The 70,292-nt window shown below is 49.3% G+C and overlaps 15 non-coding genes across 15 annotated transcripts; 10 read left to right on the top strand and 5 right to left on the bottom strand.

Annotated features, from left to right (window-relative positions):
* Positions 1 to 448: 448 nt before the first annotated feature.
* On the top strand, positions 449 to 521 carry trnar-ucg (transfer RNA arginine (anticodon UCG)). The gene has a single exon. It is a non-coding gene; the product is annotated as a tRNA-Arg (tRNA).
* Positions 522 to 8,697: 8,176 nt separating this feature from the next.
* On the bottom strand, positions 8,698 to 8,771 carry trnai-aau (transfer RNA isoleucine (anticodon AAU)). Its single transcript has one exon. It is a non-coding gene; the product is annotated as a tRNA-Ile (tRNA).
* Positions 8,772 to 14,843: 6,072 nt separating this feature from the next.
* trnai-aau (transfer RNA isoleucine (anticodon AAU)) lies at positions 14,844 to 14,917 on the top strand. The gene has a single exon. It is a non-coding gene; the product is annotated as a tRNA-Ile (tRNA).
* Positions 14,918 to 17,624: 2,707 nt separating this feature from the next.
* trnar-ucg (transfer RNA arginine (anticodon UCG)) lies at positions 17,625 to 17,697 on the bottom strand. The gene has a single exon. It is a non-coding gene; the product is annotated as a tRNA-Arg (tRNA).
* A 1,769-nt stretch (positions 17,698 to 19,466) lies between these two features.
* trnai-aau (transfer RNA isoleucine (anticodon AAU)) lies at positions 19,467 to 19,540 on the top strand. Its single transcript has one exon. It is a non-coding gene; the product is annotated as a tRNA-Ile (tRNA).
* Positions 19,541 to 24,735: 5,195 nt separating this feature from the next.
* trnar-ucg (transfer RNA arginine (anticodon UCG)) lies at positions 24,736 to 24,808 on the top strand. Its single transcript has one exon. It is a non-coding gene; the product is annotated as a tRNA-Arg (tRNA).
* A 3,361-nt stretch (positions 24,809 to 28,169) lies between these two features.
* On the bottom strand, positions 28,170 to 28,243 carry trnai-aau (transfer RNA isoleucine (anticodon AAU)). Its single transcript has one exon. It is a non-coding gene; the product is annotated as a tRNA-Ile (tRNA).
* A 2,976-nt stretch (positions 28,244 to 31,219) lies between these two features.
* Positions 31,220 to 31,291, top strand: trnae-uuc (transfer RNA glutamic acid (anticodon UUC)). The gene has a single exon. It is a non-coding gene; the product is annotated as a tRNA-Glu (tRNA).
* A 562-nt stretch (positions 31,292 to 31,853) lies between these two features.
* On the top strand, positions 31,854 to 31,927 carry trnai-aau (transfer RNA isoleucine (anticodon AAU)). The gene has a single exon. It is a non-coding gene; the product is annotated as a tRNA-Ile (tRNA).
* A 2,624-nt stretch (positions 31,928 to 34,551) lies between these two features.
* Positions 34,552 to 34,624, top strand: trnar-ucg (transfer RNA arginine (anticodon UCG)). The gene has a single exon. It is a non-coding gene; the product is annotated as a tRNA-Arg (tRNA).
* A 4,377-nt stretch (positions 34,625 to 39,001) lies between these two features.
* Positions 39,002 to 39,075, top strand: trnai-aau (transfer RNA isoleucine (anticodon AAU)). The gene has a single exon. It is a non-coding gene; the product is annotated as a tRNA-Ile (tRNA).
* Positions 39,076 to 42,084: 3,009 nt separating this feature from the next.
* trnai-aau (transfer RNA isoleucine (anticodon AAU)) lies at positions 42,085 to 42,158 on the bottom strand. The gene has a single exon. It is a non-coding gene; the product is annotated as a tRNA-Ile (tRNA).
* A 231-nt stretch (positions 42,159 to 42,389) lies between these two features.
* On the bottom strand, positions 42,390 to 42,461 carry trnae-cuc (transfer RNA glutamic acid (anticodon CUC)). The gene has a single exon. It is a non-coding gene; the product is annotated as a tRNA-Glu (tRNA).
* A 1,727-nt stretch (positions 42,462 to 44,188) lies between these two features.
* On the top strand, positions 44,189 to 44,262 carry trnai-aau (transfer RNA isoleucine (anticodon AAU)). Its single transcript has one exon. It is a non-coding gene; the product is annotated as a tRNA-Ile (tRNA).
* A 7,411-nt stretch (positions 44,263 to 51,673) lies between these two features.
* Positions 51,674 to 51,747, top strand: trnai-aau (transfer RNA isoleucine (anticodon AAU)). Its single transcript has one exon. It is a non-coding gene; the product is annotated as a tRNA-Ile (tRNA).
* Positions 51,748 to 70,292: the final 18,545 nt, after the last annotated feature.

Genomic DNA, 70,292 nt, shown 5'->3' on the forward strand with positions numbered 1-70,292 from the left:
CTCTTCTTTCTTCAAGGTTCGTTGTTTTAGTTGACCTTTGTTGAAACTGTGGAGTTCAAATCATGTGACTTTCCCAAGGTTTGGTGTGAAACAGCTTCCTGGAGCATTACTCTGACTTGGACTTCATCAGCTTCAACACACCACTGAACTCCAAGAGGACTGAGTGCTGGCTTCTGGAACTTGGTGTGGCTGCAGGGGAATGCAGGTGAGCCTCATGTCTCAGTCACAGTGTTGAACATGCTCAGACATTTTCACACAAATCATGAAATCTCCTCTCACTGAGTCAGAACTACCAGAAGCTGTCAGACTAATATGACCACAAAACTATTTGAGAAGAAGGAACGAGCCTGATAGATATTTACTTTCGACCAGGACCAGGACCACTGAGAGGAACCTGGAGTTATCTTAATCCTGGACCAGAACCACTGACCACAACCACTTCACACAAAACCATGTGGCCAAATGGACAAGGCGTCTGACTTCGGATCAGAAGATTGAGGGTTCGAGTCCCTTCGTGGTTAGGAGTATCTGGGATAGTCTCAGCCACCATCTTGTTGCTGTGTGTTTACTGATTCATCTGTTCTTTCACACCTTTCACACCTCTTTCTCTGCTCACCTGTGAATGTTAGAACCTGCTTGGGTTTGGAAAGCAGCTCCAATATGATCTGTCATTGAGCTTCTCTTCAGTCCTGGAGGAAATCCCTGCATTCCTGTGGCGTCCTCCACTCCATCCTGATGATCGATGACACTGAAGGAGTCCCAGTCAGGCTTAGGGCTCGCTTGAGATATGTTCATGGACCTGATCACTGTCACCAGCTCCTTCTGGATGTTCCTGGACTGGAGAAGGTCTCGGGACCGATGGATCCGGCCGGTTCTCTATAACACTAGCAGCTCTGTCAGCAGTTCGGAGGACCCTGATCAGCTGTTGCTGCCTCCAACCAGCTGGCTGCCAGCACAGATAGCAGACATAGCATGACATTTCTGGATGATGTGGAAGTTTCCACTGAGTTTGGGAGCCATCGATGGCTGACATGTCCACATCAGAGCACCCGGCACAACTCGGAATCTTTCTCGGAAGTGTGTTAAACAGAGCTGTATGCAGATGGATGTTGAGACTGATGGGCTGATTAGAACCACATTTTCCAGCATGATTGTCTTTTTTCAGTGACACAAAAAGTGTGAGTTGGCAAAGGTTTGAAGCTATTTAGCAGTTGCAGGGCTAAAAGTAAAAAGAAAACCTGAGCTTTGAACTCCTGTCCGGAGGGTGGGGCACAGTTGGTCACTGGGTAATTTGGTAAACAACCCTTCAGCATTATCCTTGAGGGAGAAGAAGATGACCTACATATGTGAAACTCCATCAGGTTCATGAATTTGAGGAATTATTAAATTGGGAGGCATTTCATTCAACCACAACGGTAACAATAATACAACTTCTACATGTTGCACACATGAAGGAATGACCCGACTCGTGTGGGTTTTTTAACCCTTTCAGCTCGGGGCCATTTTCGCCTAAAAGTTCAATTAAAGACGTACCCAAAGTAAACTGAATGCTGTTCTTGAACTGTTTGGAGTACATGCATGGTTGGGGTCTCATTTGAAAGCTGACAACCTGTATTTTCACCCTGTGCAGTCAGAATTACTCTGGATGCTACTGGCACAGATTTATTTATGTTGCAGCACACTGAATTAGGATGAATTTCATTCTCGCCTGAATTTTTTCCCTCATAAAACACCTGGAAATAAGTGTGGAAGCACTGTGAGAGCTTGAAAACACAATTTTGCTAAAGCCTGGGGTCTTACATAGTTCAGGTCAAAATGTCAGAGCAGTACTACAAGAAATGAGTGCTTCACACATGTATTTGTACTGCTATGCCCCGGCGGGGTCAATTTTGGACATCCTCTGTATACCCTCTGGATGCCCTCTGTACAATGGTATATGTTGGTTTTTGGCCCGTTTTTACATTATTTTCACTCCAAAAACTCATAAAGTACTCAAAAAATCACTTCACATAGGCTTCAGTGTGGGATAAGGCCCTCAGATTGAGAGGAGCAGGGACAGACAGCAGGTGCATCCCTCAGCAGATGTCTGAGAAGTCACAAAACCCCGCCAGCGGGCCAGCCAGCCATTCAGCAAGCTCATTGGCTACCAGCCCTGTCAGTCAAACGTTTCTACCGACGTGATTGGCTCAGAATTCATTGATTACGAGTGATGACGACCGATGACGTGGGTCCATCAGTCTCGGCAGCGGTTGGCTGGTTAGCCATTGGAGGGAGGGATGAAAGGGATGTTGAAAGATGACAAATAAGCAACGGAAACCGATCAGTCGCCATATTGGATATCCTCAGCGCGAGTGAGAGCAGTCTGGATGTTTTTATCTGATAAAAAAATGTTTTATTATCGGACGCGCACGCGGAGAGACGCGCCGCATGTGCGCCTCTAATTCTGGATTATTTGCTTATTTCAAGACATGTTTTGGACAAAAGGCTATACTTTCTAGCTTTGCCTGGATGCATACTTTGCACTGTGGCAGTTTGTGCTGGATTATCTGGATTATGGATCATCTGTGATCAGTTATGAGCCTCCAAAGGTGAGTTGCGCTGTTTACTTAATTTGCTGTATGTTGGACAAATGTGTTTATATTACCCGCTGTGGTAATCACATCTGAAAGTGGTTTATACCAGCAGATTCATGAGAATATCAGCTTTCTAACGGTACATAGTACGTCTGTGGAATTTGCAAAATGCGTCTGGATAATTGATAAATGCATCGGGAGAAGTTGAGCTTTAGGGGTTAAAGATGAGCTTTCGTGAACAGTCTCTGAAAAACACATAACACATGGAACTGGTGAAACATCCTCTCAACTGGGCCCACTGTAAGCTGAAGCAAAACCCCCACCAATGTATCGGTCATGTCAGGTGAGCCTCACCAGTATTTTCATACAAATCATGAAATCTCCTCTCACTGAGTCAGAACTACCAGAAGCTGTCAGACTAATATGACCACAAAACTATTTGAGAAGAAGGAACGAGCCTGATAGATATTTACTTTAGACCAGGACCAGAACCACTGAGAGGAACCTGGAGATAATTAGACAAGGACCAGGACCACTGAGAGGAACCTGGAGATACTTAGACCAGGACCAGAACCACTGAGAGGAACCTGGAGACACTTGGACAAGGACCAGAACCACTGTCCACAGTCAACTTAACGACACCACGTAGCCTAAAGGACAAGGCGTCTGCAGCTGGTGGAAGCACACACATTGCTTGTAATTGAAACGGATCGGCTCCACTGCTGCAGCGGAGACGGACCGGATACATATGCAGTGGAGTCTTTGCTTTAGTGAGCTTCTCTTCAGTCCTCGAGGAAATCCCTGCGTTCCTGTGGCGTCCTCCACTCCATCCTGATGGTTGGAGACACTGGAGAGTCCCAGTCAGACTCAGGGCTCACTTGAGATATGTTCATGGACCTGATCACTGTAATCAGCTCTTTCTGGATGTTCCTGCACTGGAGAAGGACTCGGGACCGATGGATCCGGCTGGTGCTCCATAACGCTAGCGGCTCTGACAGCGTCAGCTGTTCGGAGGACCCTGATCAGCTGTTGCTGCGTCCAACCAGCATTAGTGGATGATTTGGAACTTTCCACTGTGTTTGGGAGCCATCGATGGCTGTCGATAGCGTCGGGATCTTCTCACAAAGCTCAGCTGCAGGTTGGGTCGTAGCACCGTGTCAACCATTGTCCCCGAGGTGGGTGGAGCTTCATGGAGGGAGCTGCAGCTGCAGTTTGAGGCCTTCCTGTCTCCAGAGCAGATGGCAGACATAGCATGGCATTTGTGGATGATTTGGAACTTTCCACTGTGTTTGGGAGCCATCGATGGCTGACATGTCCAGATCAGAGCACCCGGCACAACTCGCCATCATTCTTCCAACACCTGTGGGGCAGGAGCCCTGGGAAGACACGGTGGAGTGTCGAGGCCTACGGAGCTACAGGAAGATCTCCAGCTGCCAGCTGGCCTGAGACCATCAACTGCATCTTCAGATCCGTTCAGGTCCAAACTAAGTCTCTCAGTGTTTCTGGTTGTACAGCAAACTAAGTCCCCGGTCCTATCATTGGTTCCTGTCCCCGTCTGAATTAATATGGAGCCTTAAAAGAGTCAGTATCCTGAGAGAGATGTACCTCATGCTATAGTGTGTGGGGACAGCATGATTCCAAAACTTTAGAGTCAGAACTCAACCACATGGTTAGTATGGGGGTCAAACCCCTGACCTTGGCATTATTAACACCACGCTCTGACCAGCTGAGCGAACTGGCTCACTTAAAGGCAGAATGGAGACGAGGGTAGTTAAAGATAACTGACCGGATTTTCAGCTCAACCAGTGAGGGATTTGGCTGCATTGGCAGCAGCCTCTTCAATCAATATGAATTATCCATCAGTTCCGAGGTGAATCGTTTGCAGAGTCCTGGATCGGGTATCTTGAGACTTTTCAGGTGTCACACAAGTGTCAGTGTCTCTGAAACAAGACAAGATGAGCTTCTGGTCTTCTCTGTCATCCAGAGAGACTCTGACTGCATAAACTCTCCTCCAGCTGATGAACTCTCTGTCAGGAAGCACTCAGACATCAAACCACTGTCGTCTCTCAGCCTGGGCTTTGGCCGAGAGTCCAGTTCACAGCTGTTGTAGGAGTGGGGAGAGTCTCTGGATGGGCAGAGAGAGGAGGGGGGCAACTGTTCACTGCCTCACTGCCTGAGGATCCAGGCTGGGGTCCAGGTGATTTGGATGGAATCACTGAGGAGTTTCTACTGTGTTTGACAGATGACTTTGCAAGTGTCATTAAGTTTTTTTCAATGATAATCAACACACATTTCAGATGAATGTAGGTTCAAAGTGGCCTGCAGCAGGCCAGTTAGCTCAGCTGGTCAGAGCGTGGTGCTAATAATGACAAGGTCATGGGTTCAACCCCCACACTGACCACAGAGCAGAATTGTGAGTTCTGAGGGTGCTTTCACGTCTGCTGGAGTGGTTTGGTTCGGACGTAAACTATTCATAAATGTCAACGAGTTCAGTTCGCATTCACACCACTTGTTTTTGCAGATGAAATCTCCACTATGACCCTCCTGCCCCTTGGTGGCGCTGTTCACACAATTGTGTGTTTTGGGTGACGGAAGTGATCCCTGATTGGCCAGCATGTGTGACGTGATGCGCCGCGCGGCTTGCTACGGAAGCCTCCGCCGACCAAAAAGCCTTCTCCACAACAGAACGGACAGGACCGAGGCCGGGTTCTTTGTCCCGGACCAAAAGTAACTGGTCCGCTTTCACACCAGCGCATACGAACCAAACCTGCAGGAGTTGGGGACTCTCGTCCGCTTCAAGCAGACCAAATGAAGAAGGTGTGAAAGCACCCTGAAAGTGTGTCTTCTTCCTCTCAGCCTGTTTTCTGACTCAGTGCTAACAGGAAAGCTCCTCTCAGGTTCTGGGGAGTTTCAGTTATCATTCCTCTCATTCTTCTTTATGAGACGCCTCCTCACCACTTCAGAATAAATCTTTCTGGTCCTCCTCCAGTCCTGGTCCCTTGCTGCTGGTCCTCCTCCAGTCCTGGTCCCTTGCTGCTGGTCCTCCTCCCGTCCTGGTCCCTTGCTGCTGGTCCTCCTCCCGTCCTGGTCCCTTGCTGCTGGTCCTCCTCCAGTCCTGGTCCCTTGCTGCTGGTCCTCCTCCAGTCCTGGTCCCTTGCTGCTGGTCCTCCTCCCGTCCTGGTCCCTTGCTGCTGGTCCTCCTCCAGTCCTGGGCCCTTGCTGCTGGTCCTCCTCCAGTCCTGGTCCCTTGCTGCTGGTCCTCCTCCAGTCCTGGGCCCTTGCTGCTGGTTGGGTTCTGGTAGTTTGATTCCCCCGGCCTGGTCTCTTCCTGCAGCTGCAGCTCGGCGGCGCTCCCTGAGTCTTCCTGCGCTCTGCTGTGATCCGGTGAGACAGCTTCACGGATGGACGGTCCGACGCTCCAGACGCCGCCTCAAATGATTCTCTGACAGCGTCAGAACTTCCAGGACGGTGGACTAGACCAGCTCCAGCTCCTCAACCAATCAGAACACAGCGGAACGTGATCGTTGATCAACAGGAGAACCAGAGAGCCAAAGCGACGGGAGAGAAAATGTTTGTTAGGAAAAGAGGAAAGCCTTGAGGAGCCTCACTCTCACAGAGCTTCATCTTTCAGCCTCAGAACCAGCTGTGATCCAGCTCCAGCAGAGCAGGACAGCAGGCCTCTTCAGGACGTCAGCATGTCTGCAGCCACAGCAAATCCCCCTCACCTCATGAGAGAAGGAACCTGCTCCAGACTTTCTGGGAAACAGCTGCTGCTCAAGCTCAACGCTTTGATATTCACGGCTTAGTTTCTTCACCTTTCAGCTTTTCAACCATGTTTTTATATTATAAGACTCTTATCTACGTGACTTTGACCACAGCAGACCCACCCAGCTGAAAATAACCCACCCACAGTGACTAACCAGTAAGTGGAATAACTGTGAGTCACCTCCTCATCATCAAAAATGCCAAGAATGAGCATGGCATCGACTCCCTGATTCACCTCACCAGGACATACAGCATTGGGATGTCATTCGGACTAGATAAGTGTGGACGAATGGTTTCGAGAAGAGGGAAGGTGATCACAACTGAAGGAGTTGAATTACCTGAAAGGAACATAACAGCCATCTGGATGGTAAAAATAAGATCCAGGCCAAAAACACCTATGCCCTACCAGCAATCAGATACCCTGCTGGCATATTGTCCTGGCCACTGCAAGAAATGCAAGCTACTGAGATCAAGACAAGAAAGCTCCTTACAATGCAGCTTACAGAGCCGCTAGTGTTATGGAGCACCGGCCTGATCCATCGGTCCCGAGTCCGTCTCCAGTCCAGGAACATTCAGAAAGAGCTGATTCATATGTCCATGAACATATCTCAAGTGAGCCCCGAGTCTGACTGGGACTCTTCAGTGTCTCCGACCATCAGGATGGAGTGGAGGACGCCACAGGAACGCAGCGATTTCCTCGAGGACTGAAGAGAAGCTCACTAAAGCCCAGACTCCACTGCATATGTATCTGGTACGTCTCCGCTGCAGCAGTGGAGCCGATCCGTTTCAATTATAAGCAATGCGAGTGCTTCCACCAGCTGCAGCACGGCTGTGGATCTGCTCCGTCTGCCGGAGCTTCTATTTTTGCCGAATGCCGGACCACGGCGCAGCAATCTATATCGTGCGATTATACAATCAATCGGGAGAGCTCGTTGACCCGCTGCAAGGTGGAGCCGTACCACAGACAGAACCAGGGGGAGCTGACGAGTGTCAGATGACGGAGCAGAGCTGCAAAGGACAGGATATGCATCCAGTGGAATCCTGGCGTAACGGATCATGCCAGAGCTCCTCTCAAACCCAAGCAGATTCTAACATTCACAGGTGAGGAGAGACAACACCTAGTGAAAGAACAGATGCATCATTGAACACACAATAACAAGATGGAGGCTGAGAAAGGACATCCAGAGACTGAAAGCTCAGAAAGTGAAAACACTTCCAATCTTCAGTTGACTTTGCTGAACTTGAGATCAGTCTCCAACAAAACTGTTTAACTGCAGCTGTTAGACGTAAAAGCTCCTCCAGCTGTTCTGTGTGCGGTGCTCCATCGACCAACCGTCACTTGAAAACAGAGGAACTCACAGAACACAACGTACCGGTAAGAAATATCACCTCCAGCAAAGATGCTAGAAGTACCTAAATAAGTGATAAGGCAGAGAAGCACATGAGGAACCAAAATGTTGACCCAGTGAGAGCAAAGACGAGCACAGCTTCTCTGTTTGTTACATTGAGCTGAAGAGGAGGACAACGGAAAACGTTGGCGATACAGTGTTAAAACAAGATTAGTGCCAGAGATGGAGAAGGGTTCAAGAAATGAAAGGCAACGATGAAGGGAAGCATCACTGCAGCTATCAGGTGACGGTCCCAGGTTCAATGAACTGTTTTGTCGCATTGCCCCTCATATCCACCTCCAGAAAACACACAGGTCTCCGGTGGGCGGAGCTGAGAGGCCCGCTGTGACTTTGTGGTTTTTAGCGTCGGGATCTTCTCACAAAGCTCAGCTGCAGGCTGCAGGTTGGGTCGTAGCACCGTGTCAACCATCGCCCCCGAGGTGGGTGGAGCTTCATGGAGGGAGCTGCAGCTGCAGTTTGAGGCCTTCCTGTCTCCAGAGCAGATGGCAGACATAGCATGGCATTTGTGGAACATGTGGAACTTTCCACTGTGTTTGGGAGCCATCGATGGCTGACATGTCCAGATTAGAGCACCCGGCACAACTCGCCATCATTCTTCCAACACCTGTGGGGCAGGAGCCCTGGGAAGACACGGTGGAGGGTCAAGGCCTACGGAGCTACAGGAAGATCTCCAGCTGCCAGCTGGCCTGAGACCATCAACTGCATCTTCAGATCCGTCATGAGGACCAAAGTCACAACGTTCCAGCTCAGGCTCAGGTCCGTTCAGGTCCAAACTCAGTCTCTCAGTGGTTCTGGTCCTGGTGCAAACTAAGTCCACGGTCCTATCATTGGTTCTTGTCCCCGTGTTAAGTAAACATGGACTCTCAAAAGACTCAATTTCCTGACGAAGATGTCCCTCAAAATGTGGGGGGAAAGTTGGGTTCCACACTTGGAGTCAGAATTCCAGTCGATGGCCAGTATGGGGGTTGAACCCATGACCTTGGCGTTATTAGCACCATGCTCTGACCAGCTGAGCTAACTGGCCTGCTGCAGTCAGTTACGGAAGCCAGGTTCTTCTAAAATGTGTGTTGATTCTGACTGGAAAATGAGACTTGAAAAGTCATCTCCCAAACTCAGTGGAAACATCTCAGTGATTCCATCCAAATCATCTGCATGGTGGATTGACCCCGCCCCCCAAAAACACCCTCTTTGACTTCAGCACAGAACTGTTCTGGATCCTGTTGTTCTCCACACAAGGCAAAGACGAAAAAGACTCTTCCCTGACCGGGAATCTAACCCAGGCCGTGGCAGTGAGCGCGCCAAATCCTAACCACTAGACCACCAGGGACTTGTTGTCTCCATCTAGAGAATCATGGCTGTGGGATTGTGAGCTGGTGGTTTGACGTCACGCCGCCATCCATCATTTTCCACAACATCAGAATCATATCCAGGATTTTTAACGGAGCGGCCAAGATCTTTTTAATGAAGAGACCAAAAGCTTCAAATGTGGCATTATGAGCACCGTGCTCTGACCAGCTGAGCATCAGGGAACTGAGGAAACTGACTTTGAGTCGGAGTTGATCAAAGACCTTTGCCAGCTCCCTGGCATTACAGAGACCAGAGTCCCTCCCTTACCATTCTTGGGGGAACCCAGTTGAGAGATTGAGAAAACAACTCAGTAAAGCAGCACACCTTGAAAGACCTGCTGACACAGTGGTCACCTTATTAGAGGCTGAATGAGTTCCACACAAAGGTTCACTGAGGGGAAGACATGTTTGATGGTCTTTCCATGGTTCATCAGTGTTTCAGGTTGTTGAGTGACTTGCTTCGAGTGTCAGTAGGCACGTTTACATGCACCCATAGTATCGGCTTATGTGGCGGAGCGGATTGTAAATGCGTCATGTAAACACCGAGTGGAGCCGCTTCACTCGGAGTGGATTGTACTTCGGAGCCGATTGTACAAGGTGGTGTACACCGATCGACAATCCGCTCCATGTCTCATTTAAACGCCGCCTGACAGCGGAGCGGAATAAAAGGGGGATTATTTGTTCCGCCATGCGATCCCTCGTACGTTGTGACGTGTGCAGTAAACGGGAAGCAGGACAGTCAAAAACAAGCAGAAGAATCCCACGGTGGTAGAAAAACACTTTTTTCATAAAAACCCTGAGAGAACAAACACTGGAGAGGAGAGATGGAAGCAAATTGTGCAACAGTGAGTTGTTCAAAGAGCTCCGTAGCAGAATACGAGCGATCGCCCGGCCGGTGTTATGGATTAACTGGTTCCCGTGTAAACGAATGACGGCGGAATTCTGTGTAAACACATGCTGATAACAACAGTTGTTAAAGAAATGGTGCATTCACACCGGACGCGTCGCGGGCATCATCGACGCTTGGGACGCCTCGAAGCTGACGCTTGTGACGCTTCAAGCACGACACTTGACACCAGGTGGTCACAAAGCTCTTGACGCTCTTGATGCGCATCAGTTTGTTGGCGTGCCGGAGGCTGATTTCTGTTTCCAGCGGATCGCATCAGGAGAGTGGCTCGCCTTTATTTTTTAAATGAAGCTAGACAGCGTCGTCGTCGGGCACATGGGCGTCGTCTTTGGGTTCATCCCATTATTCAGAGGCGTTCTGAATTTGGGGAGTTTCACCATTTGGTCCAGGAGCTGCGTGAGGATGAGGGTCGCTTCCAGGGCTACTTTCGTCTCTCCTGTGCCCAGTTTGACGACCTGCTGGCCCCAGTGTTGCCAACTCCCCAGTAAGAAAAGTCACTATTGGCTGGTCTGCTCCTCTCTGCTCTGACTGCAGCAGGGGGCGCTGCTGAGACTGACCACTTGTGAGTGCTTTGGTATGGGGGAGGGGCTCACGGCAGCACCGCTACTCATGGACGACCGCAACGAGACGTCCTGTCACGTCTACAGAGCACTGGAAAAGGTCGCTAGATTTGTCGTTAGTCGCTTTTGACAAAAAAAAGTCACCAAGAGGCTTTGGAAAGTCGCCAGATTTAGCGAGAAAGTCGTCAAGTTAGCAACACTGGCTGGCCCGCATCGGTGCTCGGATCACTCGTAGTGACGTAGCACCGGAGGGATCGTCTCTGATTGGTTGACGCCCAGCGGCAGTTCAGTTTTCCCAACTCTCAAAGAGCGACGGTCACGACTCTCCTGATGCTGGGGACGCACGTCGTGGGCGTCAGACACTCGAAACGCTCGAAATGCTTGAAAAGTTGATGCTCCTGACGCTCCTGACGTGCCGCCCGCCGCTCCACGACGCTCGTCCACCATAGACTTTGCATAGAAAAGCGCTGCCCACGACGCCCGCAACGCGTCCGGTGTGAATGCACCATAATGGTGCATTCACACCGGACACGTCGCAAGCGTCGTGAGCGGCGCTTTTCGAGCGTTTCGAGCGTCGACGCTCACGACGCTCGTCCCCGGCGTCAGGAGCGTCGTGAGCGTCGCTTTTTGAGAGTTGGGAAAATTGAACTTTCGACGCGCTGCCGCTGAGTGTCAACCAATCAGAGACGATCCCTCCGGTGCTACGTCACTACGAGTGATCCGAGGACCGATGCGGGCCAGCCAGTGTTGCTAACTTGACGACTTTCTCGCTAAATCTGGCGACTTTCCAAAGGCTCTTGGCGACGATTTTTTTGTCAAAAGCAACTAGCGACAAATCTAGCGACCTTCTCCGGTGCTCTGGAGACGTGACAGGACGTCTCGCTGCTGTCGTCAATGAGCAGCGGGTGCCGCGTGAGCCCCTCCCCCCTCCCAAAGCTCTCACAGCGGTCAGTTTCACGCAGCGCTCCCTACTGCAGTCAGAGCAGAGAGGAGCAGAGCACCCAATAGCAACTTTTCCGACGACGACGCGGTCTAGCTTTATTTAAAAAAATAAAGCCAAGCCGCTCTCCTGATGCGATCCGCCATAGCTGGAAACAGAAATCAGCCTCCCGCGCACCAATAAACTGACGCGTGTCAAGAGCGTCGCGAGCTTTGTGACCACCTGGTGTCAAGCGTCGGGTTTGAAGCGTCACAAGCATCAGCTTTGAGGCGTCCCAAGCGTCGACGACGCCCGCGACGCGTCCGGTGTGAACGCACCATAAGACTCACAAAAGACTTTAAACGTATACATTCACTGTAACTGCCGATAACCGACATTCGCCAGAACCATTAAAAGCTTCAGTCATGTGTTGGTCACAAGTTAACATGGGCACCAGTTAATTCGAAACATCGGCATGCGGAGCAGAGCCCCGGTCCTACACCAAGACGTGCAGCTCGGTGGGCCGGCGCTCCTTGAGCAGCGTATCATGGAGATGTTGGGACTTTATTTGAGCAGACATAGTCTTGTTGTCCTTTAACCAGGGAGACGGCTGCTTTCTGGAGACATTGCTAGATTTTAGTGGAGCCACTCGGTCTATAATGGAGCCACAGAGGGAGTTAAAGCAGCACATAAAGCATCAGCATCAGACCAGTGGGCCAGATCACGAGAGTCAAACAAGGCCCAGAATCTCTCAGCTGTGGTTCAGTGATGATCCTCCTTCCTACCTCTGTAGAGGCAGGCTGAGGTTCAGGTGGAATAATCAGTTCAAAAAACAAACAGCTGTGGTCACTCAGATGGACATCCTCCACACACACACTTCTAACATGGAGGCCGAGTGAGAACACCCGGTCCAGAGTCTGACCTTTGCTGTGGGCGGGGCCTGACCCCTACTGCTGGAAATTAAAGGATTCAGTCAGAGGTCAGAGGTCAGCTGCTGAGTTACATGAACCACCATCAACATGCAGGCTGAAATCTCCAAGAACCAAAACTTTATCCAGTTTTAAAGTGGATGACAGGAAGTCATTGACGTCATTTAGGAGACACAGGACCAGGACACAGTGAAATATGTCACAGGAGCCCACTTTGATCATTTAGGACTCAACGGAGGTGTAGTGGTCAGAGTTCATCCTTCTGCAGGTGTACCTGTCACGGTACACAGCAGCAAGACCCCACACGGCGACGGGGGCGGGGCCAACCGAGGACTGAGCGTCCAGCAGGACACAGCTCTTCCAGGTGGAGGAACTCCCCGTCTCTCTGCCAGGTCTCAGTGAGGACCAGGAGGTCCAGGTTTTCACTGGTGAACAGTTCGTTCAGAGAGAAGGATTTGTTTGCGATAGAGCGAGCATTCAGGAGACCAATAGGACGACCTGCTGATGATGTCACTGCTCCTGTCAGCTGTGTCCAATGGGATTGGCCGCAGCCACCTCCCGCGATCACGTGGTGTCCGGCTCCACCGGGGGCTGTAAGCCGGCTGTTTCTCCGTCCATGTCAACACGGAAGTCCAGGACAATCCCGATAACCCGGTGAAGTCCCATGGGAAATGCTGGATGGTCGGGACATCCGGAAGCGGCGGCGAAGAGAGTCGAAGGTAGCACTCCACCGGCGGATGAAGACAGCAGGTGTCCGAGCGGGCGGGAGCAACGGGCTGGATGATTCGCGGACGCCGTGGTCATCAGGACAGACAGGGTCCCGCGGCGGGATGGGGGCCGTTCCAGCAGCTGGACCGTCTCAGAGCCTTCAGCTTTACCACATCTGTGCACATTTCCCTGAGCTGTCCCACACAGCTGCACAGCTGTGTTCATGTCTGGAGGTTCTATTTGGAGTTTCTGTCTTCCCCAGTGTCGAGTTCCAAAAGCACAGCATGAATGTGAATTCAAATGTGCTCATCTTGTGAAGGAAGTCCGCTTCAGAGGCTGTCTTTGCTGAAGTGTGGTTATGTTCTTTAATCCTTTCCAAGGCCGCAAACATAGCAGGTAAACTGCACATTACAGCTTCAGAGGAGATAATCCAGTCAGAGCAGGACGACACACACGTTTTCTCTGTGGGCTTCATGTTTCTACTGTTCTGACTGGAGCTTCAGAAAATGTCAAAATCATCATTCAGAGTTCAATCAACACTTCAGTTGGTGTTGGTATATATATATATATATATATATATATATATATATATATATATATATATATATACATACATATATGACAGTGAAACAGAAAAGCCAGAGCTCCTAAACTCAGCTGTACAGGAAGTGATGGTTAATCCTGTCGCTCCTGGATGAACTGGATTTCCTCCATTCAGACCCAAACTCCGATCTAATATCTGCATCTCCGCCAGTCCTGCAATAATCCCAATGTTTTAATTAATCTCTGTTATTAACCATCACGGAAGAATGGGGAGGAAAAAAAATAATAATTAAAGAAAAAAAAAAACTTTCCGCTGACTCCGTGCCTTCAGAGATAGGCGGACAATAATGAAACTGACCTAATCAAAGCTCAACGTGTTTTTATTCTGGTGTAAACTATCAAATCTGTGGACATAAAGAATGATTTAAGATATTCGGTGATTTAAAAAAGCAGCTTTTATTCGAGACGGTCTGCTAATAACTTTATTCTACTGCTGCACTCGGGACTCAAAAGTAAAAAAAAAAAAAAACACACACACAAAAACAGATTAGCTAATAAGCTGAATTATTATTAAATGTGGAGGGTAAATTATAAGAAAATGATCAGAAACTGTTTCCCTCTTCTGGAACATTTACATTTTCTGACAAGGTGCTGACAGTCCGTGCTCCGTGTGCACTGGGGGGGGCACTGAAAGAGCGATACCGATGTGAATGAATGAACTGAGGAAATGAATGAGTTCTCCACTTGTTATTGAAAGTGGAGCTGAATGTAAAAACAGCAATGAAGGGAAGCAGCACAAAGTCACGCAGGACTATGGGAGATTTGGAGGAGTGAGAAGCCGATTCTCGGCTGAAGAATCTGCTGGTGTGTGTTCTGCTCCAGAGCGACACACACACTAGAGGATCAGGAGAGGAAGATCGGGTGTGATCTGTCCTCTGTTGTCTTGTAGTGTGTGGTGTCTGAATTGGGGAAGATTGAAAAAATCCTGTAGTGTGTGGCGGGCTTAAGATCCTGCAGAACCCTCCAGCTCCAGATGGGTTCCTGGTTAATCCACCATGCAGATGATTGGGATGCAAAAATGAAGTGTTTCGAATTTGTTTGACAGATGATTGCTCAAGTCTTATTTTCCAGTCAGAATCAACACACATTTTAGAAGAACGTACCTTCCAGAACTGACTCCAGTAGGCCGGTTAGCTCAGCTGGTCAGAGCGTGGTGCTAATAACGCCAAGGTCATGGGTTCAACCCCAATACTGGCCACAGAGTAGAACGATAAGTTCTTGTGGCTGCAGGAGACTCTGGTGAGACCTGAATCTCAGATGGTCTCTCCTCACTGAGTCAGAACAGCAGAAGCTTTCAAACTAACATGAATGACCTTCATAACTGTTGGAGCTTTCCTGTCCCAACGTTAAACAACAGTCAAGTTCATTATGCTTCAAAACTCATACCTGCAGCAGCACTGACGCTCCCAGCAAGTCACTCAACAACCTGAAACCCTGATGAACCATGGAAAGACCATCAAACATGTCTTCCCCTCAGTGAACCTTTGTGTGGAAGTCATTCAGCCTCTAATAAGGTGACCACTGTGTCAGCAGGTCTTCCAAGCTGTGCTGCTTTGCTGAGTCGTTCTCTCAAATGTTGACTCACTGACAAGTAGCTTAACTTTGGCTCCTTTCCATCAGCACAAGCTTCAACTTCTACAACTCTGCTGAGCTTCCACTCATCTCTTGGTGCTCTGTCATCTTGTAGGACCACAGTGTCATTCACTTGTGAATTTCTTGTTTTTTTCCATTTCGGATGTTGCTGAAGGTTTATCAGGAGTTCTCGTTTCCATCCTGCCAGAGTTCATTGCTCTCTTCTCCATCTTTGACACAGCTAAATATCTTCTTTACAGAACTGTCCAGGAAGGCATTCTACTGGTGGAACCTCTTGTTCACTGAGAGGAACCTGGAGATACTTTAGACCAGCAGCAGAACCACTGAACACAAGGGCTTCAAATGGGACCACATGGCCAAATGGACAAGGCGTCTGACTTCGGATCAGAAGATTGAGGGTTGAAGTCCCTCTGTTGTTAGGAGCAGCTGTGGGATTGTCTCAGCCGCGGCACTACCAATACACTTGTGTGGTCAGTAACCCCTCGTGCACACTGGATGCAGTCCGGTATTCCGCAGCACTGTGATTCACACAGATTTTATTTTGAAGTCACTTATTTTGGAACACGTATCGCGTTTCCTTCCGGCACCAGACTTACTTCTGTCTGGATTGACGCGGTAGGGCTCCGGCATCCGGAAAAATAGGATCCTTGCGGAAAGAGACCAGAGCTCCGCAGAGGCTCCGGAGCCGGACCGGAGCCGGACCGCGGCCGGTGTGCACCACAGCATTGATTTTAATGACAACGGATTAGCTGCAGTGTCCAGACCGCAGCCGTTCCGGAGCCGGACTGCATCCGGTGTGCATCGGGGGTAAGGGGGTTCAACCCATGACCCTGCAGAGCCAACTGACCTCCTGCTACCTGGAGGTGCAAGCGCTCCTCACCATCATAAGTTCAAAGTGCAGGATGGTGGTGTGGAAATGTTGGACTGACAACATGTGCATTTCTTCACTTCGAGTGTTGTTTTGTTGTATTGCATACCAATACTTATTATTTATTTCTGGTTGTGGAGCTGGGGTTGAAGTTGTTAGCCGTCTGATTTATTAATTCTATGGTTTGTGGAGGGAAAACGAGAAGATCAGTGTATCGGATTTATTTCAGCTTCAAAATGCAAGTTGTACACAGAAGGAGCTTTTACCGAAAACAGCTGCAGCTAAACAGTTTTGTTGGAGACTGATCTCACGTTCAACAAAGTCAGCTGAAGATTAAAAGTGTCTGATGGTACACCACGCTTCAGTGTGCGGAGGTTCCGACGGTCCACGCCGTGTCTCCCGGTCCAAACACACCAGCTGATCAGGGTCCTCTGAGCAGCTGACAGAGCTGCTAGCGTTATGGAGCACCGGCCAGATCCATCGGTCCCAAGTACTTCTCTAGTCCAGGAACGTCCAAAAAGAGCTGATTACAGTGATCAGGTCCATGAACATATCTGAAGTGAGCCCTGAGTCTGACTCGGACTCCTTCAGTAGCCTGTTTAATGGGATTGTAAGGTGAAGCCGATTGTAAAAGGTTCATGTAAACGCCCGAGTGGATCCGCTTCACTCGGAGCAGGTTGTGATTGGGATCCGATTGTACGAGGTAAACTACACCGATCGATAATCCGCTCCATGTCTCATATATGTGGCCTTCAACAGCAGAGCGGATTAAACTCGGGGATTAAACTGATAAATTTACTGTAATCGTAGATAACCCACGTTCGCTAGTAGGTTTTTCAACATCTGTTGGTCACAAGTTAACACGGAGACCAGTTAATTCGAAACATCAGCAGGTGCAGCAGAGGTCTGGTGATTTACACCGTGATGTGCTGCTGGGCGGAACGCTCGCTCCTTGAGCAGCGTCTCATGGAGCTGTTGGAACATTTTTTGAGCAGATCCAGCAGATAAAAACTCTCTGCTCGACGCTGAGGACTGCTGCTGCAGAGAGGAAGACCTGGAAGTTCCACGAGAGACTTTGTGCTCATGTCACAGAACGCAGCATGATCCGCTTCATCCAGGGTCCTGGTGAACGAGGATTGATCGCTGATCGCTGTGTATACCGTCCATGTATACACGTGTTTAACACGATCGTTTTCAATCGGATTGGAAAAACAACATGTAAACTGGACCAGTGCCTCCGACCATCAGGACGGAGTGGAGGACGCCACAGGAATGCAGGGATTTCCTCCAGGACTGAAGAGAAGCTCACTGACAGATCATATTGGAGCTGCTTTCCAAACACAAGCAACTCCAACATTCACAGGTGAGCAGAGACAACACCTTGTGAAAGAACAGATGGATCAGTAAACACACAGCAACAACGACACGGTGTCTGAGACACTCCTAACCACGAAGGGACTCGAACCCTCAGTCTTCTGATCCGAAGTCAGACGCCTTGTCCATTAGGCCACGTGGTCCCACGAGGTTAACTGCCCCACAGATTCATGCTGCCAGGAAGCTGTTTAACACCAAACCTTGGGGAAATCACATGATTTGAACTCCACAGTTTCAACAAAGGTCAAACAAAACAACTAACCTTGAAGAAAGAAGAGAAGCAGAAATGTTTGTCCTTAAACTGGCACAGGAAGACGCTTTCCCACAGGACATCCAGAGACTGAAAGCTCAGAAAGTGAAGACTCTGGACTTTGCAAACTTTGTTCATTAGGCCATGTGGTCTTGTGTGCAGTGATTGTGGTCAGTGGTTCTGCTTCTGCTCTAAATTGTCTCGAGCAAATCCACCCAACCTATGATCTGTTTCCACTGTCGTCTTCTGCTAAATACTACAGTACTTTTAACACTCTCATTTTCTATATTGAAGAGTTGTCGAGGCCCCTTTTCCCCAGGCTTACCTGGATGATCCAGTACAGCGAGAGCGGCCTCTCCCCTAACTCTGGAGTTCTGCCTGAAGACGGAACCCATCATCAGGTGTACAGCAGTGGGACAGTGCCTGGTCAGTCTCCTCTCACCTTGTGATCCCCAGAAGCCATCTCCACACAGGGGCTAGAAAGCCTAATGGCCCCTGGTCTGAGAGACCAAAGCTAACGCTGCAGTCAGCCGCCACTCCTGAGACCACCACTCATCCTCCACCATTCTTGTGGAAGCTGTGGATCCTCTTTCTGGCTGGTTTATCCATCTTCAGGCGCGGTGCACCGGATACCTGACTAACAACAACTAACACTGGTGCGAGCTCCCTCAACATGCCTGCAGACATCTTAGCGCAGAGTTGGGTGCAACCGGACGGCACACCATCACAGTCATCGCTCGTGGATCTACCGCGCAGACCTCGTCAAATCCACCGGGGATCGGGCCGCTGGTTTTCGTTCCTGAATCACGGCAGCGAGAGCTCCACACCGTCACTGTGGTCTGCAGCGCGTCCTGTCGCACAACAGCTCCGTCATCGGAGCACGGCCACTGAGGTCTGATAGCGCTGTGAGCCGGAGCGTCAGAAAACCTGGAGTGGATTACAGTGTCCTGCGCCCAGTAAACAAACCGGACTTCAACAAACACATCACTCTTGAACAGCTAAACGTGCAGTCACTGTCTAACAAAGCCGGACTCATCCATGACCACATCATCGAAAAGGGGATGTTGTGAGACATGACAACAGCCTGGGGTCTCCTCCATGTTCAATGAGGCCTGCCCCCCCGGGTGTTCATATTTGGATAAGGCCCGAACAACTGGCCATGGTGGCAGTGGGGTCCCCCAGGGCTCCGTGCTCGGCCCCACCCTCTTCACCATCTACATGCTTCCCCTAGGGTGTGTCGTCAGCAAGAATGGAATTAATTTCCATTGCAACACTGACGACACACAACTCTACCTCAAGGTTTCCCCTTCTGCACCCCCTCCTCCGCTGTCACCTGCCTCAGCTGGTTTTGGGGGTTCAGGTCAACATTCATTGTGGTGAAAGAAGAAGAATGTGTCCAGCGAGGGAAAAGCAGACTGAGGAGTATTTCCAGATGTCAGGAGGTTGACCTTCAGGAGGAAAGTCATTGAAGAAGGCTTCACCTGCACAGCTGAGCTTCTCAAGATACCCGATCCAGGACTCTGCACATGATTCACCTCGGAACTGATGGATAATTCATATCAATGAAGAGGCTGCTGCCAATGCAGCCGAATCTCACACTGGTTGATCTGAATATCCGGTCAGTTATCTATAACTACCCTTGTCTCCATTTTACCTGAAGCAGGCCAGTTAGCTCAGCTGGTCAGAGCGTGGTGCTAATAACGCCAAGGTCATGGGTTCAACCCCCATACTGGCCACAGGACTCAATGGTGAATGTGGGGAACACAGCTGTGTCTGCAACTTCAGCAGGAGGTGTGTTGTTGAAAGGAAAGTGATTCCAAATCAGTTCAGGATCACATCTGGTGGCTTTTAATCAATCCAACCTCTAAATTTCATGATAAACATGACAATGGAATTTCTTTACAACATTCAAACTCTGCATAGTTTTAATATAATAGTGGAAAATTGATGTAAGACCCTTCTACCCCTTTTCCACCAAACTGGTTCCTGGGCCAAATCAGCCCCAGATCAGGCCCCGGCCATGTGTCGACTACGTCAGGCCCTGGGGGGCGGGGCTACGTCTCCCCTGGCAAAACACAGAGTTGCCTTTTTTTGTCTTTATCAGAAAGCTGCGATGAGGCAGCATTTAATTTAGTTTAATTCAGCCAAGAAATGGATTTTAAGAATAAGCGGTGGTCTGAGGAGACCAGGGCTTCCTGGTGCTGTGGTCTGCAGCAGAAGTTCAGGAGAAACTTGGCGGAGCAGCGCAGACCCGGTCTGGATCCAACCGGAGGTGAAGCAGCTCCTGAATGACTCCGTATCCTGGTGAGTTTCATTCTTGAAGCACCGAGGTGTTAGCCTGCTGAGAATATGAAGCCAGAAATGATCCAAACTCTGAAACGCAATAATTACCTCCGCCAAGGAGGTTATGGAATCACGTCGGTTGGTTGGTTGGTTGGTTGGATTGTTAGCAACATTATGGAAAAAGTTAGGGACGGATTGCAATGAAACTTTGTGGAAAGGTGCGTCTTGGGCTAACTTAGAATCCATTAAATTTTGGTGATGATCCGGATCAGTGTCTGGATCCAGGAATTTTTTAAAGGATTTGATTTCAGAGATACAGAGGGTGAGGGAGGAGGGAGGGAGAGTGGAGTCAGGTTTACTGGAGAGAGAGAGCTGGGTGTCTCCGTGCAGCAGTGAAAATTAATGCCATATTTCCAGAAAATGTGACAGAGGGGAAGGAGGTATATGATGAAGAGGAGGGGCCCCCGGACAGAGCCCTGGGGCACACCAGAAGTGACAGGGAGGGCTGAGAGGTGAAGGACTTGAGCTGGTTGAACTGAGAGCTCCAGTGAGGGAGGAGAGAAACCAGAGAAGGGGGGAGTGAGTGATGCTGATGGAGGAGAGTCTATTGAGCAGGATGGAGTGAGAGACGGTGAGGAAGGCCGTCTCAGATGGAGGAGGATGAGGATGGAGATGAGACCGGAGTCAGCTGCCATGAGAAGGTCATCTGTGATCTTTATTACTGCTGTTTCAGTGCTGTGGCGGGACGGAAACCGGACTGGAACTGTTCATCAAGGCTGTTGAGGGTGAGATGGGAGTGGAGTTCAGAGGCAACAATTTTCTCTAGGATTCTGGAGATGAAGGGAAGGTGAGAAATGGGGCGGAGCTTATTGAAGTTGTTGGGATCTGATCCAGGTTTCTTCAGGATGGGGCTGACAGCTGCAGATTTAAAAAGAGCGGGAACAGTTCCAGACGACAGCGAGGAGTGGATGATGGCTGATATGAGGGGGAGCAGAGAGGGGAGGCAGGATCTGACCAGGACTGTGGGGAGGGGGTCCAGCTGACAGGTCGAGGGCTTGGACTTGGTGATGAGATTGGAGATATCAGAGGGCGGAGGGAGGTCAAAGGTGGAAAGTAGATGAGATGGCGGGAGAGGTTCAGAGGAGGGGAGAGGGGAGGTAGAGAAGCCGAGGTGTTGGTGGATTCTCAAGACCTTGTTGTTGAAGAACTGGAGGAGAGAGTTACAGGACTCTGCAGAGTACAGATGGGGGGTAGAGAGTCTGGGGGCTGGATGATGCTGTTGAAAAGAGAAAAGAGTGTCTTACTGCTGCTAGCATTAGAGCAGATGAGACCGGTGTAATATTGTGATTTCGCGTGAGATATGGAGTCCTTATAAAGAGATAAATGAGCAGTATACTTGTCTTTGTGGATGTTGAGTCCAGATTTACGAAAGAGTCTTTCAAGCTGATGATTTTTTGAGTTTCATGATACGGAGATCAGGAGTGAACCAGGGCGAGGACCGGGTAAAGAAAACAGAGCAAGATTTTACAGGAGCGAGTGAGTTGAGGATGTGAGAGAGTCCATGATTGTCCAGAGAGACAAGGTCATCGGGGGTGGAGGAGTCAAAAGTCAGGGTGGAGATGCAGGAGGAGAGGGAGTCCATGCTAATATCCTTTATATTACGGAATGAAATGACACGGGGGGCCTTAGAGATGGACAGACGGAGGGAGACATTAATGAGAGGAGGAAATGGTCGTAATATGAAGTTGAGCAGCAGTCCAGTCAGACGGGGTGAGACCGGAGCAGCAGATTAAGTCCAGGCTGTGTCCTTTGATGTGGGTGGGGAAATCTGCAAACTGAAGGAAGCCAAAACTGTCGAGTGATGAGGAGAAGTCCTTGGTAAGGGGGAGAGCAGGATTGTCCATGTGTATGTTGAAATCTCCCAGCAGAATTACATTCGGAGAGAGAGTGGATAAGTGGGTGAGAAGGGCCGAAAATTCATTAAAAAAATCGGTGTGAGGCTTGGGGGGACGGTAGACGGTGGCAATGATGGTGGGAGTGGGGCCGGAGATCTGACAGGCCAGGCATTCCAGAGATGAGAGAGCAGGCAGAGAAACTGGGAGGACCTTCCACTTCTCGCGGTGTAGTATCGTGAGACTGCCTCCGCGACCCGAGCCGCGAGGTTTGCTAATGTAAACAAACCCCGGCGGAGTAGCACCGTTCAGCTGGGAGAAGTCACCAGGAAGTTGCCACGTCTCATTTGAACAGAGAAAGTCAAGCTTACGGTCCGTCAGGAGATCTTGGATGAGTTGACCTTTGCTCGTGAGAGAGAGCCGATGTTCAGCAGACTGACGTTGATGTTGCTATTGTCACTGGAGCGGGGAGCGTCAGCTGGAGCTTTAGCCGACCTAGCCAGGCGGGCTAGCACGCTGTGGTTGACAGTCCTGCCGGTGTTTCTGGGCGGACGGCGAGTGGAGGACCGGATTGAAGTAATTCCCTTGGAGCCGCCGAAAAGAAAGCCCCGCCGAGAGCCACGATGGACGTGTCTTGGGCGAGGCTGGAAGCAGATGTCCGGATGGTGGTTCAGAGCTGCTGGAGGAGATCCGGACCGGTGACAGCGGAGCCGGAGAAGCTCCGCCGCCGTACACTGTAGGATTTCTTCCACGGGTGGATGGAGGAGTGGCAGGACAGTCCAGACCAATATGGACCACAAAAGGACCCTGCGGGCCCACATCATGAGGCGCTGTAGAGAGGCGATGACGAGGAGCCAAGCAAGGAGCCAGATAGCCCCGGTGAGCAGCAGCAACAACCGGTGAGCAGCGGCAGCCGGGCGCGCCTGCATTCACTCAACCGACATGAACAGCTTTGTAACAACAAGTTACATGGTGCACGGAGCAGCGTGCACCATGCAGACACACACACTGTGACTGGGCCTGAACCAGCCTGGAACCAGCGGACGTTAACACCAACAGTTTAGTGGGTTTGGGGAATCTGTCCGCCTTAAAAACAAACCCACACCTGAGCTGATAGACGTCAGCTACAACACAAGAACGGCTGGACTTGTGTTGGTTCATCAATCTGTGTGACTGACTCTGCTATGTCGCCAATATAAGACACAATGAAGACCTGATCAAGGAGCAGTGAGCTCTGTTCAGTTTGTCTTTTGAAATATTCCTTTAAGGTGGACTGACAGCCTGGATTTAAAGGCTGCATTGAAAATAATACAAAATGACCCTGGAGTAGATTTTTATTTTTGACATGGACAAGACTGATTTCAGCACAACGACGAGAGACAACCCCATGCAGATGATTTGGATGGAATCACTGAGGAATTTCTATTGTGTTTGACAGATGACTGTCAAGTCTCATTCATTTTTCTGCAATCAAAATCAAAACAAATGTCAGAAGGACGTAGCTTCCAGAGTAAACTGAAGCAGGCCAGTTAGCTCAGCTGATCAGAGCGTGGTGCTAATAACACCAAGGTCATGGGTTCTGAAAGTGTGTGTGGCTGCAGGAGAGTCTGGACTTGGATCTCAGACAATCTCTTCTCACTGAGTCACAACAGGAAAAGCTCTCGAACTACCTTCATAACTGTTGGAGCTTTCTCCTTCCTGTCCCAATGTTAAACAACAGTCAAGTTCATTATGCTTCAAAACTCATACCTGCAGCAGCACTGACACTCCCAGCAAGTCACTCAACAACCTGAACCCCTGATGAACCATGGAAAGACCATCAAACATGTCTTCCCCTCAGTGAACCTTTCTGTGGAAGTCATTTAGCCTCTAATAAGGTGACCACTGTGTCAGCAGGTCTTTCAAGCTGTGCTGCTCTGCTGCAGCTGACAAGTAGCTTAACTTTGGCTCCTTTCCATCAGCACAAGCTTCAACTTCTACAACTCTGCTGAGCTTCCACTCATCTCTTGGTGGTCTGTCAACTTGTAGGACCACAGTGTCATTCACTTGTGAATTTCTTGTTTTTTTCCATTTCAGATGTTGCTGAAGGTTTTTCAGGAGTTCTCGTTTCCATCCTGCCAGAGTTCATTGCTCTCTTCTCCATCTTTGACACAGCTAAATGTCTTCTTTACAGAACTGTCCAGGAAGGCATTCAACTGATGGAACCTCTTGTTCTTGTCCAGAGTTTTCACTTTCTGAGCTTTCAGTCTCTGGACGTCCTGTGGGAAAGCGTCTTCCTGTGCCAGTTTAAGGACAAACATTTCTGCTTCTCTTCTTTCTTCAAGGTTAGTTGTTTTAGTTGACCTTTGTTGAAACTGTGGAGTTCAAATCATGTGACATTCCCAAGGTTTGGTGTGAAACAGCTTCCTGGAGCGTGACTCTGACTTGGACTTCATCAGCTTCAACACACCACTGAACTCCAAGAGGACTGAGTGCTGGCTTCTGGAACTTGGTGTGGCTGCAGGAGAATGCAGGTGAGCCTCATGTCTCAGTCACAGTGTTGAACCTGCTCAGACATTTTCACACAAATCATGAAATCTCCTCTCACTGAGTCAGAACTACCAGAAGCTGTCAGACTAATATGACCACAAAACTATTTGAGAAGAAGGAAGGAGCCTGATAGATATTTACTTTAGACCAGGACCAGGACCACTGAGAGGAACCTGGAGTTATCTTAATCCTGGACCACAACCACTGACCACAACCACTTCACACAAGACCACGTGGCCAAATGGACAAGGCGTCTGACTTCGGATCAGAAGATTGAGGGTTCGAGTCCCTTCGTGGTTAGGAGTATCTGGGATTGTCTCAGCCACTATCTTGTTGCTGTGTGTTTACTGATTCATCTGTTCTTTCACAAGGTGTTGTCTCTGCTCACCTGTGAATGTTAGAACCTGCTTGGGTTTGGAAAGCAGCTCCAATATGATCTGTCATTGAGCTTCTCTTCGGTCCTGGAGGAAATCCCTGCATTCCTGTGGCGTCCTCCACTCCATCCTGATGGTCGATGACACTGAAGGAGTCCCAGTCAGGCTTAGGGCTCGCTTGAGATATGTTCATGGACCTGATCACTGTCATCAGCTCCTTCTGGATGTTCCTGGACTGGAGATGGATCCGGCTGGTTCTCTATAACACCAGCAGCTCTGTCAGCTGTTCGGAGGACCCTGATCAGCTGTTGCTGCCTCCAACCAGCTGGCTGCCAGCATAGATAGCAGACATAGCATGGCATTTCTGGATGATGTGGAAGTTTCCACTGAGTTTGGGAGCCATCGATGGCTGACATGTCCACATCAGAGCACCCGGCACAACTCGGAATCTTTCTCGGAAGTGTGTTAAACAGAGCTGTATGCAGATGGATGTTGAGACTGATGGGCTGATTAGAACCACATTTTCCAGCATGATTGTCTTTTTTCAGTGACACAAAAAGTGTGAGTTGGCAAAGGTTTGAAGCTGTTTAGCAGTTGCAGGGCTAAAAGTAAAAAGAAAACCTGAGCTTTGAACTCCTGTCCGGAGGGTGGGGCACAGTTGGTCACTGGGTAATTTGGTAAACAACCCTTCAGCATTATCCTTGAGAGAGAAGAAGACGACCTACGTATGTGAAACTCCATCAGGTTAATGAATTTGAGGAATGATTAAATTGGGAGGCATTTCATTCAACCACAACGGTAACAATAATACAACTTCTACATGATGCACACTTGAAGGAATAACCAGACTCGTGTGGGTTTTTTAAAGATGAGCTTTAGTGAACAGTCTCTGAAAAACACATGACACATGGCTGTCACCTCTGTCTGGGTGCGTTCCACAATATTGGCCCAGAGCCCTGCTCACTTTTGGGGATACTCCCTCTGGTGGTGAAGTAGGGGTACAAGCCTATGTGTCTGTTATTTGATGGGGATGGAATACAGTTTTAGGGAATGAAACAAATTACAATGGAAACAACTAAAAGTAAAATAATAATCAAATGGGGGGTAACCTATGTTCCCCTTACACTCTCCCCTCAAAAATTACATGGCGTCCCAACATGACACTATCTGACCTTATGCAGCAAATTATCAATTGCATTCACGCAGGTTACAACTGAGTAGGAGTCAGAGTTCAACAATGTCCATCAGAATGCATGGCTGTTGCCACAAGTTCATATGACAGGTCTCTCCCATTGGTGTCATATGCTTGCAGGTGGTGTCATTGTGCACAATGACAATCCACTGCCACTTCCAACTTTAGCATGGGTATCTGCATCCTCTCTGAGTAAGGCATCTTAACACAGTTCTGACCTCTCTTTAGCATATGGTAGTGTAGTCCAAGCTGGATTCCAAGATCTTATTCTGCATTTCCAAACCAAATCAGCATATCACAACATTCAATGAGCTTATCAACTAGTATATCAACTAACAATAATGACAATTCTGAGCTCTTTACAATGTTACTTTCATCTCCGAGTTACACCTCTATGAAATGTTTTAGTCAGATGCTACAGTAGGCTGTCCTAACTGATGATAAGTAAACCTCAACTTTGGTTTTCTTACTCTGAAAGGATACTTTCTTTCTTCAACAGGCGATGATTCAGCATCTGCTTGATCACTGTTCTCATTTTCAGAAGAGTGATACAGGATGGCTGGTTGAGAGCTGTCATTTCCTTGGGTCTCAGCATCTGTGTCATGTTGATCCCCTTCACTCTCTTGATCACCTCCTGCCGTAACATTTTCTGGGTCAGGATCAGGTTCCCTTGGCCACTGATGCTGGACACCTTGTTCCTGGTGATCTGCTGACCACTCCATTACTCTCCCAGTCATCCTCCTCTTCTGAACTTTGTTCTTGCTCAAGTTGTTCATGTCTTCTTTTGTTTATTTGTTTCTTCTTCCTTGCTTCTGTACGTGTGTTTTCTGTTTCGATTGGTAAGAAGTTACACGGCAGCAGAAGATTCCGGTGGACCACCAGGACTCGTCCTTTTCCATTTTCCGGCTTAATTTCATAGACCGGGCTGTCCTTGTATTTTTTTTGTGTCACCACAAATACTTGGTCCTCCCAGAATGACCTTAGCTTTCCTGCTCCTCCTGTCTCATTGAAATTTCTGACCAGTACTCTGCATCCTGTGTCCAGTTCTGCACCATGTACTTTTCTGTCATAAAGCATTTTTCCTCGCCTACTCTCTTTGTATGCTGTCTCTGAGGCAAGTTTGTAAGCATCATTCATGCAAGCCTTCCACCTTTCAGCATAATCTCTGTGTGACATGCTTTGCTCTTTCACTGTGAGGTCAAACATCAAGTCAATGGGAAGTCTGGGGTTTCTCCCAAACAACAGAAAGTAGGGTGCATACCCGGTGGCCTCACTACGTGTACAATTGTAGGCATGGACCACTTTTGAGGGACGCTTTCCAGTCTGCTTTTGCCGTCTCTGGGAGGTTTCGGAGCATCCATAGCAATGTTCTGTTAAATCGTTCCACCTGACCATTCCCATGGGGATGGTACGATGTGGTTCTGGACCCTTTTACTCCACTGCACTCTTGAAGCTTGGCAAACAGCTTGTTCTCAAACTCCCTACCTTGGCCATGGTGGAGTCGTGTGGGAAAACCAAACCTCAACACAAAATCCCCAAAGACTTTCTCAGCAGCTGTTTTGGATCCGGCCAGTGGTCCATAACGCTAGCGGCTCTTACAGCGTCAGCTGTTCGGAGGACCCTGATCAGCTGTTGCTGCATCCAACCAGCATTTGTGGATGATTTGGAACTTTCCACTGTGTTTGGGAGCCATCGATGGCTGACATGTCCAGATCAGAGCACCCGGTACAACTCGCCATCATTCTTCCAACACCTGTGGGGCAGGAGCCCTGGGAAGACACGGTGGAGGGTCAAGGCCTATGGAGCTACAGGAAGATCTCCAGCTGCCAGCTGGCCTGAGACCATCAACTGCATCTTCAGATCCGTCATGAGAACCAAAGTCACAATGTTCCAGCTCAGGCTCAGGCTCAGGCCCAAACTAAGTCTCTCAGTGGTTCTGGTCCTGGTGCAAACTAAGTCCACGGTCCTATCACTGGTTCTTGTCCCCGTGTGAAGTAAATACGGACCCTCAAAAGAGTCAATTTCCTGACAAAGATGTCCCTCGAAATGTGTGGGGGAAGTTGGGTTCCGCACTTGGAGTTAGAATTCCAGTCATTGTCCAGTATGGGGGTTGAACCCATGACCTTGGCGTTATTAGCACCACGCTCTGACCAGCTGAGCTAACTGGCCTGCTGCAGTCAGTTCTGGAAGCTACGTTCTTCTCAAATGTGTGTTGATTTTGACTGGAAAATGAGACTTGAAAAGTCATCTGTCAAACTCAGTGGAAACATCTCAGTGATTCCATCCAAATCATCTGCATGGTGGATTAACCCCATCCCCCAAAAACACCCTCTTTGACTTCAGCACAGAACTGTTCTGGATCCTGTTGTTCTCCACACAAGGCAAAGACGAAAAAGACTCTTCCCTGACTAGGAATCTAACCCAGGCCGTGGCAGTGAGATCGCTAAACCATAACCACTAGACCACCAGGGACTTGTTGTCTCCAGCTTGAGAATCATGGCTGTGGGATTGTGAGCTGGAGGTTTGACGTCAAGCCTCCATCCATCATTTTCAACAACATCAGAATCATATCCAGGATTTTTAACGGAGCGACCAAGATCTTTTTAATGAAGAGACCAAAAGCTGCAAATGTGGCGTTATGAGCACCGTGCTCTGACCAGCTGAGCATCAGGGAATTGAGGAAACTGACTTTGAGTCGGAGTTGATCAAAGACCTTTGCCAGCTCCCTGGCATTACAAAGACCAGAGCCCCTCCCTTACCATTCTTGGGGAACCCAGTTGAGAGATTGAGAAAATGACTCAGTAAAGCAGCACACCTTGAAAGACCTGCTGACACAGTGGTCACCTTATTAGAGGCTGAATGAGTTCTCACACAATGGTTCACTGAGGGGAAGACATGTTTGATGGTCTTTCCATGGTTCATCAGTGTTTCAGGTTGTTGAGTGACTTGCTGGGAGTGTCAGTAGGCATGTTTACATGCACCCATAATATCAGCGCCCATAATACGCTCCTGACGCTCCTGACGTGCCGCCCCGCCGCCCGCCGCTCCACGACGCTCGTCCACCATAGACTTTGCATAGAAAAGCGCTGCCCACGACGCCCGCGACGTGTCCGGTGTGAACGCACCATAAGACTCACAAAAGACTTTGAACGTATACATTCACTGTAACTGTCGATAACCGACGTTCGCCAGAACTATTAAAAGTTTCAGTCATGTATTGGTCACAAGTTAACACGGGCACCAGTTAATTCGAAACATCGGCATGCGGAGCAGAGCCCCGGTCCTACACCAAGACGTGCAGCTCGGCGGGCCGGCACTCCTTGAGCAGCGTATCATGGAGATGTTGGGACTTTATTTGAGCAGACATAGTCTTGTTGTCCTTTAACCAGGGAGACGGCTGCTTTCTGGAGACATTGCTAGATTTTAGTGGAGCCACTCGGTCTATAATGGAGCCACAGAGTGAGTTAAAGCAGCACATAAAGCATCAGCATCAGACCAGTGGGTCAGATCACGAGAGTCAAACAAGGCCCAGAATCTCTCAGCTGTGGTTCAGTGATGATCCTCCTTCCTACCTCTGTAGAGGCAGGCTGAGGTTCAGGTGGAATAATCAGTTCAAAAAACACACAGCTGTGGTCACTCAGATGGACATCCTCCACACACACACTTCTAACATGGAGGCCGAGTGAGAACACCAGGTCCAGAGTCTGACCTTTGCTGTGGGCGGGGCCTGACCCCTACTGCTGGAAATTAAAGAATTCAGTCAGAGGTCAGCTGCTGAGTTACATGAACCATCATCAACATGCAGGCTGAAATCTCCAAGAACCAAAACTTTATCCAGTTTTAAAGTGGATGACAGGAAGTCATTGACGTCATTTAGGAGACACCAGCAGGGCAGGAGGGCGGTAGACCAGGACACAGTGAAATATGTCACAGGAGCCCACTTTGATCATTTAGGACTCAACGGAGGTGTAGTGGTCAGAGTTCATCCTTCTGCAGGTGTACCTGTCACGGTACACAGCAGCGAGACCCCACACGGCGACGGGGGCGGGGCCAACCGAGGACTGAGCGTCCAGCAGGACACAGCTCTTCCAGGTGGAGGAACTCCCCGTCTCTCTGCCAGGTCTCAGTGAGGACCAGGAGGTCCAGGTTTTCACTGGTGAACAGTTCGTTCAGAGAGAAGGATTTGTTTGTGATAGAGCGAGCATTCAGGAGACCAATAGGACGACCTGCTGATGATGTCACTGCTCCTGTCAGCTGTGTCCAATGGGATTGGCCGCAGCCACCTCCCGCGATCACGTGGTGTCCGGCTCCACCGGGGGCTGTAAGCCGGCTGTTTCTCCGTCCATGTCAACACGGAAGTCCAGGATAATCCCAATAACCCGTTGAAGTCCCATGGGAAATGCTGGATGGTCGGGACATCCGGAAGCGGCGGCGAAGAGAGTCGAAGGTAGCACTCCACCGGCGGATGAAGACAGCAGGTGTCCGAGCGGGCGGGAGCAACGGGCTGGATGATTCGCGGACGCCGTGGTCATCAGGACAGACAGGGTCCCGCGGCGGGATGGGGGCCGTTCCAGCAGCTGGACCGTCTCAGAGCCTTCAGCTTTACCACATCTGTGCACATTTCCCTGAGCTGTCCCACACAACTGCACAGCTGTGTTCATGTCTGGAGGTTCTATTTGGAGTTTCTGTCTTCCCCAGTGTCGAGTTCCAAAAGCACAGCATGAATGTGAATTCAAATGTGCTCATCTTGTGAAGGAGTCCGTCCGCTTCAGAGGCTGTCTTTGCTGAAGTGTGGTTATGTTCTTTAATCCTTTCCAAGGCTGCAAACTTAGCAGGTAAACTGCACATTACAGCTTCAGAGGAGATAATCCAGTCAGAGCAGGACGACACACGTTTTCTCTGTGGGCTTCATGTTTCTACTGTTCTGACTGGAGCTTCAGAAAATGTCAAAATGATCATTCAGAGTTAAATCAACACTTCAGTTGGTGTCAGCAGGAGCATGTTGTAGCTTTTGGTCTCTTCATTAAAAAGATCTTGGCCGCTTCGTGAAAAATCCTGGATCCGATTCTGATGTTGTGGAAAATGATGGATGGAGGCTTGACGTCAAACCTCCAGCTCACAATCTCACAGCCATGACACACCAAGTCCCTGGTGGTCTAGTGGTTAGGATTTGGTGCTTTCACCGCCACGGCCCGGGTTCGATTCCCGGTCAGGGAAGAGTCTCTTTCAGGATTGGTCTTGAGTTTGTGTGGAGAACAGCAGGATCCAAAGCAGAACAGTTCTACTGTGCTCCTTCTCCGTGACATCCAGGTTCAGTCTGCAGCTCAATTGCTTGTGAATGGTAAACTGAATCAGACAGAGACAGGACCAGGCTCCACCAGCAGGAACGGACCTGAAGAGTCAGCAGGAAGAAGCAGAGGATCCAGTGGAGAGAAAGCCCAGGCTGAGAGACGACAGTGGTTTGATGTCTGAGTGCTTCCTGACAGAGTTCATCAGCTGGAGGAGAGTTTATGCAGTCAGAGTCTCTCTGGATGACAGAGAAGACCAGAAGCTCATCTTGTCTTGTTTTAGAGACGCTGACACTTGTGTGACACTTGTGTGACACCTGAAAAGTCTCAAGATACCTGATCCAGGACTCTGCAAACGATTCACCTCGGAACTGATGGATAATTCATATCAATGAAGAGGCTGCTGCCAATGCAGCCAAATCTCTCACTGGTTGAGCTGAATATCTGGTGAATTATCTTTAACTACCCTCGTCTCCATTTCACCTTGAGTAGGCCAGTTAGCTCAGCTGGTCAGAGCGTGGTGCTAATAACGCCAAGGTCATGGGTTCAACCCCCATACTGGCCACAGAACTCATTGGTGACTGTGGGGAACACAGCTGGCCCCGCACCTTCAGCAGGAGGTGTCTGGTTGTAAGGGAAGTGATTCCAAATCAGTTCAGGATCACATCTGGTGGCTTTTAATCAATCCAACCTCTAAATGTCATGATAAACATGACAATGAAATTTCTTTACAACATTCAAACTCTGCATAGTTTTTATATATTAATGCAACATTGGTGCAAGGTCCTTCTCTCAGTCCTATAACCCCCCACAGTGTGAAATCAGCAGACTACAGAGAATAAAATATAAAAATAATAATCCAGTGCAGGCACAGAGGTCAGTGTCATAACAAAATGGTTTCTCCTGGGTGGGTTGTTAGTCCTCCGCAGGATAGTCGGTTGGTGGGGCTGCCACCTCACAGTGTACCGACACACTGGGGTCTTTGTTTGTCAGGAACCTACCTGGAGACCGTCCCGCCAAGGGTGACCCTAACAGGAGCAAGCTCCAGACGGTGTCGCTCTCCAGGATCACTGGAACACGCAAGCCCCCTCGCCACATCAAGGCCAAGACCCAGAGGGGGACAACGCCACATTCGCTGGTTCGGCCATGTTCTCCGTCTTCCCCTTGACCACCCGACAAGAGCTATTTTGAAGTTTGATCCAAAGGCCGCAGGCAGGAGACGACCACGAGGCAAGCCCCGCACTCGATGGCTTGACATCATCGCAGACGACCTCTGACAACATGGAATTACCGTGAAGGACACAGACCTGCTGGCACAAGATCGCCTGTGCTGGAAAAACCTGGTTTCTCTGGTCGGCTCTACGCAACGGGACGGGACGCCAGCCCAATGCAGGAGCACTAAGTAAGTAAGTAAGGCACAGAGGAGAAGCAGACAGTAACAGAGGTTCTGCAGCTCACAGAGGGAAGGTTCAGACTGGTCTCTGACTTCTGGTCTTTAGAGTCCAGTTCACAGCTGTTGTAACAGTGGGGAGTGGGGAGAGCCTCTGGATGGGCAGAGAGAGGAGGGGGGCAACCGTTCAGGAGCCTCACTGCCTGAGGGTCCAGGCTGGGGTCCAGTCTGCTGGTTCAGGCTCGTATGGACCTTCTACCTGAAGCAGCAAGAGCAACAGCTGATGCTGATCAGCCTGAGTGCAGCTGGAAAACCACAGAGAGAGACAGACAGAGAGAGGGTCCAAGCTGTGGAGTCTGCGGTGTGTTGATGAGTCTGCTGGGGCTGATGGAGTTCAATTCTGAGCTGGAGTCACCAGACAGCATCCTGATAGATGTGCTGGAGCTTTCAATGTGACTGGGAGCAGGATGCAGCAGGCTGGAGACGGCATCGTCTGTGGATCTGTTGTCACCTGTTATCATTAGCTGGTCACCCATTCCACTTCCTCTCGATTGTTTGTTGTCCTCTTCAAAAAGGAGAAAAGGATGTGAAGCCGGCCTGGGAGAGGAGCAGCAGAGGAGGCAGAACCCATCCCTCCAGGGATTTGGCAGGTCTGGAAGTGAGTGCCACAGGTCTGCAGTCATTTCGTCATGTGACATTGGACTGTTTGGGGATGGCCACTATTGCTCCTGTCTTGAAGCTGGCTGGGAGCCACACTGTGGACATCTGGTTGGAGATGGAGGTGAAGATGTCCCCTAACTCAGGACTGAGCTGGTGTCAGTGGAGGGGAGGGGGCGGGGTCAGTGTTCTCCCTGTCAAAACAGACTTAAAAGTAACTGAAGTCCTCAGATGAGGTGGGGGCTGCTGAGGAAGACGGAGGTCTGTTCTTACAGTCCACAATAGCCTTGATGCCCTCCAACACCGGCCTGGGGTTTATGGAGCTGGAAAAAATGGCCTCAAGGTACCGTTTGTACTGTAAAGTAGTGGCATTGATGTCTGCATTTCTTTTAGTGACAAACTCTCTTCAGGAAATTAAAGCACAATGGTTTAGGAAGACATCTACGTCAAGAAGTACTGCTTCTTCAGAGAATGCTCATATAACTGGTGGAAACCATGTGTTCAGAAAAGAAGAGATTTCGGTAACAATAAAGAGTGTTCAGGGGCAAACAGTGGGTCCACCTATTCCAGAGGACATGTTCAGTCTTCCACGATCTCTAATGGAGAGTTCTTCACTTTGTGTCGTCTCACCTTCTTGATTTCTCAGTGGGAGTCTCCACTGGGCTTGAAGAAGGGTTTTCACTGAATGTGATTTAGTGTGAAGACAAAACATTCACCAGTGTTGGACTCCTGGTCAATCCACTATGCTGATGATTTGGATGAAAAACTGAGGAGGTGTTCCTGTGGTTGGCGATTTGTTTTTGAAGTCATCTTTGTCTTTCAAGCATAATAAAGACACATTTTGGAAGAAAGTGGACAACTGCTCCAGCCAGTTGCATTTGCCTGTTAACATAAGACAAGGAACGCCATCTGAGCAGTCGAAATGTTGAACCTGCTCAGACATTTGCACACAAATCATGAAATCTCCTCTCACTGAGTCAGAACTACCAGAAGCTGTCAGACTAATATGACCACAAAACTATTTGAGAAGAAGGAAGGAGCCTGATAGATATTTACTTTCGACCAGGACCAGGACCACTGAGAGGAACCTGGAGTTATCTTAATCCTGGACCAGAACCACTGACCACAACCACTTCACACAAGACCACGTGGCCAAATGGACAAGGCGTCTGACTTCGGATCAGAAGATTGAGGGTTCGAGTCCCTTCGTGGTTAGGAGTATCTGGGATTGTCTCAGCCACCATCTTGTTGCTGTGTGTTTACTGATTCATCTGTTCTTTCACAAGGTGTTGTCTCTGCTCACCTGTGAATGTTAGAACCTGCTTGGGTTTGGAAAGCAGCTCCAATATGATCTGTCATTGAGCTTCTCTTCGGTCCTGGAGGAAATCCCTGCATTCCTGTGGCGTCCTCCACTCCATCCTGATGGTCGATGACACTGAAGGAGTCCCAGTCAGGCTTAGGGCTCGCTTGAGATATGTTCATGGACCTGATCACTGTCATCAGCTCCTTCTGGATGTTCCTGGACTGGAGAAGGACTCGGGACCGATGGATCCGGCCGGTTCTCTGTAACACTAGCAGCTCTGTCAGCTGTTCGGAGGACCCTGATCAGCTGTTGCTGCCTCCAACCAGCTGGCTGCCAGCACAGATAGCAGACATAGCATGGCATTTCTGGATGATGTGGAAGTTTCCACTGAGTTTGGGAGCCATCGATGGCTGACATGTCCACATCAGAGCACCCGGCACAACTCGCAATCTTTCTCGGAAGTGTGTTAAACAGAGCTGTATGCAGATGGATGTTGAGACTGATGGGCTGATTAGAACCACATTTTCCAGCATGATTGTCTTTTTTCAGTGACACAAAAAGTGTGAGTTGGCAAAGGTTTGAAGCTGTTTAGCAGTTGCAGGGCTAAAAGTAAAAAGAAAACCTGAGCTTTGAACTCCTGTCCGGAGGGTGGGGCACAGTTGGTCACTGGGTAATTTGGTAAACAACCCTTCAGCATTATCCTTGAGGGAGAAGAAGATGACCTACGTATGTGAAACTCCATCAGATTCATGAATTTGAGGAATTATTAAATTGGGAGGCATTTCATTCAACCATAACGATAACAATAATACAACTTCTACATGTTGCACACATGAAGGAATGACCCAACTCGTGTGGGTTTTTTAACCCTTTCAGCTCGGGGCCATTTTCGCCTAAAAGTTCAACTAAAGACGTACCCAAAGTAAATTGAATGCTGTTCTTGAACTGTTTGGAGTACATGCATGGTTGGGGTCTCATTTGAAAGCTGACAACCTGTGTTTTCACCCAGTGCAGTCAGAATTACTCTGGATGCTACTGGCACAGATTTATTTATGTTGCAGCACACTGAATTAGGATGAATTTCATTCTCGCCTGAATTTTTTCCCTCTTAAAACACCTGGAAATAAGTGTGGAAGCACTGTGAGAGCTTGAAAACACAATTTTGCTAAAGCCTGGGGTCTTACATAGTTCAGGTCAAAATGTCAGAGCAGTACTACAAGAAATGAGTGCTTCACACATGTATTTGTACTGCTATGCCCCGGCGGGGTCAATTTTGGACATCCTCTGTATACCCTCTGGATGCCCTCTGTACAATGGTATATGTTGGTTTTTGGCCCGTTTTTACATTATTTTCACTCCAAAAACTCATAAAGTACTCAAAAAATCACTTCACATAGGCTTCAGTGTGGGATAAGGCCCTCAGATTGAGAGGAGCAGGGACAGACAGCAGGTGCATCCCTCAGCAGATGTCTGAGAAGTCACAAAACCCCGCCAGCGGGCCAGCCAGCCATTCAGCAAGCTCATTGGCTACCAGCCCTGTCAGTCAAACGTTTCTACCGACGTGATTGGCTCAGAATTCATTGATTACGAGTGATGACGACCGATGACGTGGGTCCATCAGTCTCGGCAGCGGTTGGCTGGTTAGCCATCGGAGGGAGGGATGAGTCACTTGATTGGTTGAAAGATGACGAATAAGCAACGGAAACCGATCAGTCGCCATATTGGATATCCTCAGCGCGAGTGAGAGCGGTCTGGATGTTTTTATCTGATAAAAAAATGTTTTATTATCGGACGCGCACGCGGAGAGACGCGCCGCATGCGCGCCTCTAATTCTGGATTATTTGCTTATTTCAAGACATGTTTTGGACAAAAGGCTATACTTTCTCGCTTTGCCTGGATGCATACGTTTGCACTGTGGCAGTTTGTGCTGGATTATCTGGATTATGGATCATCTGTGATCAGTTATGAGCCTCCAAAGGTGAGTTGCGCTGTTTACTTAATTTGCTGTATGTTGGACAAATGTGTTTATACTACCCGCTATGGTAATCACATCTGAAAGTGGTTTATACCAGCGGATTCATGAGAATATCAGCTTTCTAACGGTATATAGTACGTCTGTGGAATATGCAAAATGAGTCTGGATAATTGATAAATGCATCGGGAGAAGTTGAGCTTTAGGGGTTAAAGATGAGCTTTCGTGAACAGTCTCTGAAAAACACATAACACATGGAACTGGTGAAACATCCTCTCAACTGGGCCCACTGTAAGCTGAAGCAAAACCCCCACCAATGTATCGGTCATGTCAGGTGAGCCTCACCAGTATTTTCATACAAATCATGAAATCTCCTCTCACTGAGTCAGAACTACCAGAAGCTGTCAGACTAATATGACCACAAAACTATTTGAGAAGAAGGAAGGAGCCTGATAGATATTTACTTTCGACCAGGACGAGGACCACTGAGAGGAACCTGGAGATACTTAGACCAGGACCAGAACCACTGAGAGGAACCTGGAGATACTTAGACCAGGACCAGAACCACTGAGAGGAACCTGGAGACACTTGGACAAGGACCAGAACCACTGTCCACAGTCAACTTCACGACACCACGTAGCCTAAAGGTCAATGCGTCTGCAGCTGGTGGAAGCACTCGCATTGCTTGTAATTGAAACGGATCGGCTCCACTGCTGCAGCGGAGACGGACCGGATACATATGCAGTGGAGTCTGGGCTTTAGTGAGCTTCTCTTCAGTCCTCGAGGAAATCGCTGCGTTCCTGTGGTGTCCTCCACTCCATCCTGATGGTCGGAGACACTGGAGAGTCCCAGTCAGACTCAGGGTTCACTTGAGATATGTTCATGGACCTGATCACTGTAATCAGCTCTTTCTGGATGTTCCTGCACTGGAGAAGGACTCGGGACCGATGGATCCGGCTGGTGCTCCATAACGCTAGCGGCTCTGACAGCGTCAGCTGTTCGGAGGACCCTGATCAGCTGTTGCTGCGTCCAACCAGCATTAGTGGATGATTTGGAACTTTCCACTGTGTTTGGGAGCCATCGATGGCTGTCGATAGCGTCGGGATCTTCTCACAAAGCTCAGCTGCAGGTTGGGTCGTAGCACCATGTCAACCATCGTCCCCGAGGTGGGTGGAGCTTCATGGAGGGAGCTGCAGCTGCAGTTTGAGGCCTTCCTGTCTCCAGAGCAGATGGCAGACATAGCATGGCATTTGTGGAAGATGTGGAACTTTCCACTGTGTTTGGGAGCCATCGATGGCTGACATGTCCAGATCAGAGCACCCAGCACAGCTCGCCATCATTCTTCTAACACCTGTGGGGCAGGAGCCCTGGGAAGACACGGTGGAGGGTCGAGGCCTACGGAGCTACAGGAAGATCTCCAGCTGCCAGCTGGCCTGAGACCATCAACTGCATCTTCAGATCCGTTCAGGTCCAAACTAAGTCTCTCAGTGTTTCTGGTTGTACAGCAAACTAAGTCCCCGGTCCTATCATTGGTTCCTGTCCCCGTCTGAATTAATATGGAGCCTTAAAAGAGTCAGTATCCTGAGAGAGATGTACCTCATGCTATAGTGTGTGGGGACAGCATGATTCCAAAACTTTAGAGTCAGAACTCAACCACATGGTTAGTATGGGGGTCAAACCCCTGACCTTGGCATTATTAACACCACGCTCTGACCAGCTGAGCGAACTGGCTCACTTAAGGCAGAATGGAGACGAGGGTAGTTAAAGATAACTGACCGGATTTTCAGCTCAACCAGTGAGGGATTTGGCTGCATTGGCAGCAGCCTCTTCAATCGATATGAATTATCCATCAGTTCCGAGGTGAATCGTTTGCAGAGTCCTGGATCGGGTATCTTGAGACTTTTCAGGTGTCACACAAGTGTCAGTGTCTCTAAAACAAGACAAGATGAGCTTCTGGTCTTCTCTGTCATCCAGAGAGACTCTGACTGCATAAACTCTCCTCCAGCTGATGAACTCTCTGTCAGGAAGCACTCAGACATCAAACCACTGTCGTCTCTCAGCCTGGGCTTTGGCCGAGAGTCCAGTTCACAGCTGTTGTAGGAGTGGGGAGAGTCTCTGGATGGGCAGAGAGAGGAGGGGGGCAACTGTTCACTGCCTCACTGCCTGAGGATCCAGGCTGGGGTCCAGATGATTTGGATGGAATCACCGAGGAGTTTCTACTGTGTTTGACAGATGACTTTGCAAGTGTCATTAAGTTTTTTTCAATGATAATCAACACACATTTCAGATGAATGTCGGTTCAAAGTGGCCTGCAACAGGCCGGTTAGCTCAGCTGGTCAGAGCGTGGTGCTAATAACGCCAAGGTCATGGGTTCAACCCCCATACTGGCCACAGAGCAGAACGGTGAGTTCTGAGGGTGCTTTCACGTCTGCTTGAGTGGTTTGGTTCGGACTTAAGCTATTCATAAATGTCACAGCTGTCAACGAGTTCAGTTCGCATTCACACCACTTGTTTTTGCAGATGAACTCTCCACTATGACCCTCCTGCCCCTTGGTGGCGCTGTTCACACAATTGTGTGTTTTGGGTGACGGAAGTGATCCCTGATTGGCCAGCATGTGTGACGTGATGCGCCGCGCGGCTTGCTATGGAAGCCTCCGCCGACCAAAAAGCCTTCTCCACAACAGAACGGACAGGACCGAGGCCGGGTTGTTTGTCCCGGACCAAAAGTAACTGGTCCGCTTTCACACCAGCGCATACGAACCAAACCTGCAGGAGTTGGGGACTCTCGTCCGCTTCAAGCAGACCAAATGAAGAAGGTGTGAAAGCACCCTGAAAGTGTGTCTTCTTCCTCTCAGCCTGTTTTCTGACTCAGTGCTAACAGGAAAGCTCCTCTCAGGTTCTGGGGAGTTTCAGTTATCATTCCTCTCATTCTTCTTTATGAGACGCCTCCTCACCACTTCAGAATAAATCTTTCTGGTCCTCCTCCAGTCCTGGTCCCTTGCTGCTGGTCCTCCTCCAGTCCTGGTCCCTTGCTGCTGGTCCTCCTCCAGTCCTGGGCCCTTGCTGCTGGTCCTCCTCCAGTCCTGGTCCCTTGCTGCTGGTCCTCCTCCAGTCCTGGGCCCTTGCTGCTGGTTGGGTTCTGGTAGTTTGATTCCCCCGGCCTGGTCTCTTCCTGCAGCTGCAGCTCGGCGGCGCTCCCTGAGTCTTCCTGCGCTCTGCTGTGATCCGGTGAGACAGCTTCACGGATGGATGGTCCGACGCTCCAGACGCCGCCTCAAATGATTCTCTGACAGCGTCAGAACTTCCAGGACGGTGGACTAGACCAGCTCCAGCTCCTCAACCAATCAGAACACAGCGGAACGTGATCGTTGATCAACAGGAGAACCAGAGAGCCAAAGCGACGGGAGAGAAAATGTTTGTTAGGAAAAGAGGAAAGCCTTGAGGAGCCTCACTCTCACAGAGCTTCATCTTTCAGCCTCAGAACCAGCTGTGATCCAGCTCCAGCAGAGCAGGACAGCAGGCCTCTTCAGGACGTCAGCATGTCTGCAGCCACAGCAAATCCCCCTCACCTCATGAGAGAAGGAACCTGCTCCAGACTTTCTGGGAAACAGCTGCTGCTCAAGCTCAATGCTTTGATATTCACGGCTTAGTTTCTTCACCTTTCAGCTTTTCAACCATGTTTTTATATTATAAGACTCTTATCTACGTGACTTTGACCACAGCAGACCCACCCAGCTGAAAATAACCCACCCACAGTGACTAACCAGTAAGTGGAATAACTGTGAGTCACCTCCTCATCATCAAAAATGCCAAGAATGAGCATGGCATCGACTCCCTGATTCACCTCACCAGGACATACAGCATTGGGATGTCATTCGGACTAGATAAGTGTGGACGAATGGTTTCGAGAAGAGGGAAGGTGATCACAATTGAAGGAGTTGAATTACCTGAAAGGAACATAACAGCCATCTGGATGGTAAAAATAAGATCCAGGCCAAAAACACCTATGCCCTACCAGCAATCAGATACCCTGCTGGCATATTGTCCTGGCCACTGCAAGAAATGCAAGCTACTGAGATCAAGACAAGAAAGCTCCTTACAATGCAGCTTACAGAGCCACTAGTGTTATGGAGCACCGGCCTGATCCATCGGTCCCGAGTCCGTCTCCAGTCCAGGAACATTCAGAAAGAGCTGATTCATATGTCCATGAACATATCTCAAGTGAGCCCCGAGTCTGACTGGGACTCTTCAGTGTCTCCGACCATCAGGATGGAGTGGAGGACGCCACAGGAACGCAGCGATTTCCTCGAGGACTGAAGAGAAGCTCACTAAAGCCCAGACTCCACTGCATATGTATCTGGTACGTCTCCGCTGCAGCAGTGGAGCCGATCCGTTTCAATTATAAGCAATGCGAGTGCTTCCACCAGCTGCAGCACGGCTGTGGATCTGCTCCGTCTGCCGGAGCTTCTATTTTTGCCGAATGCCGGACCACGGCGCAGCAATCTATATCGTGCGATTATACAATCAATCGGGAGAGCTCGTTGACTCGCTGCAAGGTGGAGCCGTACCACAGACAGATCCAGGGGGAGCTGACGAGTGTCAGATGACGGAGCAGGGTTCAAGAAATGAAAGGCAACGATGAAGGGAAGCATCACTGCAGCTATCAGGTGACGGTCCCAGGTTCAATGAACTGGTTCGTCGCATTGCCCCTCATATCCACCTCCAGAAAACACACAGGTCTCCGGTGGGCGGAGCTGAGAGGCCCGCTGTGACTTTGTGGTTTTTAGCGTCGGGATCGTCTCACAAAGCTCAGCTGCAGGCTGCAGGTTGGGTCATAGCACCGTGTCAACCATCGTCCCCGAGGTGGGTGGAGCTTCATGGAGGGAGCTGCAGCTGCAGTTTGAGGCCTTCCTGTCTCCAGAGCAGATGGCAGACATAGCATGGCATTTGTGGATGATGTGGAACTTTCCACTGTGTTTGGGAGCCATCGATGGCTGACATGTCCAGATCAGAGCACCCGGCACAACTCGCCATCATTCTTCCAACACCTGTGGGGCAGGAGCCCTGGGAAGACACGGTGGAGGGTCGAGGCCTACGGAGCTACAGGAAGATCTCCAGCTGCCAGCTGGCCTGAGACCATCAACTGCATCTTCAGATCCGTCATGAGAACCAAAGTTACAACGTTCCAGCTCAGGCTCCGGTCCGTTCAGGTCCAAACTCAGTCTCTCAGTGGTTCTGGTCCTGGTCCTGGTGCAAACTAAGTCCATGGTCCTATCACTGGTTCTTGTCCCCGTGTCAAGTAAATGTGGACCCTCAAAAGACTGAATTTCCTGACAAAGATGTCCCTCAAAATGTGTGGGGAAAGTTGGGTTCCACCCTTGGAGTAAGAATTCCAGCCAATGGCCAGTATGGGGGTTGAACCCATGACCTTGGCGTTATTAGCACCACGCTCTGACCAGCTGAGCTAACTGGCCTGCTGCAGTCAGTTCTGGAAGCTACGTTCTTCTAAAATGTGTGTTGATTCTGACTGGAAAATGAGACTTGAAAAGTCATCTCCCAAACTCAGTGGAAACACCTCAGTGATTCCATCCAAATCATCTGCATGGTGGATTAACCCCGCCCCCCAAAACCACCCTCTTTGACTTCAGCACAGAACTGTTCTGGATCCTGCTGTTCTCCACACAAGGCAAAGACGAAAAAGACTCTTCCCTGACCGGGAATCGAACCCAGGCCGTGGCAGTGAGATCGCCAAATCCTAACCACTAGACCACCAGGGACTTGTTGTTTCCATCTAGAGAATCATGGTTGTGAGATTGTGAGCTGGTGGTTTGACGTCACGCCGCCATCCATCATTTTCCACAACATCAGAATCATATCCAGGATTTTTAACGGAGCGGCCAAGATCTTTTTAATGAAGAGACCAAAAGCTGCAAATGTGGCGTTATGAGCACCGTGCTCTGACCAGCTGAGCATCAGGGAATTGAGGAAACTGACTTTGAGTCGGAGTTGATCAAAGACCTTTGCCAGCTCTCTGGCATGACAAAGACCAGAGTCCCTCCCTTACCATTCTTGGGGGAACCCAGTTGAGAGATTGAGAAAATGACTCAGTAAAGCAGCACACCTTGAAAGACCTGCTGGCACAGTGGTCACCTTATTAGAGGCTGAATGAGTTCTCACACAATGGTTCACTGAGGGGAAGACATGTTTGATGGTCTTTCCATGGTTCATCAGTGTTTCAGGTTGTTGAGTGACTTGCTGGGAGTGTCAGTCGGCACGTTTACATGCACCCATAGTATCGGCTTATATGGCAGAGCGGATTGTAAATGCGTCATGTGAAGTGGATCCGCTTCACTCGGAGTGGACTGTATTTCGGAGCCGATTGTATGAGGTGGTGTACACTGATAAACAATCCGCTCCGTGTCTCAGATAAATGCCGCCTGACAGCGGAGCGGAATAAACGGGGGATTATTTGTTCCGCCATGCGTTCCGTCGTACGTAATGACGTGCGCAGTGAACGGGAAGCAGGACAGTCAAAAACAAGCAGAAGAACGCCACGGTGGTAGAAAACCACTTTTTTAATAAAAACCCTGAGAGAACAAACACTGGAGAGGAGAGATGGAAGCAAATCGTGCAACAATGAGTTGTTCAAAGAGCTCCGTAGCAGAATACGAGCGATCGCCCGTCCGGTGTTATGGATTAACTGGTTCCCGTGTAAACGAATGACGGCGGAATAGGGTGTTCCTAATAGACGTCACGGTCACGTGACCTTCCACAACAATCGCCATGTTGGATGACACACACTGGCTGTGTTCGAAACCGCATACTTACCTACTACTCATACTAACTTATTGAGTATGCAGTGTGTTTACACTGGCAGTATGCGATTTTGAGTATGCGAGAAGTTCCCGGATGCATACTGCATTTGCCAGAAATGTTGAGTAGACATCGTGTGTTCACTACTCATACTGAAATTGCCCAAGATGCAACGCAACGGACAGCGGTTGCGCCAGACAGAGCTTGCGCCGCCTGGCGGTCGGCGGGTGTGTGTGTGTGGGGGGGGCGGCTCGGGTAGGGGGGCGGGCCCTGGCCCCGCGATCTGGGTCCGGTCCCGGAGGGTGTGAGAAACTCTGCGCTCGCCGGCGGGCCCGCCGCTGGGGTGGAGAAACACCAAGAACTGAAAGAGAAGATGTGGGCTGTGAAGGCAGCAGTGGTCCAGTAGTGATGGGGGGAGGGGCAGGAACCCCCAAGCTGGAGGCATGACTCCAGGAAAGACCAGGAACAACATGTCAGATCTCTGTCTAGAAGAGCACAGTGCTAGAACAGCTAAGATCCTGCAGAACCCTCCAGCTCCAGATGGGTTCCTGGTTAATCCACCATGCAGATGATTGGGATGCAAAAATGAAGTGTTTCGAATTTGTTTGACAGATGATTGCTCAAGTCTTATTTTCCAGTCAGAATCAACACACATTTTAGAAGAACGTACCTTCCAGAACTGACTCCAGCAGGCCAGTTAGCTCAGCTGGTCAGAGCGTGGTGCTAATAACACCAAGGTCATGGGTTCAACCCCCATACTGGCCACGGAGTAGAAAGATAAGTTCTTGTGGCTGCAGGAGACTCTGGTGAGACTTGAATCTCAGACAATCTCTTCTCCCTGAGTCAAAACAGCAGAAGCTTTCAAACCAACATGAACTACCTTCATAACTGTTGGAGCTTTCTCCTTCCTGTCCCGAAGTTAAACAATCCATCAGCACAAGCTTCAACTTCTACAACTCTGCTGAGCTTCCACTCATCTCTTGGTGCTCTGTCATCTTGTAGGACCACAGTGTCATTCACTTGTGAATTTCTTGTTTTTTTCCATTTCAGATGTTGCTGAAGGTTTTTCAGGAGTTCTCGTTTCCATCCTGCCAGAGTTCATTGCTCTCTTCTCCATCTTTGACACAGCTAAATGTCTTCTTTACAGAACTGTCCAGGAAGGCATTCAACTGGTGGAACCTCTTGTTCTTGTCCAGAGTCTTCACTTTCTGAGCTTTCAGTCTCTGGACGTCCTGTGGGAAAGCGTCTTCCTGTGCCAGTTTAAGGACACACGTTTCTGCTTCTCTTCTTTCTTCAAGGTTAGTTGTTTTATTTGACCGTTGTTGAAACTGTGGAGTTCAAATCATGTGACTTTCCCAAGGTTTGGTGTGAAACAGCTTCCAGGAGCATTACTCTGACTTGGACTTCATCAGCTTCAAAACACCACTGAACTCCAAGAGGACTGAGTGCTGGCTTCTGGAACTTGGTGTGGCTGCAGGAGAATGCAGGTGAGTCTCATGTCTCAGTCACAGTGTTGAACCTGCTCCGACATTTTCACACAAATCATGAAATCTCCTCTCACTGAGTCAGAACTACCAGAAGCTGTCAGACTAATATGACCACAAAACTATTTGAGAAGAAGGAACGAGCCTGATAGATATTTACTGTAGATCAGGACCAGAACCACTGAGAGGAACCTGGAGTTATCTTAATCCTGGACCAGAACCACTGACCACAACCACTTCACACAAGACAACGTGGCCAAATGGACGAGGCGTCTGACTTGGGATCAGAAGATTGAGGGTTCGAGTCCCTTCGTGGTTAGGAGTATCTGGGATTGTCTCAGCCTCCAGAGTCTTCACTTTCTGAGCTTCCAGTCTCTGGATGTCCTGTGGGAAAGCGTCTTCCTGTGCCAGTTTGAGGGCACATGTTTCTGCTTCTGTTCTTTCTTCAAGGTTAGTTGTTTTGTTTGACCTTTGTTGAAACTGTGGAGTTCAAATCATGTGACTTTCCCAAGGTTTGGTGTGAAACAGCTTCCTGGAGCATGAAGCTGCTCAGTGGAGCAGATCTCTTCACCCTGAGTTCCTGTTTGGTTGGAGTCGAGCTGCCTTTCACCCCACTTTCCCTCATCCTATCCGAAGTCACTACGTCAGCTGGCGGAGCCTCCTGAGCGCGCACCTGGACCTTATTAGACAGAGCACGGTGAGCCCAGATGAGGAAGGAACACGGGTGGCTCAACAGCGCGAGCAGCGCGAGCCAAAATAGCCTGGAGAGTTCTGTACTTACCTCAAAGCGATCGTGCAGGCGATCTCCCTAACGCCAAACGCCTAACGCCTAACCCTGCCGTTAAAACTAACGCTGCAACTGCAATAAAAGAAACTAAAAAAGCAACGAGTGGAGTCCTGCGTGCTTCAGTTGACAAAACAACACACTGATTAATTGTATTTCATGCACAATTATTGATGTACATCACGCTCAAGATAACACGGAAACCTGTGGGATTTTTATTTTAGTTTATTTTTATAAACTTGGTTGATTCTGGGACGGTGAATTGGATGTTGACTCCTGGCAATAGAAGAAAGCTTTCCATGTCCACTGAGATGCGACATGTTCTTATTGTCTAAACTTTGCCCGATGACTCTGATTGACTGACAGTCGATGATCAAACTGGAGATGGTGCTCACATCAACCGCAAATTTATAACTGCAGACAAACCCCAGTGCATATTATATGCACTGTGCATACAGAACGTGATGTTGACTATGAACAATGTTTTTTTCCAGGACTTTGACAGTGATTTGATTATATCAACATTTTTTTGACAGGACTTAGTGCGCAGCGTCTGTATGTCTGTCTACTGTCCAGATGTCTTTGTTTAATGTTTCAGGTTCTCACAAATATTTCCAAAGTTCCCTTGCCAAATCCCGCGATGGGCAATGGAATGATTTGGGACGGTTCGTGCGACAACGCGTGATTTCAGCCAACTGCTGATCCAACCCTCCAATATTCGCCATCTCTCTCAGCATATCGTAAGACCTCCGCTGAAGTACATGTTCTGCAATTTGTACTATTGACATGATATGCCAATGAGCATGCTCGAATAACCACGTATGCAATTGTGTTTTCAAGAACAAACGGAACAAAAGTTCACTTTGTTAGGATCAGAATGTAAAACCTTATTAATTTAATCTTGAGAGGGTTTCTTTTTATTTCAGACCCTCCAAAGCGAACTGTAAAACAAACAGTTCATTCAGTAGCTGCATCTTTATCAGCTGAGGAGCTGAGGACAGCTGAACAAGAAACAACTGCAGAGGCCTGAGAAACAGCATCACACACACAGCCTAGTGAGCTGATGATGTGGGGTTGAAGATGCACTGGTCTTCTGTCTGGGAAGCATTTGTTTGTTTTGTTAGAAAATTCCTACAGGTACCCCCATCGCTCCGATCCACAATCCCGATCCTCCATTGCCAGCCGCACCACAAGGACCTGAGGGGAGCAGCTTCACGGCAGCGGGAAGTACAGACACACACACACACAACTAGAGGGACTCAGATTGACACAGATTTAGGGAGAAATTGGTTTTTTCCTGAGCCTGTGAGGACATGTGCGGTGATTCTGTTCTTCTCTTTCTGCTGAGACTTTTTTAATGCAGGAGAGAAGGAGGAACTGTTGTGGCTGTGGAAGCAGTGGACACAATAATGGAGGGAGCTGCTCCAGAGGCTGGAGGCAGGGCGGCTGGCGGTTGAGGAGGTTGAGGAGGTTGTGGAGGCGGTGGGGTTTTGACTACGAACGTGGAAACTTCCGACGTGATGACGACATGTTGACTGCTGGCTGATCGCCGAGGTCAGAGCATGAACACACACACACACACACACACACACACACACACACACACACACACACACACACACACACACACACACACAAGGACACTTACAAAACCACACAGACAGAGAAAAGGAGAGGTAATTGGAATTCCCAAAGTTATTTTATCAACTTTCAAATGGTGATGCATTTATTGTATCTGGTCACTCTCAAGGGAGAAATATTAGTGGGTCAACAGAACTGATCAATCCTGATAAAGGGAGAAAGAAGAGGCAGCAGGCTGCCTCCCTTATGGGTCACTTCTCCCCCCACAGCGCTGTGGCTCTGACCACAGGCTGTGAGGCTCATCGTCTTAGTGAAATTATTTAAGATGTCATGCTTTAATATTGTGAACTTTATGTTTATCTGTACGTATTATGGAGAAAATATACCAATGCTAAACACACAAGAGAACTTATTTAAAGGTATAATACACGATTTTGATTTCTGGGTGGATCACCTAAATAATTGGTGGGTCCTTTTGTCAATCATTCTGACGAGCTGCTTTCGTAAGGCGGTTCTACGTGCTTGCGCCCAATCAGCTTCTCCCTTTTGCGCATTCAGAGTGTTTATGTAGCCGGTGAGCTTCTGAGCTAGTACTTACCGATGGCGAGTCTGACATAATGAAACTGGAACTGTTTCGGAAAAAAAAGCTTTATTTATGAGCAAGGCGGATCGCAGAAACTGTAAACAGAGCCGTGCACGCCGGAGAAGAGGAGATCGCGCTCGTACACTTCCGCGTTTCCTGGGAGAAGCAGGAGAGCCGGGCGGATGGTCTGGAGCATGGCGTTGTTCAAAAAGTGAGTAACAGACTTGGGGCTTCGTCTTTTCGAGAAAATCGTGTATTAGACCTTTAAGTGAAGGTTTGTTTATGATTGGCTACAAGAACCCTCAATCAAATGTCAGTTTCAAGATCCACTGACACAGATGGAACTTCCACCTCCATCTGTTTTAGCTGGAATATTTTTGGACTGAACAAAGATTATGTAGCTTAATAAGCTCAGCTAAACCTTGCTGAGTAACACTGAGGCCAAGTGTCACATTAACACGTCCTGGACGATGACAGTGGTTACAGGTATTGGATATGTTATGGCGTGAATAACTGCTGAAGGTCTTTAGTTGAGACGTACGGTCCATATGATACACCTGATTTCACACCAAAACCGCTCACCAGGAAGCAGGTTGTCTCTTTCCTGGGAATGTATTCCTGCTGCCGACAGTTTATTCCAAATGATTTTGATTTTATTGCTCCCATTAGGTCTCTGACTGCATGTTTGCAGGTTTCCTGGACTCCAGATGCACTGGAAGCGTCCCGGGCCCTGCAGTCTTTCTTCACTTTTCTGTCTCGACCTGTCATTTCGTTGTTTCTGATATTGAACAAACTGTGATGTTATGGTTCTGATAGTTCTGGTAAAATGATAATGTTCCTTCTCTATTAGCAGCTTGCTTCACGATGCGCTGTTTTGACCGCCAGGCTCAGGTTGTTTGGGATCCACGCCGGAGGAATGGACTGCGTTGAAGGACATGCTGATAACATGCAGCTTGTGTTTGAGGTTGTTTTCATTGAGCTGTCTCTTCAGACTGCTCAGCCCCTCCTTTACACTCTCACCAACTTTCTGGGGAATGAGGACAGTTTTTTTTCTCGCTCGGAGCTTCGATTAACAAACTAACCCATTCTGATGTGATATATTCTTGGTGTACATGGTGGTTCTGAGGGGGGAATGGTACATCAGGCCTTATCATTCCCACCAGGTTACATCATTGTGGTTTTCTGGGAAGTTCTCAGTGGTGGCAGAACAGCACTGTAGAGTGTTTGGTGTGTGCAGCTCACAAGGCAAGGCGAGGAGAACGCTGTGGGGAATGCTGCTCACCCGCCTGTGACCCCCTGATGGTGGACTTCGTGGAGCTGCTCTGTTTCAGATCAGACAGACCATCACATGGGGCCCTTCCCCTCCTGAAGGGCCTCTCCACTCTTCGCTGGCTGAACCCAGGTGACTGGGTCCAGGTGAAGGACTTCTGCAGGAAACACTGGAAGGCCAGGCAGTGACCAGGTCCAGGTCCTGCTGGACTCATGCTGCCTTTAAGGTAGCAAAGCGAGCTACCTGGAGCCAGGCGAGTCACTGTAAGCCTTTCCCAGCACCACCCTGACTCCAGCAGCTGATCTCCCAGCCACAGGGCAGAATAATCCCTGAGATCAGCTACTGTGTGAGGTAGTCCACCCTCCACCAGGCAACGGTGAAGATGTTCCTGCTCCTGAGGGTGCTGCTGCCCAAACCGCAGTGGCCCCCCTGCTTCGTTGCAGACGTATGGTGGACCTCACAGGACTCCAGGACAGCCTGTGGTGGAGAGCTGCCCCTGCGGTAGCTCCAGAGTCACATGATGCCAACTGTACTGTTTGTGCTTTAAGCCTTATGCTGCCTCCGCTAACACTTTACCATTCCTTGTTCCTGTTCCTCTCCAGGATTCTCTCTACACATTTCTGCATGCAGGCAGGAATAGCACTGGCTCAGAGCTGCGACATCCTAATGCTTCTCACTCTAACCCTTAGCCTTAGTCTTTCCCTTACCCTTACACTTTCCCTCTCCTTTTCAGCAGCATTCTGAGGAGGTGTCTTCCCTTGGCATGGCACCATTCATAACCAGCATGAGAGCCTCACTAGTCTTGTTACTGATGGATTTGACCTCCTCATGGAGGAGCAGAAGGCTATGTGTGTCCTGGGCCTGCTGAACAGAGTGGCCCTGGACCTCCTTCTTGAAAAGAAAGGGGGGTTTGCCCTCTCATAGGTGATCAGCACTGCTCCTGGGTTCCTGACATCTCAGAGAACATGACAAACGTAGACACTCAGCTGTCTTCTCTGCTTGCTGAATTGAGCTCTCAGGAAACGGGTGTCCCCTTGTCTGGATGGGACTTCTGGGATGGCTGACTGAGGGCAGCTGGCGAGCTTGGCTTACTAAGGTTGCTGGCATGCTTGCTATTTTCCTGTCGATTCTGGGGGTTTTCTCCTGCTGCATTATTCCCCTGGTCCGTTGTCTGGTTGCTCGCATGTTCACAGCTACTTTGGCTCATTATACTTTGCTTCATTCCACTGAACTGTTTGCATCCTTGTTCGCTCACCTTTCTGATGATTCTGATGATGATGATGATGATGATGATGATGCTGATGATTTGGGGTTGATTGACTGATGTGGGGTGTCTGCTGGCATCTCCCATGTGTTGAAGTTGATTAAACCGTGGTTGATTTAATCAAAAGGGGGGAATGTAATGGAAATTTCTCATGTATGCATGCTTTTTCTCACTTGTAGTGCTCACAGAGGTATTTTTGTAAACAACCGTAGCTCACACACTCAGATGTGTGGGGAACCGTGAATGCTTTGTCTAGAATTTACTTTTCCTGATAATCTTAGCGTAGCAGCTGCGGCACTCGTGGGAGTCTTCCTGTGTCCAGTCTATGGCTGGGTGCAGTCAAGGCCCCTGGGAGTGAACGTAGCAGATAGTTATTAGAGGCTTGCACGCCCCTGCGAGGGCAGAACTCACTCTGTTACTCTGTTGACTGCGTGACTTCTCCTGCTGTACAGCATAATAAAAGATACCAAAACGAACTCACCGGCTGATGCCCTTTATTAAATAAAATTGCCATAACAGGGGACATCCTTTCACGTGGGGATTCTGCACAAACCTACACACACTTGACAGTTCCACCGTGGCAGAATGTGCTCGGGAAGGTCTTCATCCCTGATTACTGTATTTCTGCATCTCTCCTGGAGAATCTGTTTCCCACAGAGAGTGAGATGAGCTCCAAACCCTGTTGGGTCGTAGACAGACGGACACTTGGAGGACTCTTCTCCTTGTCAGGAGACTTTTGTTGTTGACGCCACATTTGTAGCTTTTGGTCTCTTCATTAAAAAGATCTTGGCCGCTCCGTGAAAAATCCTGGATACGATTCTGATGTTGTGGAAAATGATGGATGGAGGCTTGACGTCAAACCTCCAGCTCACAATCTCACAACCATGATTCTCTACATGGACACAACAAGTCCCTGGTGGTCTAGTGGTTAGGATTTGGTGCTCTCACTGCCACGGCCCGGGTTCGATTCCTGGTCAGAGAAGGGTCTTTTTCGTCTTTGCCTTGTGTGGAGAACAACAGGATCCAGAACAGTTCTGTGCTGAAGTCAAAGAGGGTGTTTTTTGGGGGGGTTAATCCACCATGCAGATGATTTGGATGGAATCACTGAGGTGTTTCCACTGAGTTTGACAGATGACTTTTCAAGTCTCATTTTCCAGTCAGACTCAACACACATTTTAGAAGAACGTAGCTTCCAGAACTGACTGCAGCAGGCCAGCTAGCTCAGCTGGTCAGAGCGTGGTGCTAATAACGCCAAGGTCATGAGTTCAACCCCCATACTGGCCATTGGCTGGAATTCTTACTCCAAGTGTGGAACCTAACTTTCCCCACACATTTTGAGGGACATCTTTGTCAGGAAATTGAGTCTTTTGAGAGTCCATGTTTACTTTACACGGGGACAAGAACCAGTGATAGGACCGTGGACTTAGTTTGCACCAGGACCAGAACCACTGAGAGACTTAGTTTGGACCTGAATGGACCTGAGCCTGAGCTGGAACGTTGTGACTTTGGTTCTCATGACGGATCTGAAGATGCAGTTGATGGTCTCAGGCCAGCTGGCAGCTGGAGATCTTCCTGTAGCTCCGTAGGCCTCAACCCTCCACCGTGTCTTCCCAGGGCTCCTGCCCCACAGGTGTTGGGAGAATGATGGCGAGTTGTGCCGGGTGCTCTGATCTGGACATGTCAGCCATCGATGGCTCCCAAACACAGTGGAAAGTTCCAAATCATCCACAAATGCCATGCTATGTCTGCTATCTGTGCTGGAGACAGGAAGGCCTCAAACTGCAGCTGCAGCTCCCTCCATGAAGCTCCACCCACCTCGGGGACGATGGTTGACACGGTATCATTCTTCCAACACCTGTGGGGCAGGAGCCCTGGGAAGACACGGTGGAGGGTCGAGGTGTACGGAGCTACAGGAAGATCTCCAGCTGCCAGTTGTCCTGAGACCATCAACTGCATCTTCAGATCCGTCATGAGAACCAAAGTCACAACGTTCCAGCTTCACCCTTTAGAGTTCTGTGAGTTCTTCATCTAAAGCAGTTTCTCTCAGTTGCAGTCCTGATTCAAATGATCTGCTCGTCATCAAGCTCTGAAGAATGTGCTGGAAGAGGGAAACAGCTCAATGTTGGACAGAAAGGCCTAAACTGAGAAATACTAATCTAAACCAACAACATGTGTTTCAGATCCAAACTGACAGCAGTCACTCCGGGTGTCATCCTGCTCCTTGGTGGCTGAATGGGATGATGCCAAGACACACCTCCCACAGGAAAAGCGTTTGGACAGAACATCACTTAGTCAAGTTCAAGGCAATCACAGGATCCTTACGGTTCTTCATTTAGTTGCAACCATGAAGGGACTTGTACCCTCAATCCTCTGATCTGAAGTCAGACACCTTGTCCATTAGGCCACATGGCTTTAACAAAAGGAGAGTTGTGTCCAAACTAAGTCTCTCAGTGGTTCAGGTCCTCGTGCAAACTCGGTACAGGGTCCTCTCATTGGTTCTTGTCCCCGAGATCCCTCCACAGTGCTGGAGGACAAGATGTATGAGGTTCCACCCTGAGCCAGAATCAAACCCCAGCCATGGCAGTGAGCGCACCCACTCCCAACCACTAGAACACCAGGGACCGTGTCTAACATTTGTCAGCTTGTGAGTTGTTAGGTTGATGTGAAGCATGCATTGATTGCTTTCCTCAACTTAAAGTTGCTATCCGCGATTTTAATTTAACCAGGGCGAGAAAAATGCTTTAGACATCATGTACTAGCAAGTCCTGCTACATTTCTGTGAAAAAAAAAAAAATCTCACATTGATCAGCGTGTTTTGGATATCTGGCCCCGCAAAGCGCTGCCTGAGGATTCAGCGTGACGACCTCTCTGCTCCAGTCACAGCGCAGCAGCAGGGGGGGCGGAGCCAGGCCGTCTTCAGCGCGTGCACGACACCGGTAAACAGACCAGCATGGAAGCCGAAGGAGCAACAAGCTACTTTCTGTATTGAACATGTAGCGACAAGGTAACATCTGGTTTACCTGAGACGAAGCGGCCATTTATTTTGAACAAAAAAGAGTCGAAGTGGCTTCTGCTGTATTTCCTCCGGAGGATTGTGCACGCGTATGGGATGTGCATGTAGCGTTGTGCACGCTGAGTGGGAGCAGAGCGGAGGGGGAGTGGGAGGGTTTTCTCAACATGAGGAACCAGTCAGAGAGCTCGGGGGCGGGGCCAACATTTCAAACTGAAGTCAGGGCTCAGAATCACAGATAGCTCCTTTAAAGATCAAACACAGCTGGTTCTGTGAATTACTGAGCATGGTGCTAATAACGCCAAGGTCATGGGTTCAGCTCCCATACTGGCCTCAGGAGGGAGTTGTGAGTGACTGCAGGAGGCTACAGGTGAGTGTTGTGTCTCATACTCAGATGATTATTTTGAATTAGTCATGAAATCTCACCTCACTCAGTCAGAACTACAAAAAGCTGTCAAACTAATTTTGAGAATTCCCTGGTGGTCACGGCACGTCTCTCTGATACTGTGGCAAATCTCTTCAGGAAGTTCAAGTGAAATGAGACAGTTGACCTTTCGTAACACCCACCCCGGAACGGACTTTGTCCAATCACACATCCTGGCAGCCGTCACAATGAAAACACTTGTTGAGCTGTGGAGTCCCACCAAAAGAGGTCCTGTGGAAACAAGGCTGCAGAGGAACCCCCTGTTGATGGTGTAGGGACAGCCGTGTGCCACGTGACAACCATGACAGGTCTCTCCCACAGGAGAGTTTAGAATTTCTCACACAGAAGAGTTTTTCTGTCTCAAAGTTCCTTGAAGTGGATCCTGGAGCTGCTGTGATGTTCTTGGTGCTTTGTAAATAAAACTGAAATGAGTCATAGAGGGACATCAAAGAGGAAAGCTGTTTTACTGATGACATGCTGCGGATCAGGACGTGAAAAGATTTCATACCTGTGCCAGGAACTGAATTAATGTGGAGACTGGTCTAGAAATGTTGGGGCTTCTTCCTGACTTTCTGTGTGGGTCAGATCACTTTAAACTGGATGTCTGGATACATGCAGAAGAAAGCTACAATATCAGCTATAATGTATCCAAAATCTCTTTGAAGTTATTTATTTTGGTTGATATATATCCTGTCATTTATATCGCTCACTTCCCTGATCCTTTCTGTTCACCACGTGGTCAGAGCTTCTCCATGTGGAACCAGCGTATTTCTGCAGGCGACCCTCATGCTTGATGGAAATCAGATGCTTTTCTGCAAAGAAACAAGTCGAACGAGGACTGAGAAACACGTTGATATTACCATCATGAAGGACGCACCAGGAACCAGCTGGACCGGTGTGCCATCCTGCCGATTCCAGGGTTTCTGTGTTTTCAGAAACACAGAACCTGCTGCATGTTAACAGCGAGGAACAGGGTCAGGGTGCTGCTGAAACAGGGACCAGGCTCCGCCTGAGTCTTGCAGGGTCCCAGGCTCAGGTGAGAAGCACCTGTAACTGTCTGAAAGCCACCAGGAAGAAGATTCCAGCAGTAAGGCTGAGGAGGTTGAAGGATTCAGTGCAGGGAATGCTGGGATCAGCACTTTGTGAGAGAGGAGCTTATATAACCAGAGCTGACGGGAGCGGAGATGCAAATTGCAGTAACTAGCAAGCTCTCAGTGTCCTGCAGCGGGGAGGAGTGTGTGTGTGTGTGTGTGTGTGTGTGTGTACAGGCTGAATATTCCATTTCCACACACACATATTCAGTCGGCTGGAGAGTCCTCTGGCTCATTACAGCAGCAGTTCAGTGTTGGTACGTGGCTCCACGGCGGCGCCGGTCCCTGAACCGTCTCTGCCTCTGACCCCGGACGGGCGAGAAAGTTGTTGGTTTGATCTCCATGAACTAAAGGTTTGTGTTTCAGCTCGCTGCTACGGCGGAGTCTAACCCGAACCCCGACCCTTCCCCCCTTGTGGCACCAAGAAATCAGGTCCTCCTTGGAACTGGAGGGGCCCTTTGACCCCCCCAGGGGGTTAAAGTTGAGGCGTCCTAGTGACAGATGATACTGATTAGTACCAGGTGTACCGGGACCAGGAGACCCAGCGAGGACAGGTGACTCCACCCGAGGGCGTCTGCCAGGGGACAGTCTTCCTTTTTCAAAACCGGGACGCTGATCCATCAGACTGAGTCCTCTGATGTCCCCACACCAAAACCAGCGAGGACAGGTTCATCCCGTCAAGGTCTCCTCTGGGACTGGGCCTTCAGGGCCTCACAGACCAGCCACATGGCTTCCAGCGCCGCTGTGCTGCAGTGGATCGCTTCAGGCTCACCTTTCAGTGAGTTCAGATGGGAGCGTCTGAAGAAATACAGACAGCAGAGAAACGAGTGAGGCTAATTCTGAAACCTCCAGACACCATCCAGAGGTATTCAGTTATACTCAGGAGTTCAGAGGTCAGAGGTCATGCACGCTCAGTTTCATCTGTATGAAGCCACACTAGGAGCATATGCAGTCTGCAGTAACTGAGCGGCAGCTCCGGGACTTTCCTTTGGGACGTAGGGGAAAAGAAGAGGGTTAGCCAGGCGGCGTGGCTGAACAGGAGGCAGGGAGCGAGTCAGGACTTGAACCAGCAGCTGCAGCTCACCTCGTCCAGACCGACTCACACACTGAGGATCGTGTCTGAAAGAGGTCGGCGTCGCTACGACAACAGGATGTTTTGGTCCCAGGCTAAAAATAAAGGCTTTGTTTTATTTATGGGGCCTGTTCAGAAGACAAGAAGCGACTGTTTGGCATTTTGTTGGCTGTTTGAACAGTCCATCATCCTTTATAAAGGATCTCTGAGTATGAAAATGACTCAGATGAGAACACTGGAGCCATGAAGATGCAAACAGCCTGTGTGTCGATCAGGTGTTTGTTTAAAGACGCCATCAGCTTCCATTTCAGATCTGATGAAAACAAAGTCTCATTTCTGCCCAAACTGGACCCAGGAAACAGTCTAGAGGTGAAGCTGTGAGCCAGATAGCAGTAAAGCTCTGTCAGACGCTCAGGTTTCACTGTGCCTTTTAGTTTCTGAAAACCCATTCATCAATACTGAGAGCCGGCCGTTAAACACAGCTGATTTACTGCGTCTGAGACGGCGGCGCCTCGCTCCCAAAGGCTGAGGAGAATGGATCGCTTCTTATTTATTCATATCAGGAGTGGAGCTCATGTCAGGAATAAATCCAGCAGAGCTTCCAGCGCGGTGAGAGAGCAGCCTTCATTCATCCCCATCCTGACCTCTGAGGAGCCAGACGGAAACACAGCAACCAGGAAACACCACGGCTCCCAGGCTGTGCTGGTCACCAGGAGGCCCGGCACTGAGCACAGCATCCAGCCAGCATCCAGCCAGCATCCATCCAGCCAGCATCCAGCCAGCATCCAGCCAACCAGCATCCAGCCAGCATCCAGCCAACCAGCATCCAGCCAGCATCCAGCCAGCATCCAGCCAGCATCCAGCCAGCATCCAACCAACCATCATCCATCCATCCATCCATCCATCCATCCATCCATCCATCCATCCATCATCTGTGGTAGTGGTGGTTGGATGGATGTATGGTTGGATGGATGAGTTTCATGAAGATTTCTGGGAGTTTCTCCCTGTTTAGACCGGGTTACTATGGAAACTACTGATCATCAGCAGGTTAAAGGGCAACTTCGGTTTTTTTTACACCTGGACCTTATTTCTAGGTGTGTCATGCTCATATACTCACTCAGACAAACATGGTGCAGCTCGAAGTCCTTCAGAAGTTATTTAGATCCAACCGATGTAGCCGCACTTAGCGGGGGCCATGGCAAGGGAGCTTCAGCGCGGGACATAATCTCTGCAAAGTTGCTAATTTCGGCTATATTTCTTCATCCATCGCCAGTGTTATCATAAAGTCAGCACGTCTACCATCTTCAGGTGAGTCAGCTGACAGTTTTCGCTAACTTAGCCACAATTAGCTCGGATGGGAACGTAGCGGAGCTCCTCTCCCCAGCAGAGAGGCACTTTGAGTCGGCCTCGGCTGTCACGGCGCCCCGGCGTCTGACTTCCAGGGGCCGAGTTGGAAAACGGCCCTCAGCTGCTCCACGGAGGCTCCGGACACCGGCGAAGACGCACGGCTCGCGCGCGGCCGTTGGATGTCTCTCCTCGCCGGGAGGAAGCGTATCTCCGCTCCCCGGCGGATGCGCGCTCCGGTCCGGCCGCGGGACGCGCGACGAGCTCTGTCCTCAGCGGGAGAATCCAGATCTCCGCCGCCCGGCGGATGCGCACTCCAAGCCAGGCTGCGGGACACTGCCGGAGGCCCCCCTTCCGACCGAAAGGCAACCCAGCACCGATGGAGGAAAAAATACAGCCGAAATGAGCGACTTTGCAGAGATTATGTCCCGCGCTGAAGTTCCATTGCCTTGGCTAAGTGCGGCTACATTGGTTGGATCTAAATAACTTCTGAAGGACTCCGAGCTGCACGATGTTTGTCTGAGTGAGTATATGAGCATGACACACCTATAAATAAGGTCCAGATGTCAAAAAACCGAAGTTGCCCTTTAAACCAACCTGTCTCATGACGGTCTAACCAGCTCCCGTTCCCTGTTAGGGGAGAACAATCCAACGCTTGGCGTGGATGACAGGAACATGACAGATGACAGGAAGAGCCGACATCCAAGGATCAAGAAGCGCCGTCACTATGAACGCTTGGCCGCCACGAGCCGGTTCTCCCTGTGGGAACGTTTCTTACACCTCCTGCTGAAAAGTCTAAAAGTCAGAAGCAGACCTGCCAACCTGTACGCATTTTACGTAGCAGGTACGCAATTTGGCATCAAAATATGCTGGTAAGCTCCGCCTCATTAAACTATGCAAAAAGCTGCAGACATCTGTGAGCGCTGTTAGAAATGTGGACGTGCAATACTCATGTCTGCCACCAGGAGGCAGCAGCAGGGCTCTGAGGTGTCACGCATTTCGGTGTTTTGTCACGCAGTCACACAATGTATTTGTCACGCTGAAAAAAAATCCTGGTAAATCAGTCTGGTGCGCCGCAGCTATGGAACACGTGTGCTACCCTGTCGCTTACCTGTCAATCAAAAAAGGAAAGGGGCGGGCCAAAATAGCGTAACAACCAATGAAAAAAAGCATTGCTATCACATGATTCTGCCTCCAGCGTAGACTGAAAATCAGGATGAAGCCAGCTTTTGCTCTTCTGCTCTCTGGTCTGCTTATTCTTATGACACTGAAGTCTTAATCGTTGTGAAATATAATGGGTTTATTTTTTTTAAATCATTTTCAGACAATGAAGAAAAACAACACCTTATTCACATCTAGCTGTGCGAGTGTTTTTAGAGGGAGACATGAAGTCACAAAGCTGGAAATATTTGATCCTCATTAAAGGGTGAAGAGGTGGAGAGAAGGCTGTCTGGTAGAACAACAGGGAACTGCATTCGAAAGGAGGTCATGTGACTTACATTAACCCCCAGCTGGTCTCACCACAGTATCACTTTTCCAGAAGAAAACATCTTTATCTAATTTTCTGTGAAGCAGGGTCAGCGCTTTGGGTCCTGCATAAAAGCTTTTTAATTATCTGCTCTGGCGCTGAGAAGTGAATTCAGGATGAATCAGTGGAGACGATGAACGGCATCCGCCCAAACTCTGCCAGAGGTGAAGACGGACCAGGCGGCGCTGTTTCAACAGACCCAGTCTCAGCTCCGCTGAGCGAGGCTGTGAACCAGTCCGAGCTGAACGTCCGGTCCTCACACGGTCCTGAACACAGCCCTGAACACAGTCCTGAACACGGTCCTGAACACGGTCCTGAACATGGTCCTGAACACGGTCCTGAACACGGTCCTGAACACGGTCCTGAACACGGTCCTGAACATGGTCCTGAACACGGTCCTGAACACGGTCCTGAACACGGTCCTGAACACGGTCCTGAACACGGTCCTGAACACAGTCCTGAACACGGTCCTGAACACGGTCCTGAACATGGTCCTGAACACGGTCCTGAACACGGTCCTGAACACGGTCCTGAACACGGTCCTGAACACGGTCCTGAACATGGTCCTGAACACGGTCCTGAACACGGTCCTGAACACGGTCCTGAACACGGTCCTGAACATGGTCCTGAACACGGTCCTGAACATGGTCCTGAACACGGTCCTGAACACGGTCCTGAGTATGGTCCTGAACACGGTCCTGAACACGGTCCTGAACACGGTCCTGAACACGGTCCTGAACACGGTCCTGAACATGGTCCTGAACACGGTCCTGAACACGGTCCTGAGCACGGTCCTGAACACGGTCCTGAACACGGTCCTGAACATGGTCCTGAACACGGTCCTGAACACGCCCAGCGCCGAGACACAGACATCTGAAAGTCAATCACTTCTATCGACTGTGTGTGTGTGTGTGTGTGTGTGTGTGTGTGTGTGTGTGTGTGTGTGTGTGTGTGTGTGTGATTGGTCCATTGATCCAGAGGGGGGGTCACAGAGAGGTCAGGGTGGTCTGTTTAATGCAATGAGAAAACTCCCAGTATGTGTGTGTGTGTGTGTGTGTGTGTGTGTGTGTGTGTGTGTCTGTGTGTGTGTGTGTGTGTGTGTGTGTGTGTGTGTGTGTGTGTGTGTGTGTGTGTGTGAGTGTGTGTGTGTGTGTGTGTGTCTGTGTGTGTGTCTGTGTGTGTGTGTGTGTGTGTGTGTGTGTGTGTGTGTGTGTCTGTGTGTGTGTTTGTGTGTGTGTGTGTGTGTGTGTGTGTCTGTGTGTGTGTGTGTGTGTGTGTGTGTCTGTGTGTGTGTGTGTGTGTGTGTGTGTGTGTGTGTGTGTGTGTGTGTGTGTGTGTGTGTCTGTGTGTGTGTGTCTGTGTGTGTCTGTGTGTGTGTGTGTGTGTGTGTGTGTGTGTGTGTGTACCGCTGTCCACTTCACCAGATCAATGAAGGAATGCAGGAGGCTCCACAGCTGGAGGCTGGAGTGAGTGTGGCGGTGTGCTGAGCTGTGGGGGGCCGGGTGGTGTCAGGGGGGGGTTGGGGTGGGGGTTGGGGTGGGGGTGGGGGGGTTGGGGGGGGTGGGGGGGGGGTGGGGGGGGTTGTGTTCTGGGAGTTATGGCTGCTGCCTGCTGCTTCCCATTACCTGATTGCTGCTCTCACAGTCGCAGCACTCGGCTGCTCTGGACAGGAAGTGAGAGGCATGAGGCAGACCGGGAGGAGAGCCGGGCCGCCGGCGCTCAGCTGGAACCGGGAGGAGAGCCGTGAGCGTGCACGTGCACGTGCACAGACAGCAGGCCTCTGACGGAACGCAGCAACAGTAAAGCAGCGTGGGAAAATAAAAACCCTGATTTACTCCAACGCTGACTCCATGGACCAGAGGCAGAAACACAACAGGCTGAGCAGCGATTGGCTGTAAGACGTCTCTGTCCTCAGTGCAGACGGTTTGTTTGGACCGACTGGAAGAGGACGTCTCCTCCCTGCAGGACAGGAGCGTCAGCTTCGCTCGCCACACGTCTGAATCACATGCAGCTCGTCAAATAATCATGAGCGAGGAGAACACCACTCTGCAGGAACACACGATGCTCAAACCCTGACCTGGCTCCATGTAAGGCTCCACTCACACACTCACACACACTCACACACACACACACCACCAGGGCCGCCAGTGTTTCTGCTACTGATAAAAATATAGAGTGCAAATACAGCAGAGAGAGAGCTTCCAAGCAAAGCCGGCAATCTGTTCCACCGCACTGCCAACAGGCGGGCAGGAAATAAAACACCAGGCAGCACACACACACACACACACACACACACACACACACACACACACACACACACACACACACACACACACACACACACACACACACACACACAGCACCACGGTGATTCCACCTGCTCAGAAACCCAAAAAAGGCGTCCTTCCACTCTGATCAGGCTGCAGGCCAAAGTGACCGAACTGACCAGGCAGGACGACCGGACACCCAGATGGAGGGAGGGAGGGAGGGAGAGAGAAGGAGAGAGAGGGAGAGAGAGAGAGGGAGAGGCAGAGAGAGAGAGAGGGAGAGGGAGAGAGAGAGAGAGGGAGAGGGAGAGGGAGAGAGAGAGGGACAGACAGAGGGAGAGAGAGAGATTTTTTTGCTTTTGAAAATACACTTTTATTAACAACAGTTCTCATCAGTGTTACAGTTTGTGTCAGACTTTCAAAAAACTTTCATCTCTTCAGAATAAACAATGAGAAAAGTGAAGTTTGTTGTTTCCCAAACAGCACAGAACGTTCTTCAAACAGCAGACCTCGTTCAAAGCATTTCAGTCGTCGTTCTGTTTGAAGAAGCAGCACTGCAGCCAGAGATCAGGCCTGACGTTGCCCTGCCTCACCTCTCTGACGCCCCGTCCTGCTCTGCCCTCCACCTTGCTCCTCCTGCTGATATAAATCTCCATCTTGGCTTCTCCTGAGATCAAATTCAGGAGCTTCCACTTGTTTTCTCTTCTTGCTTGTAGCAGCTGCCTGATAAAAGCTCTGTCAGTGAAATCCACACTAAAAAGACTACTTCTGTAGAGAACTTCTGTGCAGTTAACACCCCCCCCCCCCCCCCCCCCCCCCCCCACAAACAAATAGTCCTCCGACCCACACCCACTCACCACCTCAGACAGTTTGAGGAAACACTGCTTTCTCTCTGCACCGGCTGTTGGGGCATAGATGTTAATAAATACAAGTTTAAAATGGTGGAACTGAGCTTTGACTCCTCCACTGAGGGGAGTAAGGTGGCTAAAGATGCCCCCCCCCACCATTCCCTCCTCCACTCAGCCTCAATGCTAGAATCACTCTGTGTCTCCTGAAGGAACAGGACGTCCATCTTCTTAAGTGAGGCTGTCTCATAAACCGACGGTCTCGTTCTCAGATCTCTTTCTCCATTCATGTCTAAAACACCCAGCTTAAACACATCCATGATGAAGGAGATGTCTAAACCCAGGAGAAGAACAAATGAATTCATTAAAAAAAAACAGGTGGCTGCCACCCTCATCATAGTTTCTTTTGCTTTCAGCACCAGTGTTTGTAATCTCTGCCACTGCTGGGTGAGGCCAGACTCCTGTCTGCTGCTCATGTGGATCCTGGTCCAGAACATAGAACCATTTCAATCCGGGAAACGATCCCACCTTCTGCCTGTGCTGGTCTTCGGTCTGGTGTAAGAAAATTTGAATTCTATCTGCCTCTCTCTCTCTCTCTCTCTCTCTCTCTCTCTCTCTCTCTCTCTCTCTCTCTCTCTCTCTCTCTCTCTCTCTCTCTCTGCCTCCTCCACCTGTTCAGCTCATGAGGCGCTCCTTCTTCTCCTCCTTCCTCCTCCACCTGTTCCTCCATCACCGTCTCACCTGTTCTTCCTCCACCAATCATTAACTTTCAGGGGGAACCTGAGGTTCAGCTCCTCGCTCTGGTTATTGAGGATCTTAGAGACGTGTCTCCTGTGGCGTCTTTCAGCAGCAGACTTACATCCAGACAGGCCGTCCTTCACGGAGGACGCCACCTTCCCGAATCTGTAATCAGAAGCAGGTCTGGCAGAACAGAGGGACGCTGGACAGGACGACCCGGACAGCCGGCTGGGACAGCGGCTGTCCGGGACCAACCTGTCCAACTCCACCTGGTCCAGGAAGACCACCACGGCGCCGACTTCACATTATCACAGCCCACCTCCCCCCCACAGCCAGGGCCACGCCCTCCACGCTGCAGGGGGCGGGGCCACAACCCGGACCCCGTGTTTGCGGGTGAGCTGCCTGAGGTTGGTCATGGCTGCAGCCAGACACGCTGAAGTACGGTGAGAGGGAACATTAGCAACTTAAACCAACAGAATAAACACGCAAGACGCAACGACTCACACACCCCGATCTCACACACTCCTGAACAGAGAGAGAGAGAGAGAGACATCCACACACTCAGATTCTATTTACCTCTCATCATTTCACCCCAAGCAGAAGCGAAACCTCAACACTCCACAGCGGAAGTCTCCAGTCCTGGACTCAAACCAGGGACATCTTGGGTGCGACCCACTGTTCCACTGTGTCCGGGACTTCGTCTTCTGCAGCTTGTGACCTTTCAAAGCCCTCTGCGTCCGTTCCTCTGGCTGTTGAATGACAGCTGAAGTTGGAGGTTTGTATTTGGATCATTCAGGAGGGAACGTTCCCGGTTGGTGAAATATCTTCTGGTTCTCTCCAGAAGACGTGACGGGGAGTTTTGTTTTAATTTTGGGAAAGCCTGGCATCGCCAACAGAGCCGACAGGTGCAGGACGGAGTCGGACTGCCAGGAAAAGAAGTTTGTTGTGTGTTTATGGGCTGAGAACCAAAGGAAGAGAGAGGAGGCTTCAAACCCGAGCCCCAGCAGGAGAGCCGGGATCTGAGTCAGCCGTCAGCCCCGGGACCAGAACACAGAACACAGAACCCGTCCGCTATTCTGAGAAACCCTCTGAGGCTCCGCTACAGGCAGCCAAGATTTACAAAACAATATTTAGTAGAATAAAGTGTAATCAGAAACAGATCCATGTTTAAGCTGTGGAAGAACTGAAAGAGCCGCTCCGGCTGCATTCCCCTCCGGTGTGGAACCTGGAACTGGACCCGGCTCCAGGAGGAGCTGAAGCGCTGCTGTCCGCTCCAAAGGTTCATACTGTCTTCGGTTCAATTTAAAGCGATACTTCAGCATTTTGGCAAATTGGCCCATTTAGGGCAATTCCCTAGTCATTTAGAACAGCATACTTACTTTTTTGTGAGGGCGAGCTGTTGTTTATTCAGAGGTGGGTCTGAGGAGAGCTTCACGGCGGACACAATGGAAGTGGATGGTACAGTTGTTTCCCTTGTCAAACTCATCAAATACACAATCCAACAACCCCAAAACACTTTGGTGGACACGTTATAGTCCGCACATTCACTACGCTGTGAAATATTAATGCTAAATTACCAGATTGAGTGGTTTTTGCGAAGATTGCTAAGACGGAACTACTTACTAAACATGGCGTCTGGGTGTAGTGATCTCAAAAGAAAAAGTAGTTCCCAGTATTTGCTTCAGTGTCGTAACGCTACAATATTATGTGTTGGTGTTCCACAGCGTAGTGAATGTGAGGATTATAACATGTTCACCAAAGTGTTTTGGGGTTGTTGGATTGTGTATTTGATGAGTTTGACGAGGGGGAACAAAAATACCATCCACTTCCATTGTGTCCGTCCCAAAAACCTTCCCCGACTCGCCTCTGAATAAACAACACCTCGCCCTCACAAAAAAAGTAAGTATGCTGTTCGAAATGATTAAGGAATTGCGCTAAATGGGCCAATTTGTCAAAATGTTGAAGCATCGCTTTAACAGCTAAAGGTTCTTTTTAAAGACAGGTAGAGATGAGAGTAAAGTTACCTCTACATCCGGTGGCCTTCCTCAGGAGACACGTCACGTGATGGGAAGTGTCTGGAAAACATCAGAAGAAGAAGAAGAACATCAGAAGAAGAGACAGCAGCTTCTTTGACACATCACTTCCCATCATGTGACATGTCTCCTGAGGAAGGTCACCGGTTAGAGGTAACTTTACTCTCATCTCTACCTGTCTTCAAAAAGAACCTTTAGCTGCTAACTGCCGTCAGCTGATTGGTAGAAACAACCGTCACTCTGGACAGTCCGCCATCTTTAAACAGTTCATCAGCTGGAGGACCAGGACCACCACAGACGGAAGGACTAGGACCACCAGAGAGAAAAGGACCAGGACCAGCAGAGGCTGAAGGACCAGGACCACCAGAGACTGAAGGACCAGGACCATCACACTCCGACCCGTCACACTCCGACCCGTCACACTCCGACCCGTCAGGTCTCCTGGTTTCTATGTTGGGTTTTGTCCTGGTCTCTCATCCTAAATGAAGGATTGTGTTGACAGAATCCCTGGAGCTGGATCGTCGGTACTTCAGCGCCGGCGCTTCGACTCAGCGTTGCTTCATTGTTGTGTTGAGTGAAAGTGACAGCAGAGCGGCGCACGGCGAGCTCGTCTGACGACGCCAGAGAGCAAGGTCATGACGACGCTGGCTTCATTAGTCCTGACTGGAGGCCGATCACCTCAAACACTGAGTCACAGCACACACACACACACACACACACACACAGAGGGGGACAGAGGACACTCCAGGACAAGAGACGCTGCCTCCACCGTCACTGCTTCAGTCCTGGAGCAGTCGGAGGAGACACCTCGGGGTCAGGGAGGATTCCCCTCACCTGTCCTCCTCCATGGTCCGTCTGCCGGTCTGGACCCGGCCTCGGCACCGTGGCGCCGGTCGAGGAGGGTCAGGAGAGACGGGCCGGTCCGACTGTGACAAACCAGGCTCTCCCTCTGCTCACACGTCTCCTGTCCCTGTTCTGAACCCGACTGGACGGCTGCAAACAGCAACAGCACATGGAGAAGGACCACGTCTCTGAAGGGCGAAACCGCCATTTATTTGACATTTTCTGAGCAAAGGTTGAAGATTAATGCGAGATTAAATCAAACTCAATATCTGGAACATTTTTTTTCCTCCCAGTATTCCAGCAGTTTTAGACGCTTTACATTGTAGATTTACAGCACTTCGTCTTCTCTGATACTTCCTGATAAAGATTGGGTTTTCACTCCATGGACTGAACCAGCTGTGAGGGTTCTGCAGGTCTGATCAGCTGCTTCCTCAAACACTTTATTGAGATAGTTTTTGAAAACGTCCCGTTTCCCAGAGAGGAGCTGGAACAGCTTCTCTTCCTCCAGCTGTGGCTGCAGGCGGTGAAGACAGAGCTTCTTCAGTTAACACATTATTCAGGGTCCGGGAGTCTCCATGGGTGATTTGATTCTTCGATGGAAGCGTTGGAAGAGGAGGGAGGACGAGGACGGCTTCAGTGTCCCTGAGCAGAAAACAGACGTCAGAAGACAGAAGTTTATGGTGGGAGTGAGACACAAGAAAGGATGCTGAGGATGAAGAGCAGAAGAGGAAGGTCTTTCAGGAAGACATGCAGGAGAGGAGCGTGAGGATAAAGGATGAAGGACGGGGGAGAATGGAAGGATGTGGACCTAAATGAAGGTCAATGGACCCATCAGCAGAGACAAATTTATCTGCTTTGAGAAGCTTCTGGTTTCCAGAGTGAGTTAAAGACCCGTCCGACACAAGAGACGAGCTTCCAAGGTCAAGGTCAAGGTCAAAGTTTATTTATAAAGCACATTTAAGATACAGTAAACACTGCCCAAAGTGCTGTACATAATGAAAAAAGCACTAAAATGAAAAGAACAACAAAAAAGTACATTTAAGGAATTAAGGTGCAAAAAATGTCCAGCTCAGCTCAGTGCAGATAAATGAGTTTTTAAAAGCGATTTAAAACATTCAACGGCTGGAGCTGGACGAATGCTCAGTGGGAGCTCGTTCCAAAGTTTAGGTGCAGCAACTGCAGAGTCTGTGTCACCTCTGGTTTTCAGTCTTGAACGAGGGCAAGCTAACAACAGCTGGTCACATGACCGCAGAGCTCTCACAGGAGCGTACAAACACAGACCTTCTGACAAATATTTAGGAGCCAGAGCATTCAAACATTTAAACACATACAATAAAATCTTAAAATGAACTCTAGAAGACACAGGGAGCCAATGAAGTGATTTCAGCACAGGAGCGATGTGATCAAAGCGCCTTTTCCCTGTCAGGAGGCGAGCAGCCGCGTTCTGGACCAGCTGGAAGCGACGAATGGAAGAAGCGTCTAGACCACAGTACAATGAGTTACAATAGTCTAGGCATGTTGTGATTAGCGTGTGAAATAATTTTTCCAGCTGGTCCGAGGGTATGTAAGATTTTACTTTTGCAATCAGACGCAGCTGAAAGAAACTTGCTTTAAAGCGATACTTCAACATTTTGGCAAATTGGCCCATTTAGCGCAATTCCTTAGTCATTTGAACAGCATACTTACTGTTTTTGTGAGGGCGAGCTGTTGTTTATTCAGAGGTGAGTCGGGGAAGGTTTTCGGGACGGACACAATGGAAGTGGACGGTATTTTTGTTCCCCCTCGTCAAACTCATCAAATACACAATCCAACAACCCCAAAACACTTTGATGGACACGTTATAATCCACACATTCACTACGCTCTGATTCTGAAGGCACAGAGAAAATTTTGTTTTATTGTTTTTTTTCCCACCCATTCTTCCGTGAAGGTTAATAATGGAGATGAATTAAAACATTGGGATTATTGCAGGACTGGCAGAGATGCAGATGAATGTATTAAATCAGAGTTTGAGTCTGAATTGAGGAAATACAGTTCATCCGGGAGCGATGAAGTTATTGAGGATTGACCTCTCACTTTCTGCACGGCTGAGTTCAGGAGCTCTGCCTTTTCTGTTTCACTGTCATATAGTGAATATATTTAACAGATATATATTCATGTCTCCAGCTATGACAGCTGTGAGTGGATTTTTTTAAGCAGCAGCACCTTGGTGAGACGGAGCTGTTCAGCCAATCAGGGAGCTCTATTTGGAGGGTGTGGACAGCTCTACTCGGAGCTGATCGGCTCCTCTCTCAGCTCCACACACCACAGGATTTGCGATCGGAAATATTAAACATGTTCATTATCTACGATCTCCCCTTCCGACGCCTCCCGAGAGGCTCCGACCGGAAAACATCTCTCTGAACACACCGCACACCAGAGGAGGATCAGACCCGAACTCATTAGCATACTCCCGACAGTCGGATCAGGAGGAGAAGATCGGGGCAAAATTTGGCCTGATCATCCTGTAGTGTGTGGAGGCCTTAAGTCCAAGTGATTTCTTTCTTTTCTCCCCACCGACAGTTTTCTTCCTTTCTTCTTGAATATAAATATGTTTATACCTGACAGTATGAATATTTCAAGAAACATTTTAATGTCTAAATGTTCGCGAAGTGAAATAAATGTAAATCATGTGTGAAAGTTTTACCTGTAAAGTGAATCTTCTCTGATAAACACATGGAACCATCATGTGACCAGTGCTTCACAGCAGTTCTGAAGACAAATCAGTTCAAGTGCTGTGTGATTAGTTTTTAGAGTCCTTTTAGGGCTGTGTTCCATTTCACAGATGAATCATAAGAACCATTTAGTGTCTGCAGCAAGTTTTTAAATGAGTCCTGAAGTTGATTTCTCTCTAAATGGACAGACTGTGTGTCAGTGTCTCATGTCTCCTGTCTCCACCCTCCAGGTGTCTGTCTTGACTGCAGGAAGACATCTATTCTATCCTTACCTCAGCTTCTCTTCCTCTTCTGCACAAACAACAGATGCTCCTGTTCCATTTGTTTTTTAATGAAAGGTTTGAACATGTCAGAAAGGAAGCAAACCTGGACATGAAGACCACAAGTGACCTCTGCAGGCTGACTCCTGTATGTCCACATCCCCAGAGATCCCGTCAATTACAGGATTTCTGTCCTTTGTCTTCAGAGCTGGTTCCGGACTCACACACAGGAGAAACACACATGTTCAGTCTGAGCTTTGAAATCAGCCTGGAGGGGAAACAGGCCAAATGTCTTACTTCCTGTTAGGCCCACAGCACAATCAGAAGGTTCAGATGTCCAGAGGTCAGCTTCTCAGTGTCTTCAGTTGTTCTCATCAGGTCCCGTCTGTGTCCCCACACCGTGTTAGACCCAGACTTTTCATTGGCAGCCACGACCTCAGGACAACCTTCTGCCTCAGCATGACCCTCAGGATGACCCTCTGCCTCAGGATGACCCTCTGCCTCAGCATGACCCTCAGGATGACCCTCTGCATCAGGATGACCCTCAACATGACCCTCAGGATGACCCTCTGCCTCAGGATGACCCTCAGGATGACCCTCTGCCTCAGGATGAGCCTCAGGATGACCCTCTGCCTCAGGATGACCCTCAGGATGGCTGTCGCCTCATCAGGCACTAATCAAACTCCTCATGCTCTGCATGGACCCAGTGCAGCACTCTTGTTACTTTCTCATCTTCACTTTACAAATGTCCCGTTTCTCCTGGCGTTCATCATCTCAGAGTTAGAAAATGGTAAACTGTGAATGATTCACTTATTTAGCACTTTTCCGATGAAGTGGTTAACACTGTCAGTCACATTCACACGTTCTCTGTCCCGCTCGGAGCTGCTTCCATCCAGGGAGTAGTCTTTGGTTCAGTGTTTGGCTCAAGGACACTTTGATTTCAGACAGATGGGGAATCCAACCTGCAACATTCCGATTGAGAGACAACTTGCTGTGCTGCCCTGACGTTCACGGTGTTTCAGTTCCACCGGATCACAAAACCTCAGTTCTCCTTTTCTGACCGAAATCAGGACAAATCTGATGAAACGACTGAAGAAAAAGACCAACAGCGTCCAATATATCTATTTATTGTCTTCTGCTCTAAATGAGTTTACAAGAGTTTGGTTTGTTTTTCCAGCAAAAAGACGGACAAATAATAAATTAAGATTTAATCACACAAAACACAAGATGGCCAATTCCCAATCCTCTGTCAAATATATCCATGTAGACACATTCAGCGGAGAAACCCCAGGAGTGTGTGTGTGTGTGTGTGTGTGTGTGTGTGTGTGTGTGTGTGTGTGTGTGTGTGTGTGTGTGTGTGTGTGTGTGTGTGATTGTGGCTTTGTGAATTTTCTTAAAGAATTCAGTGAGAATTTAATCTTGACATTTGATGTGTTTTGATCATTCTGAAACATATTTCATTCCATATAAACATTTATTTTTGAAAAGCGGAGGTGAGAAAGTGTCGGAATCCCGGCTGACGGCAGTGAGTTGAGGTTGAGGGTTGAATTACCGCGAGTGACGGAGACAGACGGCCCTGAACTGCTGAATGAAACCTGCAGATCGCTCTTCCTGACCGCTTGCCTCTGAATGTAGTGAAGCAGAAAAGGATTATGGGTAGG

Source organism: Salarias fasciatus, chromosome 22 (genome assembly GCF_902148845.1).
Source record: "Salarias fasciatus chromosome 22, fSalaFa1.1, whole genome shotgun sequence".
NCBI lineage: Eukaryota > Metazoa > Chordata > Actinopteri > Blenniiformes > Blenniidae > Salarias > Salarias fasciatus.